We start from the raw sequence: 72,089 nt of genomic DNA on the forward strand, positions 1-72,089 counted from the left end.
GGAGAGGCTCCATCCATCCATCCATTTTCTACTGCTTATCCGGGGTCGCGGAATCCCGAGGCGTCTTCTCTGGGGCCTCCTACCAGTGGGACGTGCCCTAAACACCTCACCAGGGAGGCGTCCAGAAGGCATCCCAATTAGAAGCCCGGGCCACCTCATCTGGCTCTTCTCAACATGGGGGAGGAGCAGCTCTACTCCGAGCTCCTCCCGGATGACCGAGCTTCTCACCCTATCTCTATGGGAGAGCCCAGCCACTCTACGGAGGAAGCTATTTTGGCCGCTTGTACCTGCGACCTTGTTCTTTCGGTCACTACCCAAAGCTCGTGACCATAGGTGAGGGTAGGAATGAAGATCGACCGGTAAATCAAGAGCTTTACCTTTCAGCTCAGCTCCGTCTTCACCACAATAGATCGGTGCAGAGTCTGCATTACTGCAGATGCCACACCGGTCCGCCTGCCGATCTCCCACTCCATCCTTCCCTCACTTGTGAATGAGACCCCAAGGTACTTAAATACCTCCACTTGGGGCAGGATCTCTTCCCCAATCTGGAGAGGGTGGCACTCCACCCTTTTTTGGCTGAAAACCATGGCCTCGGATCTGGAGGTGCTGATTCTCATCCCGGCCGCTTCACACTTGGCTGCAAACCAATCCAGTGAGAGCTGAAAGTCACGGCCTGATGAAGCCAACAGGACCACATCATCTGCAAAAAGCAGCAACCCAATCCTGAGGTCACCAAACTGGACCCCCAGCAGCGCACCGTCCCCACCATACACAGTGTTGACAGAGCACTGCTTTTCCTCCTGAGACGCCGGATGGTGGTTCAGAAGCTCTTAAGAAGCCGTCCGGAAGTCATTCTCCATGGCCTCACCGAACTCCTCCATGCCCAGGTTTTTGTCTTGGTGACCACCGTGGCTGCACTCCACTTGGCCTGCCGGTACCTGTCTGCTGCCTCCAGAGTCCCACAGGCCAAGGAGGCCAGATAGGACTCCTTCTTCAGCTTGACGGTGTCCACCAACGGGTTCGGGTGTTGCCACCACGACAGGCACTGACCACTGATCATCGAACTGCGGCCTAGGGTGTCCTGATACCAAGTGCACATATGAACACCGATTATGCTTGAACATGGTGTTTGTTATGGATAATCTGTGGCGAGCACAGAAGTCCAATAACAAAACACCACTCAGGTTTAGATTGGGGGACCATTCCTCCCGATCACGTCTCTCCAGGTCTCATTGTCGCTGCCAAGGTGAGCATTGAAGTCCCCTAGCAGAACGAGGGAATCCCCAGAAGGAGCACTCTCCAGCACCCCCTCTAAGGACTCCAAAAAGGGTGGATACTATGAGCTATGAGCTGCTGTTTGGATCACAGGCACAGGCAGGATCCGTCCACCCACCCAAAGGCGGAGGGAGGCTACCCTCTCGTCCACCGGGGTAAACTCCAACATACAGGCACTGAGCCGGGGGGCAAGAGGTATTGCTACCCCTGCCTGGCGCCTCTCACCAGTGGCAACTCCAGTGTGGAAGAGAGTCCAACCCCTCTCGAGAAGACTGGTTCTGGAGACCATGCTATGTATCGAGGTGAGGTCGACTATATCTTGTTGGAACTTCTCAACTTCGCGCACCAGCTCAGGCTCCTTCCCCACCAGAGAGATGACATTCCACGTCCCTAGAACTAGCTTCTGCAGTCGAGGATTGGACCGCCAAGGTCCCCGCCTTCAGCTGCCGCTCAACTCACATCGCATCCGACCCCTTTGGCCCCTCATATGGGTGGTGAGCCTATAGGAAGGAGGTCCCAAGTTGCCTCTCCGGGCTGTGCCCCATGGGTAAAGAACCGGTCACCAGGCGCTTGCCATCGAGCTCCACCCCCAGGCCTGGCTCCTTATAGTTTTGCAAGGCTAAACCGTAAATCATCAAGCAGTTATCAGAGAAAATGTGTGGAAGTGACAGTCAGTCTGTTGTGACATAAATTCCTCTGTTGCTTTAGGGTTCTGAGGCCATTAGTGATGAGCCGAACTGCCATGCCTGTGACCCATCTTGCGTGGACTGCCGAGGTCCCGGCTTGAGGAATTGCACTGTGTGTCCTGCTCTCCAGATCCTCTCTGATGATGGACGCTGCTTGTCCTGCTGTGGAAATGAGACACAACATGATGATAAACCGATACCCTGGGAGTGTTGTGACTGCAAGGCCTCACAAGGTAAACAAGAAGCCACACTGGAACACTGACTTCCAATAAAACACACAGATACACACTGTACTGAGACTTGTTACTTGTTAATACAATTCATATGTGTGTGGGTCATCAGTCACATTCTTTCAGGGCATCTTTAATTGTTAATGGATGACTTGTATCATTCATCTAATTGATAGCAATCCTAAATTACCTAAATATGTCCCCTGGTTAAGCTTCTTTTTGCTCTCCATCCTCCAGGTCCAGAACATGACAGGGTCCTATCTGGTCTGAGACCTATAACCAATAAATTGTTGAGAATTATTACATTTTCACAGATCATTTCTATTTTAACTCAAGGAGCATTTGTAGTGCTGGTTAATGAACAACAGAACAATTGCATGAATTAAAATCCAACATGATGCTACTCTGCCAATAAAATCTGTGCAGCATTGTGGCTCGAGTGAGTAAAATAAACCAAGATGAGGGACAACAGTCAGAGAAATAAGAGAGTCAGAGAAAAGTAATTTCACGTAGCGTGCTCTAAAGAGAGAAAAGTAGACCAGAGCTTTTTATGAAGAATGGACAGAATCTAACATGTTCATTCCTCTCATGGTCAGTTCAAAACCACTATGTTTCATTGTATGTTTCAAGAATGAGGCGATTATCAAAAGTGGTAATGTGACAGGCCACTACAAGACAAAGCATAGAGCATCTTATGAGCAAACATAACCATAAAGTTAGACATCAAGGGGGTTAAAAATTATTAAATCACCTACTGCCTACAGGTTACATTTGTTATTGTAACCTAATGTTGTTCTCATCTCCTTCTTCTCAGCCGAATGCATCCTAGGTGTCAACTTTGTAATGAGAAATGCTGAGGATCTAGAGGCAGAAGGCAGCACCGCCAAAGTCCTTGTCACTGCTTGTGTTCTAATTATCCTCTCTGTGGGTGGAGGGATCTTCCTCTTCCTCAATGCTCGATCCAGATCTGTTGCAATCACACCCAAAACCAAAGCGGGGGGCTATGAGAAACTGGACACCAACGGAGGCATTACCTCGCAACCCACTACCTCTTCATTTGGGGAGTACAGCGACAGAATTATTGATAGTGAGGACAATGAGGAAGAAGATGATGATGAAGACATAGTGTACATGGGGCAGGATGGCACGGTGTATCGGAAGTTCAAGTATGGACTCTTGGATGAAGATGAGATTGAGTTGGAGTACGATGATGAGAGCTACTCATACAGATGAAAAAAAAGCACAAAAGGCCTGACAGTAGCTCTTACTTGTGTATCACTGCAGTCTGAACATGTTGTGAATATTGTTTCTTACAGTTCCGCAGATACAGGATGTTTCTTTTTTTTTCTTAAAGTTGGATCTCTTAAGATCCTGTTGGCACAGTCAACAGACAAAACATGAAGGATGTCAAGCACACACAAAATATTTTTCAATGACATTACATTTCAAATATGTTTTTCATACCAGCCAGGTACCAATCATTATTTGTGATAACTAAAGTTCCAGAGAAGAATTGCAGGTTTAGCTGAGGTTTTATGGTTTTAAGTCTGACACCTGATTATCAACATTTTTCTGTTTTCTCCTACAGCCGTACTTACACAAGCATCATTTAATGGTGGTACTGCTTAAACTTTTTCAGGTTTGTACTTGTTGTTTACGCACTTCCTGATAAACTCTAAAGATAAATTTTTCCCATGTCCAAGCCAACTTAATATCATGATAAAAGATGCCAAACTTGTTCCAGCTTGCTATCTTGCCACAGCTGTTGACAATATAAAGGTACAGTTGATCACAGTTGGCAACATGTTTGCCATGACTACAGTTAACTGTCTGTCACTGCGTGAACAGCAGTGTTTGGCTGCTTAAAAAAGACACCTAAGGGAATTAAAGGTCTAGTGTGTAGGATTTAAGGATATCTATTGGCAGAAATGGAACATTGTATTTATAACTAGTTAACTGTTTGTAGGTTTCTAATCACCTGAAACCAAGGATTAATGTGTTTTTGTTCACTTAGAATGAACTTTTTCCATCTCCATACAGAGTGGGTCCTCTTCCACAGAGTGCACTATTTTATTTCTACAGTAGCGCAGAAGAGACAAACCAAATATTAGCTATAGATAGGATCATTCATGTTTTTGTGTTGGTAGTGGTTCTACACTTGACACTTGGGAGAAGTTTCAGTTCTACAATCTCACCATTAGATGCTACTAAATCCTAAACACTAGACCTTAAAATGTGCTTTAACTAATTTTCAATTTGTCCAGCTTTAAATTATTGATAAATTACCAACTCATTACCAGCGCCAATGTAAAGTTAGTCTGTAAACCTGCAGATGCCATCTAAGTTCAGTTTGATTGTTAATTCATAAGTTATCTGAGACGTTTGACAAATATGGCTGCTACGATGTTGGCATCAATAATTTTTTTGATCTGTCAGAAGAGTTTTATTTGAATTGTGAATGTGCTGACAAACATTTTCATTTTCTTTTAGTTTTTTTGCTTTCTGTATAATAAATCATTTCTGGATAATTTTTATAATTTTACAAAATAATACATTCATGTTAGTTACAATTTGAAGATTTAGATTTACATAACAAAACTTTTATTTTTCAGGGATAAAATGCATCAAGACTACATTTTATTACATTTAATTGCATATTTTAGTTTTTGTTATTAACAATCCAGTTAACTCCAAATTTAGAACGAATGCTAGAGTAACATACTTCCTCTGTTTTGGCATCATCTGGTTTAAAGCTCTTATAATCACAGTTGTAACTTTACTCTCAGCGCTTTCTATGTTACATTTGTTTAATTTGTAAACTGGATTTTGTATTGCACTACAGGAGTGACATCAAAATTCAAAGTAAACTTATTCACCAAAGTACAACCTGATCCGTCACACTGTGTGGTACTGTTTGGATTGTTTCAGGTTAGTTTACACAAGGAGGAAAATCTTCTCAGTGGTTTCACCTTGTATAGTACACAGTGAAATGCATCTGTGCGTGTTCAGATTACACATCAAAACGCGGCATAAAGTTGCAGGAGAGGTGATTTCCCAGGAAATTTTTCTTTGAGATTTTTTTTCTTTTAGCTCTACTCAGGGTCTGTTTTGACTTCAGTGCTTTGCATTTGCTTTTTAGTGCTGTCTCCCTGAGATAATAACAGGTCTGCCTCCCATCTACTGTTAAGTGTGAAAAGTGAATGATTAGGATCTTTCTCTGGACATATTTCAGGTGGAAAAATATGAAATATGCTGTGAATCATTGTTTTATAATAAAATTGGATTTTGATCTGTGCTATGAATTAACCTGCTGTTGTACAGAGGTGAGTTGAAGTGAGATGTTTCCTGTGAGCTTCATAACGTATATTGGATTGGATTTGGTGTTTTTTATGTTAAGTAACTAGCCCAGTCACCAGTAGGAAATTTTGGCACTGTACATTTCGGCAAACCACGGATATGTTAAAATTATAGGTTTCATATTGGTTTTATCAATGTTTCTAAAGTGACGGCTAAATGACCTGAATTTGTTATCGGGAGATGGAGGGGATAGTGTATGGCGAGGCAGCTAGGTGCGACGCCTGCCAGTGCTGCAGGCAACTCCAGGTCACTGTTTCAGACCAACAAACAACAAAACCAATTGTGTATTTGCAGCTGCTTGTTAGCCATCAAGCATGGGCGCTTTTTAATAACCAATTTCTGTGTTTACTTTAGGGATAACTTTAGGGCCATAACTGCCTTTTCAGCTGGGGTTCTGTCACCAAAACCAGGAATTTTCATCCAAAACATAACCAAGTGTTTTCTGTCTAAATCTAAACACACATTTATCAAAGAGTTGCTGAAATGTAAAGCAATTCAAAGTTTCAATGTACATCTACATAACTACATACAACTTCTACATATCCAGGGTTTGCAGAAGTGTTAAATGCCAACATTTATTCTTGTAACTGGGTTAAAGACAAAAAGCTAAATTAGTGTACACTACTTCTAGGTAAGTACGAAATCATTTTCAACTGGTGTCACTAGTTGAAAATGACGATCCACATAAATATCGACTTATTACCGAGTAATTTGTTGTAATCACTGAGCTGTTTAAGAACTGTTTTAATTTCTGTCGTGATGCCATGCCTCTGTAACCTCAGTGTAAAGTTGTCTTTTGGTAAAAATAACTTTACACTGAGTTCCTGTAGAGCAGGTTGAGTCCAGTGTCTTATCTGCGACTAGACACAACCTTGGCTCAGGGACATCGACCACTACACCTTTTTCACACGTGCTGTGCTTGACTTTGACATTTGCATTCCCTTCCTGGTCCTTAAAATCCAAATGCTTCAGGCTTTAGTTTCTGTTCCTGCTATGACAGGCATCTACACATCCACATATGAAGTTTGACTTTTAATCCAAATTTATGTATTGTTTAGTAAACATGATTTTCAGACAATTGGGCCTCATATGAAATTACAAGGAAATCCGTTTTCTTCTCAGCACTCACTTCCTTTGCTTGAGCACTGATACTTTTATGACACAGTAGTTTTAAGGGGAGAGTGTCAGTTCTAAGATCTTAATTTTTGCTTTTATATTATATTATTTAAGCTTCATTTCACCTAAATTATTACTTGGATTTAAAGTCCTGGCCAGCATGAAAAGTTTTACATAACAGAGCAAAAAAGACAGACAAAAAAGCAGCTAAAAGGTGAAACAATTCACACAAAACAAAAAAGAAACAGACTTAAAAAGAAAAAGCAAATATAGAAAACAATGACTTTGCAGTTTTCAGTTACATTGGTACTCAGTGGTCAGATATTCTGTCATCCTATTTTTGTAATCTTTGTGACAATAAAATAAAACTGTGATAAATAAAATAAAACTGAACTGTAAAAGGCGACTCTGTAGCTCACACCAAGAGGACAGTGCAAAGACTATAAAAGCAATTTTACTAAAAAGACTGTGGGTTTGAGGAATGGCACACATAATTTATCATTGTGGTATAATTACATAATTATATTCTATTATTGTCTGAACTTATTATTATATTAATAAGTTCAGACAAATCATTACATTTTAATTACAGCAGCAGAAGTTAGAGTAGTAAGTTAGAGATTGGCATTTAGACTTGGACCCCGTCTCTGCCCACAGATATGTTTACATGAAGTATTGGGAAGTGATAATAAAATAAGCCGGGGAGATGCATGGGGCTGAAAGAGCAGGCAGAAATACTGATGCAGACTGAGGTATGTCACGCATGTATGAATCAGTGCAGCTGCCTGAACTAGCTCGCAGGCATCGCTCTATTAATATTTGTATCTGTGCATAATTACTGACACTTATTAGCACAATAACGGCATTCATGTGGTTATCAGATAATTTTGGAGTCCCAAAAAGATCCCTTAGCTGTTTCAAATTTCCAAAAGGTCAGCCATGTGAATATGATGTAATATTTAAAGCTTTTTTTCCAATGCTTTTCGGATTTAGAATAAAGGGTATTTCTGTTACATCTCACCCTTACATGGACATAAAAAATTAACCAATAAATGAAATAAATTTGACAAAACTATTTATTTGATTAAATTACAGATAACACAAGAATGAAACATATAAGAGGTGTTGAACCTTTAGCTGTATGTTCAGTAACCCTGGTCCCTGTGTAAACTAGATAAAATGATCGCAACATATGAGCCTCGAGAACATCTGACCCTACAGCAGCAGGGGTTAAATGTGTCAGGGTTGTGAAAACATCCCTCTTAAAGTTCCAGTGTGTAGGATTTAGTAAATGACAGTGGCTGACACAAAAATATAAATGGCCCTATCTAGAGTGAGTGTTTGGTTTGTCTGTGCTGGGCTACTGTGGAAAAACATGGCGGATTTGTGGGAGAGGACTTGCTCCATATGTAGATATAAAAGGCTCATTCCAAAGTAACAGAAACACAATGATTCTTATCCTCAGGTGATTATAAACTAATGCAAACATAGTTCTGAATATTATATGCCAGTTCTGCCAACAGATGGCCCTGAATCCTACACACTAGCCCTTTAAAATCTTTGACAGGTTTGAAGCAGTAGCACATTACAATTCAAAGTTACAGTGAGAGTCCTTCGGTACATTAATTGCTTTAAAGGATGAATATAATGAATAATGTAGTGTTCAGCATGGAGGAATAGCTTTCACACGGCAGTCGATTTGATGACTGACATGACACGATTGCAGTGAAGTACTGCTTCCTGTATTGATTCTTTCAGTCATTTCCCTCTCAGTAAAGAAACTGATAAAAAGGAAAAGTACAAAAACTTCCAGACTGAGAATAGAAAGGTACCTGGATAACTAAAATATAACACAGACTTAAATCCAAATTATCACATAGCTATACTCTTATATTTCATTCATTTAAAACAATTATTTACAAGGCTTCTAAGACCTTTACACACTTGGGTTAGGTTTGTAAAAGCTAAACAAGTGCAGGCGCGCACACGAACAAACACACACAGACCTAAAAAGCATTGTAATGAGAGCTAGTTTTTGAACACATTTGTAAAAAAAATTTAAAGACCTCAAGAAAAAATGAAACTGTGATGTATATATTTAGGCAAGATCAAGAATATTCTTGTGGGTTTTTCTGCATGATCATCCTTTTGAATATATTTATGGTATAAATTTAAAGTCCATACTGATCTTGCCCTTTGTAAATATCAGAGCAGGGAACAGGGGCTGTGGGCCTTACACTTCATCTCCAATCACCTGTCAATGTTTTACTATCAGTAACAAACCCACAGAAACTAACAGACTGTAGGTCTAAACATTAAGCAGCTGCAGTAAAAACAACGTGCATAAAAATGTGCTTAGTGATCATCTGCAGTTCTCTACTGACCAAACAGGCTGATACTGGTGAATTTGCTGAAGCTAGTTTAAAAGACTATCGTTGGAGCATGTTTTTGTCAACATTTAAATAAATTACCATTCTGCAGCAAATCAAATAATCCCTATGAGATTTTTTTCCGCAAAATGCATCAAAAACCCCAAATTCAATCTCTGATTTGATGTAATAAACTTGTTGTTCTGTTGGGCAGTGATAAACAATAGAGGGTTGGTTTCACACTGGAAAAACATTTTCTCTCAAGGAAAATGAGAAGAGGAAGCAAGGATACTTTAAAAACATAAAATTTACATCATTTATAATTTAATCTCCCCCTCTTCACACAGAAGCCTTGCATTTAGTCTCATTGTTGCATAAAGTCATACAACAACCAGTGATTTTGTTAAAGATGATGGTGCCCAAACCTTCTGACACAGAAGCATATGTCAGCAGATAGGAAATTATAAATATCGAATTTTTCAATGTTGGCTATGTAGTCTTCACAGAGTTTGGTTATTGTTTACGGTCCATTTCGTTACATACAGATCATTACAAAATGTTATGTTTGGGTCACCTTCATCCTAAAATTTGCAGTTTTAGGTACCTTCTCATATAAAAGACTCAAACTATACAGCCGGACCATTGACACCGAAGAGATTTATACACAATGATGCTGTTAGATGAGGCAATCTGGTTCTGATATATACCCATACAGGAAGATAAACGGTTCTTCAAACACGGACACAATGAGGAAATAAAAGAAAAACACAATTTAAAAAAGATATTGATGATGAAGTCCATCTGCTGCCTTGACAACAGCTAAGAGATCTTAGAATGAGGCTGTGCATTTTAATAAGTGCATACACCTGTGTGTGTATAGAATCCTTTGTGTTTTTCTAGTGTGTGTGTGTGTGTGTGTGTGTGTGTGTGTGAGTGTGTGTGAGTGTGTGTGTGTGTGTGTGTGTGTGTGTCTGCGTGCAGTGCAACAGTCACGGCCAGCTGTCAGTGACCATTCATAATAGTCTGTGATGTGGAAGCGCTAGTGTGGGGCAGTGCTGAGGATGAGCTGGGAGCACTGGTGAAGAAATTGTCGTCTCTCAGTTTGAGATGCTCTGGGAGTTCCAGCTTGGCCTTGGCCTCCTCAATGTCGTTGTTTATGGCTGCAATAAGCGCTTCTATTGCATTCATAAATGAGAGAAATGAAGATATGCAGTAAAACAGTCAGCAAAGAGAGAGAGAAAAGTACAAAGAGACAAATAATGAGCATTCAGAAAGATTGGCTTCATGGTGGGTTAAGAGAAATATGTGTGAGATTAAATCTGGAGGCATGAAAAATCTTAAACTTTTGACTGCCTGCATTCAAAAAAGGGAACGTGTGTGAGATCCCCTGAGAGAAAAATAGAGGTGTCATACCAAGTGAGTTGAAGCTTCTCTCTGGACGGATGTAGCCCACCATGACAACACTCAGAATCTCCCCATAAAAGTCCTCTTTAAATGTGTGAATCACATGGGTCTCCTGGAACAAAATAATATGATTTAGTACTGTAACTGTAAAATGTCATTTACTGAATTTTTACTTTTGTGTATACCATAATGTATTATGCTGGGTTCACACTTGAGATGTGATGGAACATTGAACGGGACCAATGTTTCAATTCAGTGATTAACAATCCAATAGTATGAATGCAAAGTGAAAACTGTAATACATGTCATCATCTTAAAAATACGCCTTTAGTTTGAAATGCCCATGGCAAGTCTGTGTCACAGTTTTCATCCAAGCCCACCTAAATATTTAAACAGTGCTAGCAACCTAACACTAGTGACCTCAGCAGTCAGGGAAAGACAATAACATTATTTACTAGTAATGTTTAACATAATTTGCAGACCGCTGAAATGAATAGAATCACAATCCATTCATTTACACCTCTCGATTACACTGAAAGCTGAAGCAGCACAAAGTGCACCAGTTTTCTGTGGAGTGTTGCCTGCTACCCTTTTTGTCCGTGTTAACTAACACACAGGACGCACGGCAGCAGAGGCAGCCCACGACCCACAGTGATAGATTCAGCGTCTGGTGTATTTTTGTTGCATGCAGCAAGCACATCTTGCAAGAAAACAAACTGATAATCTAACAGAGAGCCGGGGAGACGAGCATTCGTGCACACATGCGCACACACACACACACGAGCAGACACAGCTCTACGTGTAATTAGAAAAGACAGAGGAGCAGTTTTGTTTGCTGACTGGTGTACAGACATGCTCTCCTGGTGTGAACAGCCAGGCCGCTGCTTACACAACAACTAACAAATGGCAGATCAAGATGCTTCCACGTCCAATGTTACCATGATGTGAGAATGGCTTGCATTTAACCCTGTTTCTGCATGTGAAATTAGTAAAAATACGGAAGTTGCAAAAGAAAGAATGAAAATGGCTGTGTATGGCGTGTGTATGAATATGCAATACTGTTTTAATAATAAGAAAACTTTCTTTTTTTTTTAAATGGCCATGTAGAAAAACGATAAATGAGTGCCCTGGGGGGCCCCAATACGCCATCAGCACCATGGGCAGAACCAACACTATCGCCCAACATCATAGATTATTTAATTTTGCTCCTCTCATTCTTAAAACCCCAGCAAAACGAGTATGTTTGAATAACTACGCAACACAGCTGACTTAAAATGACGTTATTTTCGGGTGAATACATTGGTTTCTGGTGATTGTTTAGGGAAAATATAATAACCCGGCAATTGGTTAGAGTGGACCCAATGTCAGAATGAAGATGGAAACAGAGCGTCAAGAGATGACAATTCCATCTGATATCAGGCAACAACATGCGCTTTCACTTTACAGAGCAGATGTTACTCCAAAATATTTTTCTCCCTCTGTGGGAAAATGTACTCCAATAGCACAGCCGTGGTCTTGTGACTTCACAATCACTGCCTTCAAACCCTAAATTGTCAAAGACCTTTTAAAATCTTATAAATAGATTTGCAATGCGCACGCCATCTCTCTGACTAAAACACAGATCATGCAGATTTTTTTTTTTATACTGACCATGGACTTCTTGGTGTTTTTGTAGTAAGGGTTCCAGCCAATGCTCATCACCATCTTGTAGACATCACCATTACCGACGCAGGCCCAGCCATAGTAGATCCCTGTGCCAATGTCTGCTGGAAGATTGTCCACCACCGAGTCAGGGAAGTTGGCTGGAAATGGGAGAAAGAGTCAGAAAAGGCTTCGTATGTACTGTCAGCTAGAGAACCGCTATTCCTGAAATTAAGTAAGCGCCCTACTTGGGGTCACCTCTAAGCAGACAAAGATATCTTTTTAAACCAGAGAACTCTATTTATAGAAACCGTTTAGCTCATTGGTAAGATAACCAGGGTTAGTTTGGTTGGTAAAATTCTAAAAATGAATCGATATTTGATATTTTTGATTAGGACTGATGTTGGTTAAAAAATTAACTCAATGACAAGAAAATAATATTAATGTATATATTTTTTTAAAGCTTGATTTTGAAAAGGGCATACTGTGCGCAGAGCGACAGGCGTAAGCGGGCCCTAAGAGTTATTTTATCACTATAATTAAGATTAGGAACCATTTTTAAAAAGTAAGTACTTGTAAAATGTCTTCCTTTTGAAAATAACTAAAATAAAGGTGTGAATCTCTGTCCAGTTCTAAACAACTCATTCAGGCAATGAAAACACAATCATCCTTGTTTTCAGGTGATTATAATTGAGTAAAAACATATGAATATTAGTGACTAGCATTTCTGACCTAAACACTGGGCCTTTGAGTCAAAAATATTTCGAAACCAATTTGAACAGATTAAACTTATATTTTGAAAGGCACTGCTGTATCATATGTGTATGCATGTATGTATATATATATATATATATATATATATATATATATATATATATATAAAAAAAAACAATACAATATGTATTATTACATAACGAGCATATGATGTTACTACATATTTCTAAGAACAGCCATAATTGCATAATAGCTTTGACTACTATCAGGCTTTATCATCTCACAAGTGCCGTTCACCTTCTACTCAACTCACAGTTACAGCAGTCAAAAAAAAGGAGACGCGTGCTCATTGCGTAAACCAGTGTCGTCATCAATACCGCTCGGTGAATTGCTAACTTAACGTCAGAAACGTCAATGAATGATCAATAATGAGGTATCTGATGAACCTTCCGAGACAGGCTGGCGGACACTAAGGTCTTAACCACAGACTGACCATGTTAATTATCTGCAGGTACTCTCTCTAGCTGCTCTGGACCGATTCAGGCTGACCTTACGTCACCTACGTAAACCATGGTATAGGTTAGCAACTCAAAAGCTCATACAGATCAAAGAAAGATGATTAACTCACCTGTGGGTATACCCAGTTCTTTGCTTCCTCTCCCGAAGCCTCGGATGACCTCTCCGCGGCAGAAAAACGGAAGGCTTTTCATGACTAGCTCCTCGATAACAGCTGGCTATCGTAGATGGAGGCTACAGAATGACCTCGAAACACACAAGGAAGTCGGACCGGCTAATCAGCCAACTCTAGTGGCTAGCGACTGTTAGACAGTCAGGAAAATAAAGATCTTACCCTTGTAGATTTTCAGGTCCGTCCTTGCTTTTAGCTCTACCCTCACCTGCCTGGCTAGCTTGGTCGAGTTGGATAAAGTTGAACGTCACTAAGCAGCGATGGTAAAACTTCCCCCGCTATGCTAGCTAAGCTAGCTACAGTTAGCTTCAATGGAAGCACCCTACTCCCCTAAAACGGTTCCGTCCAAAGGTTTTGGTTGTACAGTACTCAAAGGATTACAGTCCTGGTTGCCTTTAGGTCTACTCACAGTATGACAGTGAATATGAAGTCCTCGTAATTACATGTGTTGAACACATCTGCCCCCTCGACGCTTTGCTGATGTCATTGACCGCGTGACCAAAGCGGGCCGGGAGTCATGTGTGGCGTTCAGGGGTTGTAGGAAAAATAAGCATTTGCAAATGAGGCATTCACGAACCCATGTAGGGAAATGCGACGCAGTGTCTCGACGTGAAAGTCTTGCCCTTGCGTTCTCCCTATCCAAACCTGACCCAAAGGTTATATACTTATAGTACTTATCAATGTATGGTTGTGTGTTTGAATTATATAGAACTTATTTTTACTTGAAGCACTTACATAATTATATTTTAAATTACTCATATTAGGCTATTTTTTATATATATTATATATTATAATATAATATTTAAACCATCATTTGGGCCTACAGCTTTGATCGATTCTCCCAAGCAACGGTGATCCATAAGAGCTACATTTTTCAGCTGCCCCTCCTGAGCATGTGGTACAAAAATCCTGACTTTTTATTTTATTTTATTAAGAAAAAACAAAACATTATGGTTTCTTTTTTTGTTTGTTTTTTAACCAGAAAAACTTAAAGTACTTTTTACTCATCAAGTCCTGGTGGTCCTCATGCGCCCGTGAGGTGAATTAGGAGTAATTGGGACATAAGGTCAAATGAGACAGTATAACTATACAGGGTTTATTTTCTAATTTTTTTTAGTGATTTTTTCTTTCTTTTTGTTGCTTTTTAGCTGTGAAACCACACAATCAAAATGCATGGAATATGCAACAGGAAAGGAAAAAAAATGTAGTTAAAATAAATTATGCAATAACCGTTCAGCCTGAATCAGTGATCAAATTTGCCATCTAAATCAAAGTTACAAAAATATGATTTGGGGTGGATGTTACAACTCCTTGGAATTTGATAAAGACGAACCATCTCAAATGGTTAGGTAACATCTTCAGCAGGCCTCCTACAGAAATATATCACTTGATGGCCTTTTTTTAAAAAAAAAAAAATCATAGCAAGAAAGCTTACAGAGGGGAGAAAATTTATAAACTGTCCCCAAACACCCTTCATTCACCCAGTCTCTCCCAAACCTAACCATTGAGAGAGGCACTACATTAACAGGGATAAAACACTGTTTGATTGCTTTTCTGTTGATGGGGCCTGCCTGAGGATATACCATACAGTGTATAATAAGCTTATAGAGAGCCTGTCTGTCAGGTTTGTTGGTAGTTTGTTTTGGCGTTTCAAACCACAAGAGGGCGACACAAGGGCCATACTTTCCAAAGCACCTAAGCCATGGCCTCAGACAAACTTTTAAAAATGTGTCCTCAGTTTAAATGTGGTCCCAGTTTAACTCCCTGTACTGTACCTTGGGTGTGTAGCCCACTCGTTCTAACTATTCAGATCTGATATGGTTTAATATGGTTTAAAATTGTTCTTAAAAATAATTTTAACTTCAATTTTAACAATATTAGGTTACATTGTGCCTGTTAAGAAGAGTATCAGAGGTGAACCTTTACATTATCTCAGCTTGAAAAATAAATGAATGAATAATGACACATAAGAGGGAAATACAGAGATCATTAAGCAATAATTAAAAACTGTATGGTTGTGCCAATGTAATTTAATTTGGCATAAAGTTCTGCATAAATACATCCATACATCAATTAGTATCAGATTATTCAGGCAGGGCTGCAGCATCACCATGAGCCCAGAAAAATACAGAGCACCCAAACTTCAAATTATTTTAGCATGCATGAATGAGAGTGTTTTTTCTTGATCATTCATCTGATTTTATAATCCTATTTCATGGCATGAAGCACAGTTGATATGTTAATAAAATGTAACAGCAGCATTACATTCAAATGGTCCACACATATTAAATACATATTTTCATACAATATGGTTGCATATAAATGTAGAAATTGGTCCTGAGGTATAATGTGTAACCTTTGGTAATATTTGTCCATGATGCAATTATGATGGTCTACACCTTAGTTATACAGTGCATTTAAACATGAAGGTCTTATCACTCACACCCTCACGTGTATATATTTATACAGATAAACATGACTAAGCATACCTAAGTGTTGACACACCATAACCTTTTGAATTCGTTGTAAGTGTTTCTCCAAATCTCTGCACTTATTTCTAATAATCCAGTACACTGGAGCATAATCCCCAAACAGTCAGAACTTGTAACTAAAAAACAAGTTGATGTTTGAAATGTTTAGAATCCACTACTAAATTCATGGCAAACCAATTTTTTTGTCATTATGCAAATTGACAGTGTTATAGTTTCACTGAACCTAGTCATTTTGATAAGTTTAATTAGATGTCATTTAGTTAGTTACAATTTAGAAATAAAACATATTTTAGGAATTATGGTATGCTTGACAGGTATTTCTGGAAATAACATTTATCAAAAATCTCCCATGTCCCCTACAGCGCTACTATTCAAATTACCCCTGGGGTTACTTCTCCATCTTCTCCATCTACTTCTTGTATTTGTATTTATTCACAGCGTCACATGTCCTTATATGTTCCTCTGAATCAAAAGGTTACAAACTATGCTCTCTGACAGTTTTTATTTACTTTTTCTTCACAGCGTCCTTGTTCAGGTGTAGATTTATGATAAGAAACAAGGGAACAAAACCTGATATGAAGCAACAGCCATTATCAGCGTGGTCTTATGTATTTGCATAGTTGGTGGAACTGTAAACTGCCTGTTTCGTAAGACTAGATTAATGTTATGTGATTAATGTTCTTATTATGATGCTTTGCTATTTTAAATGGTGCTACAGTATATAAAGGAAAGAAAAACAAACAAACAGATGTGTCAAGGTGTGGGATTAGACATGAAGAGCCCATGTGACTTTCATAATAAGAGCATACAACTGTTACAATATTAGGAGAGGTAAACTTATTCCTGCTGGCACTATAGGATAAAGCTTCAATGCCCAGAGTCAAGCCTGCAGGAACAGCACTGCAATGGTCTGTTTTGAAAAAAATGAAAATAATCAGGACCAAATTTGAGCAGATCTGTGCATGTTCACAATTTAAATATTAATAATCAGGGTTTTTTGCTCTATATTTTACAAATATTAGAGGAATGCTGAAGACCATTAAGATTAAAATTATAAACATCCTGAGAGAAAGCCTTGCTTTCATAGCCAATTGTGCCCCGGGCATTTACCCATGAACAGACCCCTGAACAAGTGCATCCAGCAGGTTTAGAAGAGAGAGAGAGAGAGAGAGAGAGAGAGAGAGAGAGAGAGAGAGAGAGGGAGGCAGATACAGAGACAGAGACAGAGACAGAGGGAGCCACATCAGATCTGCTGCTTGCTGTTACAGGTAGGACAGGCACTTAAGTATTCTGTTGTTAAGGTGAACAAATTGTAAATGACTTTATTTTATTGTTTTTGCCTAAATAATGTAATGTACATGATGTCATAGTGGTTCACTCAGCACATAGGAACTACAAACAGCAGTTTTGTTTGTTAAGTTATAGCCCCTGTCATGAAATAACAGAAATGTAAAAAGAAAGAAAAAAATAAGACACATGTAAGGGCAAAAGGGGTGTAAAAAAAGTATGATTCAAATCAGTGTTGTTAAGTAATATTCTGAAAAAAGTTAAACAACTTGCCTTACAGTCTATCTCATGGAACATGATAGTGCAATTTGAGAAAGGAAAACTAATTGTTGCAACTTTATAGGATAGGCTGGGAGGACATCTTTTAAAAATCTGGAAATAGTAAATAAAGTAAAGATTACTTTTCCCAGTTGACCTGGATCCTCAGTTGCCTGATTTCTTAGGTGCATGGGAGGGATATTCTACTCTGCATTAAATAGGGTTGGAACTGTAAAAGTGAATTAAAATACTTGCTAATGTTAGCCTCTTTTAAGAACATTGAATCATTGTCCAGACCTCAGAGTTGTGCAGCAATTCAAAAATACAGAATTGAATTAAAGGGCAATTCAGTCTGATTATCAGTTCCCAAAATGTACAAGTGGAAAAAATGCAATTTAATCATGTAAATCATCACCAGAGTAAATGTAATTTGGTTTCTTCATCCAAAAGAAAACATGCATCTAAAGACAATTTGCAGGGAATAAGTACAGTATGTTAAGAGATTCCTTTACATCACTGAGGAGTGGAATTTACTGAATCTGGAAGAACAAGCCCAGCCAGCTATATTTAAAGATTTTCTTTCAAGAGTGATGTCAATGTAAAGCAAAGTAAAGCCCCCCTAACCGGAACATCCCGTTTAGCATACAGGGTTTTACGTGTGTATCTGACTTTGTTTGAAAAATCCAACAGATTTTATTCTTCCTTTCTTCTTTATGCTAAAACTCTTTTAAAGGCAAAAAATCTTGTTTAATTTACTTGACCAATTCAAACACAATTTAAAAATTCAAAATTTCTTTTCCAGAATTAAATCTAAGGAGATATTTTTTTTTTTTATATATGGCTTTTTTGATTAAAGCCATATAGGACAAAGGAGGAAAAAGATGTTTGACTTTTATCATGGTCAGATTATGAGACAATGAGGCCCATTGGAACAGTCATGCAATAGATTTTATAGTTTGACAAATGGCATTGATATTTTTTTGGTTTTAAGTTGTGTTAAAAAACAAGAATCCAACATCTTCCAAATGTCTTAAAAACATCATCTTAACTTACAATAACAAAAGCTATAGAGAACCAGCCCAGATTCTGTAAAACAACATGATGAAAAATTCTACACCACGTGATATTTTAACATTGGTAAACAATTACAAGTTTGACAGCTTCATTTTCTTTCCACCTAAAACGTAATGTCCATCCAACCTAAGAGTCCAGCATCTTTCTGAGTCATAATGACATCCGGTGCCAGCTGGGATCTCTCTGTGGTTTTGTGTCTATGTATTTTTTTTTTTTTTGTCAGTGGTTGTTTTGCCCCTTTTTGTAGTCTTTTGTGTCTTTTTGTAGTTGCTTTGTGTCTCTTTCTAGTCAGTTTGTTGGTTTGTTTGTTATAGGCTCCCCATTAGCTGGGCCCAAAACTACAACTAGTCTTCTTGGATCCACTTTACAGACACATTTCCTCATATTCATATTCATTTGTTTGTAATATATCATTAAAGATGTAGTCCTCCTCAGTAGCCTTTTCACCTAGTATACTAGTAGTGTAATCTACTTGTCAAAAATTTACTTGACTAAACATAGAAGTAGTTTTGGAATTTTTTCATTTCAACTTTAGAGGGCTGAAAAGTACAGTCTGCCTTTCGTTTATCTCCATATCTTAACATTATCTACTGTGTTACATGAACTTTGCTTTATGGTCGCCTTAATATTTCATACTTGAAAATCACTTCTCTTATCTCATTTCCAGGTGGAGTAACATGTGGAGTGACTATCTGCATCGATTTATAATAATAGGAACTTACTGACACGTTGTTATTATTCCACTAACATAATTTCTAGTCATGCTGGAGTACATTTAATCACAGCACTGAGCAATCAGTACAAAAGCTCCTATACACTCTCGTACTCTGATGAAGACACAGTGGTGATGAGATGTCTGCACAATAAAGACTGTGAACTGATCAGTGAGCCCCAGCTCTTTACTTATGACTTGGAAAGTCATTGTACTCAAGCTGAGAATCGCCTGATTTGGCCACATGCTACTGGATGATGCTTGGGGAACCCCGTTTCAACTTGCACCTATACACTGTGCCACAGAACAAAGCCTCCATCAGATTTATTTAAAATCTTATTCTTAAATAATATTTTAAATTAGAGATAAACAGCAGAGCATGTACCAAGTCTATTGAAATGATTCATAGGCCAAATTCATTTTAAGTAGCCCTACACGATGTTTTAAAATGCACAAAATAAATCAGTGACTGTAGAAAAGAAATATAAAGACTAAGCACAGCTGGACTACATACAGAACTCACACTATTAAAGTTTCTTAGTTGACGTCCTCCGCTGAAATGATGACACGACTAAAAAAGGGCCAGTTGCTCCTGAAGCTCACCTTTGTACTGGGATCACTGTGGATGTTTGCCCTGCTAATTCACCCCAAAGGGAGCTGGGATCCTACATTCACCCTCAGGTACAGCTGGCTGGAGTACACAGACGCTGATGGCGGCCCAGAGAAAGTGTGCAACTGTTCAGCAATCCTGCAGGGAGACAGAGAGGCAGTGGAGCACGCAAAGTTACTGACCATCACTAAAGACTTCCAAAAGAGTGTCCAGATCCCCGATGAGTACTATATCCATGCAACCAAAGACTGCAGGTGTGTTGCTCTAAGCTACAGGTTTCAGCAATTGTATAACTGTGATATATTAGTTCAATGTACTGAATAATAGAAATCAATATTTGTTAAAGGTTGTGTATTTACAGGAAATAAAAGTTACACATGAAATACTTACCAAAGATTAATATTTGTTTGATGCTGTGCATTTGCAGACAATTCAAGTTAAGCAGGAAGTACTTAACTTTCCCATTAAGCCAGGAAGAGGAGGAATTCCCTTTGGCTTACTCCATGGTTGTACATCATAAGGTATGTAATTTCTAAAGCCTAACTTTATATTATCAACAATCATTGATTAAAGTGGCACTCCACTAATTTCAGACACAGAGTTTAGTTTATAGTCCAAGTAATGCTTCTCAGTCTATGAAAAACAATGAATAATGTCCCATGGTCCTCTGGAGGAAGCTTTCCAGGGCGTTTGATAATCAAGGTTATTTCAGCTTTACATTGAGAGGTTTCACTGGTTCACAGCTGGGGGTCTAGAGTTTGAGTTTTTGTATTGTTTCAGAGAGAAAGAAAAGAGAAATCAGAGAGAAATGAAAAGTACCCTTTTGGTGCGCTTCAGCCTCTGGGGACCAAAATGAGTATTAGAAAAAAAAAAAACTTACAAAAATAAGCCTTACTTTCCTTGCTGGCACTTGCTGGCATATATGTTGCACCATCACAACAAGAAGAACCACATCACCATTGCCTGCGGTGCAGGAGAAGAATAGTACCATAATAATAATAGTACCATACCTGCTGCTTTAGTTCTGTCTCTTGTGAACCCCCCCCCCAATTTAATGGAATGGAGCAATGCTAAATTGCTGGAGTGACCCTTTAAATTGTCCCCAAAATAAAGCAAATACATATAACAATATGTACATATACATATACAACATACACAAAACAAAACTGTTTTTTCATGTATTCTAGGTGCAGAACTTTGAGCGACTGCTGCGAGCCATCTATGCACCTCAAAATATCTATTGTGTCCACATAGACAATAAAACAGAAGCTTCAGTCTTCTCCGCCATCAGTGCCATTACTTCCTGTTTCCCAAATGTCTTCTTGGTCAGCCAGACTGTGAGTGTAGTCTATGCTGCATGGACGCGAGTGCAGGCTGATCTTAACTGTATGGCTGATCTCTATAATGCCAAAACGAAATGGAAATACTTCATCAACCTTTGTGGCCAGGATTTCCCACTGAAGACCAACTTGGAGATTGTCCAGGCACTGCGTTCACTGAGGGGTGCTAACAGCTTGGAGTCAGAGAAACTGCCTGCACAAAAGCAGTGGAGGGTGTCAAATGCTTATCACATAGTTGATGGGCAAATCAAGGTACTTCTGGAGATTTTTGTGTTACATAACCATATTAACATGTTGCACTATTAACTTTGTAACTTTCCATTCAGATTGACTTAAATAGTCATCAACTTCACTATTTTAACTTTCTCAGGAAGCAGGAAAGACAAAGGAGCCACCTCCCTTCAACCTGCCCATTATGTCAGGAAATGCTTACATAGTGGTTACCCGAGGCTACATCCGCAGCGTGTTGGAGGACAACCGAATACAGACACTTATGGAGTGGGCCAAAGACACCTTCAGCCCTGATGAGTTTCTCTGGGCAACCATTCAAAGAATGCCTGGTGTTCCTGGCTCGACGTGGCCCAACGCCAAATTCGACATGACAGACATCAATGCGATCGCGAGGCTGGTAAAGTGGGAGGGCCATGAGGGGCCCCAGGGTTCGCTGGAGGCAGTGTACCCAGAATGTGAAGGCAGTCATGTCAGGTCGATATGTGTTTATGGTGCCGGAGACCTGCAGTGGATGCTTAATCAGCATCACCTCTTTGCCAATAAGTTTGACGCAGACACGGATCCCATTGCTATCCACTGTTTGGAGAGGTATCTGAGACAGAAGGCACTAGCTGAGTTACATTAGGTGTACTTGACAATTATTCTGGCAACCAGGAATGAGTCAAACAAACTTTGACTCATTGTTTCATAGCTTCGCAAGCTATTTTATCTATTTTTTTCTGAAGAGAAAGTCAAATAAAACCTATTTCAAGATACTTTTTAAAAGTATTTATATTTGGAATATTATTCTATATGGCTGTTTGTTATGGTAAGCCAGTGCGAGTGCATGTAACCCCTGTGTTTGTATCCCACTGACAAGCTAATCACAGCCACTCTGCATTAAGGCTTACATTGGTTCAATGTTAAAAAGTCTGTGCAGACAGGGTACTTCTGATTTTTATGCAATGAGCAATGTGTTTATTGTGTTGTGTGGTATACTTTTGTACTTTTGAAGAGGACACATCTTCAGTGAAGTAAAACATTTGACATATTTTACAACAAATGAATATCTTGCAAGCCACAAACAAATGGATACAAATATGAGAAAAGCAACCTCAATTTGAACAGCAGGCACCATTTCAGCCCAGTCGCCAGAATAAAATGCTAACATTGTATGTTGCTGCAAACAAGTTATGCTATATTTGTACATTTTATATATTATATCAAGGTTTCTAAAGTGATGTAGTTAAGTTTACATGTACATGAGTGTTACATCTAGGCAAGATGGCTTTCACGCAGCAGATAGCAGCGGACCACTGCTCAAGACCAACAGAAGTGGTTACTTTTCAACGAGAGGTTTCTAGCCATGTTGGCAATGACTAATCATAGTATTTTATGCCACAATGCAATGTTTTCCTAACCCAAACCAAGGGGTTTTTGAGCCTATACCTAACTTCACCTTCACCACAACACTGTCCTTTAATAAAAATGAAAATGTAAATACACACTTATAAAACATACAAATTTAACATTCTTGGTTTGCAGAAATGTACAAAGCAAACATGTAATTTACCTGTCTAAGCATCAGTCAACATTTAGAACATCTTTGTCACTCCCCAGCAATCTCTCTCTCTCTCTAACACACACACACGCACACACACACACACACACACACACACACACACACACACACAAAATAAACCATGACTAAAATTACACTGGTACACAGTTCTGCTTTTGGGTGAGTAATGAGATTATCTCATACTGTCGCAACTGAAAGCATGCAACACATTACTGTAGCTACTGAAAACTACGGTGGCCCCGAGAACTTAATGCATTGCTATTTGAGAACACACATGCAAAAACAGAAAACACAATCAAACACAGAAACTTGGCTGAAACTTGCAGTGAATTTCTTAATTTGCTTGTGTTTTGTCTATTGTACATGTTCTTCTTCTTGCATATGCGCTGAGCTCTCAGGGCCATCGTAGATAATTACTGTTTTGCTACCTTTGCTACCTATGATGTCGCAAATATTTTCACAGTGACATACAGTGTTATTAGAACAGCCCAATTAAAGATTGTACAAGGTGCTAAATAAGATGGCAACATCATGTAAAAACCCACTCTGACTGGAGCCACCTACGTCATCAAAAACTATTCTAATCATATTTTTGAAAACCTCTACTACCTAAAAGACAGCTTAAATATCCCTAAACATTACCATTGACAGAGCGACAGTATAGTAACATCCCGATTAACCAGGCAACACAAACATGTATTTGTAAGAAGATGGGCTGTAATACAACTTATACTTGCATGTGTTTGGTTATAAGGTGAAAGAGTCATGACCCTCGCCATGGCTTCATAAAATCTGCACTTATATTTATCCCCATGGGTTACAACCAGTATGGCAGATGGCGGCTAACAGTATAGATTAATACATGGATATAACAAAGCAAGTTAGTAATTCTTCCGTGTGAATTACATGAGAATAAAACTATTGTTCAAATTAAAGAGTAAGTCAAAGAAAACAACAGAGACAGACTGGGCAACACAAACAAGTGCTGTGTAAGGGACAGTAATACAGGATAAAGCATCTTGTCTTCAGCACAGTGACAGACTCTGCACTGGAAAAACAGTGTTATGTTCGGCACCCTCAGGTTAGTACTTTCTTCAGTGAACAAGCAACTGCCTGATGTTTTGTACTGCAGCATTGTCCTTTCTATCCCGTTGCTAGTTGTTGGTGTAACAACTATTTGCCGTACACATAATGCTCCAGGCAGGCTTATATTCAGATATGCTGCGGCAGGGTACAGCATAATGCAGGAAGAAGATCGGCAGCAGCCAGGTATCTTGAAACTGTCAAACAAAAGAGTTCCCCTTCTTGTCGGCTCTGAGAGGGAGAGAAGTTAAGAAAAAGGAAATTTAGGTAAATATTTGTCATCAAGGCATTAAAATTAAACATTTAAAGCAAAGGGATTACCAATAAAAACTGTATAAACAACAGAAGTCAGAAGCCAGTCTACATACCTGCAAACAACTGAACTGTCATAAATAAATGTTGGCATTGTACCTTTCTGCAAACCCCGGATACCTTACATTTTTACGTCATTATGTAGCAGATAGATATACGGGCAGCACGGTGGTGTAGTGGTTAGCACTGTCGCTTCCTGTTCAAACCCGGGTTGGGGCAAGGTTTGGACCTTGGGCGTTGGGGCCCTTCTGTGCAGAGTTTGCATGTTCTCCTTATGTTTCTCCGGGTTCTCTGGCTTCCTCCCATGTTCCAAAGACATGCAGGTGAGGTTAATTGGGGATTCTAAATTGCCTGTGTCAATGTGAGTGTGAATGGTTGTCTGTCTATATGTGTCAGCCCTGCAAAAGTCTGGCAACCTGTCCGGGGTGTACCCCCGCGACTGTTATGAGGACAAGCAGTTACAGACAATGTATGAATGAATGCAGCGAATATATAGAAACTTTACGTTTCAACAATGCTGTGGTATACATGTGGTTAGGTTTAGGCAAAAAAATCACTGGCCAATGGTTAGAAAAAGATTATGTCTTGGCTTAAAATAGCTGGTTTGGGGGCCAGGATCCCTGCTTGAAAAGCAGTGATGTCTTAGTAAAAAAAACAACCGCTTTTGTGGCACTATTACTGTTGGAAAAAATGTAACAGGTTGCTAAAAAACAGGCATGTATGGTGGCTAAAAAGCATTCCCAAAAGCCACCCGATGTGAATATTACATCAGGAAGACACTGGACTCTTACACTGGACAGACATTAAATATTGCTTGTAATGAAAATCGTACATATTTTAAATGTCTAACATGTTAGGATTTCATGTTGTGTGGACGTTTACATTGACATTTTGCAGACATTAGGTTTTGTTCTTGATACCATACTATGTTGTTACTCTATGTCAAGATGAAGCTGGCATGAGACTTATGGAAGACACTGGACTATGGTTACTTCACAACATAACTTAAAACCAACAAAATATCAACGTCATCTGTTGTCAGCGTTCTTCGTTAAATTGACAGTGGCACTAGACTTTTTCCTGACATTGAATTTTGGTCACTAGACGTAAAAATCTAAATTAAAAAAATATCAACTTCCAATGACATTGGTGGCCAGCTGGGTTGGTCTGCAGCTTGACAGGCATCTCGCCTTGGTAACATGCCATCCACCCAACATTCTCTCCACCACCTGATAAAAAAGCCAGCTCATATCACTTTAGAAACACTGAACATGATACCAATGAAATGTACCAATGTTTGCAGTTTGCAGAGATTTAGCATGGCAGTTAATGTGTAAACTCTCTCTTAATATTGTTGTGTCTGCATACTATTTGATTGGCCAAATACATGTTTCTATAAGGGCATTTCTTTCCTGTTCATTGCATATTGGAACAATACTCAGAAATCATTTCCTCTCTTGCTGACAGAAAACAATGGCTCACTACTCACTTAGCTGCTGTGTCTTGCAGTTCTGTATCCAGTCTGGTTTAGCATTGGGTTAGAGGGCAGAGAAAGCAAAACGTTAGTGAGGGAGGTAAGCAAGCGACAGGTGGTGACCTTACAGTCAGTACACATGCAGTTGCTGGGGATTAGTAGCCTGTTATCCACGTTGCCAAAGGAGGGTGAATGGAAGGAAAGGAGGACAAGCATCAGTGCTCTACCGTGGGAAAAGTTCAAGATCAAAGGAGAGAGCCACAGATGCACTGCGATGCACAGGGAGCAAAAATGTTCAACAATAAACCAGTCAAATCAGCCAACTTTATCCTCACATACTGAACACTTTTTTAACGCACTGGGACAAGGTCAATCTGTAGTTTTCAGACTCAAGACATGGACCCTTACAGTAATCATAAAAAAATATAAAACATTAAAACCTTATGTATCATATAGGGCTGTTAGCATTAATGTGTTAATCACAATACTATTAAGGTCACACATATTTGTTTTTTTTTTTTAATCCTGGTAATCACCAGCCGACATTTCTGTCTTTAAGAGGCCGTACCCCGCTGAGTTTTAAAGCTACAGTGGTGATACTGGTATCATAGGAATCTATAAGCCTCTCAGGAAGGTGGTTAAATAACGCTCCAAAGTTAGGATAAATATTTTAGATAGAAAAATGGCATGGTCATTTCACAGGGGTCCCTTGACCTTTGCCCTCAAGATGAGGGAATGAAAATGGGTTCTATGGGTACCCATGAGTCTAACCTTTGCAGACATGCCCACTTTATGCTCGTCCCATGCAGTGTTTTGCTGTCCTTTGATTCCTCATCAAGATAATCTGGTAGAAACTGATTTACCCTGTTAATATGGATTCCATTAAACATGCAATTAAAAAATGTGATTAATCGCAATTAACTATAGAAATTATGCAAATATTGGCGATTAAAAAACGTAATCATTTAATGACCCCCTATAATAATCTGTCTTTCACAGAGAGTGTCCTCATCACATAAAAACAAACAAAAGCAATGGTCATTTGTCCCAACGAGTGACCGGTAGTTGTGTACACGACTGTCCTCTCAACAGGAAAGTGTGCCAGTGTGCACTGGACGCTAACCAACTTGTTTGAGTTTGCCTAAATTTGGCCCTATTTTAAAGCCATAATGTGTTGTTTTACTTATGAGAAAGTCCAGTCTGTGCTGCTGCTCTTTACAGTTCACTAAAACCCTTTGCAATCATACTGACGGACAACTGTTTTTAGTATTCGAGTGTGTCCCACTATGCATAGCATGTAAACTGCACAACAAACCATCCGACTAGCCTACTTGTAGCTTTGGGTGTAACTGTGTATATCTGATTGTTAGTGCCAGCTTCCTCGGGGTATGTGCTCATTAGATCTTTACTAAAATATCACAGATGACAGCAGTGCTGGAGTGTAACTATTTTCAGATTTAAATAAATCTTGACATTTTTAAGCTTTCATTCGGTAAATAAATCAAAACTTGTGTTTTTACACATACTTTTGTTTGTTCTGCTCCTTTTCATGTCATTGTTACTCCCAATCTCCCCTGGGTTTAAAAGTGCACATTTTATTTTGTAATGCATGCCTGACATCTTGGCACTGCAGCTCACGCTTGCATACCTGTCTCATTATCACAATCAAATTCTGGTGGTTGTTCTGTACCTCCACTGTCTGGCTGTGAGCTTGTTTTGATCATAAACAAAATGCTGAGGGTGGCAGATTTGGGTGCATTAACTTTAAAAAGTTAATATCCCATTTTTTCCATTCTCTATTTTGTCTTTTCAATATACCGATATTTCTCATCCTTTCACTCTCGCATCTTCTACCTTAGCCTCTGCAAATGTACCCTGTGGTGTAATCAAAGTTACGCATAACGTCCTGTGTCATCACACACCAGAGATCAGGAGTTACACAACTTATGTGTCCAAGTAGAGCTAGTCATGGTTAAGTTTGTCTACCGCTTAATGCTGTCGTGTGAAGCTGATGTTGAATTTTTAAGAGCCTAATGCGACAGCCTTCATGATCAATTTTTAAAACTTTTGTGTTTATCAACCCTGTCAAAGGCCATTATGGCCAAACAACCAACTCCGCTTGCCAGGAATCTTCCCAGTTAGCCACTCCATCCCTGGATGACATGTGTACATAAAAAACCAATTAACAGAGACAGTTGCATCACAGACTGAAAAAAGTAAGAAAATCAATATTTGGCCCATTCCATGTTGGACAAGGAGACAGCCAAAGGTCAGTCAAAGGTTAGTCCCAGCATGAGGAAATTCAAAGTAGCATTTAAGGGAGACTTCTACACAACCAACTGATCAGTACAGGCAGGTTAGGTGATTTACCTCATGCATGCAAATTTGTGTAAACCCCTCTCCTCGTCATACCTTGGGGCAAAGTGAGAGATTTTTTTTAGTCCACAAACAGCCGCTGGAAACAACCAGTTCTACTGTCTAAGGCAGACTTCACACAGGTTTTAGTCAGCAATTTAAAATGGTAAAGCTGAGTGGAGGAGGGGAAGCAAGGTAGTTAATTTGGTAACAGCTTTCCCATGGTCCCTCTAAGCAGACTATAATGGCAGGCTGTCACCAAAACAATAGATTTTAAAAAAGGACAAGGCTTCCCAACAGACTGAGTGGTGTTGTAAGCTTTTAAATTAATCAAATATTTTCACAGAAGGGGAGTGTGTTTTTGTTTTCATCTTATCTGAACACAAGTGACTTGTGGATTCATATGATTTACAGATAGAGGCTGACTCACTTTATGATGCTGGGTGGAATGTGGACATACTCCATCGGGATGATTTCTCCAAGCTCCTGCAGGCTGTTCACATACTTGATCTTGCTGCTGAACTTGGAGCTGTACAACACAGAAAGCGTAAAGGTCATTCTCAGTGATTTGCAATATAATGTGTATGTTAGTTGGCTCCTGGATGTGTAATCAAATGATTCTTATTGGTGGTGGTGTCAGCTAAATATATATCACAAGGTATGCCCATATGAAATAGTGAAATACTGTATCACAGAGACTGTTAAAGTGCTGTGAGGATTTCTTTCCAATATGGCAACGATATAGTTATTGGTATAGTTGAGAATGCAATGTGGTGTGCATCCTGAGGTTGAGAGAGGTTGAGAGTGGTTGAGAGTGTCATCTAAATGTGAATTTATGGACCTTATGAAGGGTCTGGTGATCCCCAGCAAAGTCCGTATGAACCAGGAAGGATGGACAATAATGAACATCTTAAGGTTCTTCTTCAGTCTGTGGGACAAGAGGCAAAGTGGTGTAAAAAGATCAGTAAAAGTTTCATTCATAACTACAACTTATTCACTTAATAATAATGGCAAACTGTGCAGAGCAAACACACAATATATAGTCTCATATACTTTACATAAAAGTAATCCCTCTTAATCATCACCTATGACCCTCCAGCAATGTGTGGCGGTGTATTTATTTGCAGAGAACATGCCCTCTGCCTGTATTTTCTTATTTTCTTCTTAATTTGGTTTGTTCAGGATGTGTCTGGTCTTGGTGTCAACCGTTGAGTGTGTTGCCCCCAGCCAATAGCCGTGCAAGGTTTGAACCACAGACTGTATAAATAATGGCTGTAGCTGCCATGATGTCACCCGCTGGTTTGTTGACTGCTGTTTTGAAGCCTCAAGGTCGGCATTTCGGTTGTCGCCATATTGGTTATTTTTGAGCCATAACAACCATATTTGGACGATAAGCTTGAGCTGTGGAGGAGCGAGGGGGTTGGATCTGACTCACAAATCGTAGGGACGCCTTTTGTAGTTACTTAGTAAAACCTCTGACAAAAGTTTCACACACTGCCCCCTCCTTCAATTCCTGAATCTTCACTCTGTCTCTGAGGTTCCCCAACTTCTAAATTCAAAATTCTCTGCATTTTTCTGCTTTTTGACTCTGATGTCTCAACATCCACCAAATGCTCTTAAATGAGGTAGTGACACAGCATATAAATAATCAGTGACACCATTACAGCCAGAAAGAACGACTGAGTTTATCACACATTTCTTGTTTAGCATTACAAAAAAAGGCTCACTATATCCCCTTCAGATAGTTAGTGAAATGTATTATAGGTATGCCCTCTACTGGCCAACTTATGAAACTGCTGTTGAGTAGTGATGGGAAAAACATCTACCTTTGAGAAATTCCTAATCAAACACATGCTGAGTTATAGTTATCATAGTGAGAAGCCACTGAAATAAGCAAACCAGCAACTTAAAATTTTTACGCATCAATGTAAAATAATTTTGTCATGTCATTTATTTAGACAAAATCTCTGTGCTGTGCAATTAAAAACAGCTCTAAAGAGAATAAAAGAACACTAATATGATTAATAGCAAGACACACACTGTTTGAAGATTGGGTTCAAAAGCTGTTTGTGATGAAAGTACAGTGGAGTTTGGTTTAATGTGTTTTGGGGAACATGAATGTGTATGTACAGTCTCTCATCTCAGTCCAATTATTTCTTCCTTAGTCTGCATGCCACTTTTCACTCCGGTCCTCAGGTGCGCCTCTAACCTAACTTCTCAACCCCGCTAAAAGCTGCAGGATTCACGCTGGTGAGTGAAACAAAGCTCTGGGGGACATGTGTTGTTATAGTTGTAATCTTTAATGTTAATTAAAGATTACAGTTTCCATGCACTTGTTTGTTAGAACATTACCTTCTGTCTATCATTTGGTAGCACTTTTTCATCCAGGTGAAGCCGGGCATCCTCCTGCGGGGTGTGGCGCCATTCAGGTAAACAATCATGTAATCTTCTGCCACCATTAGTTCCAAAGTACTTATTACATACCTACACAGACAATGGAAAAATCAGTGTAGTATGTACCTAAATTCACACATAATGAAAAGCAACATAAGCTAAATGGTGTAATATACATAAATAAATCCAAATCCACAAAGTGGGGCTGTTTTTCATGGTTTGATTAGGCCCATTAATTCCTATTAAGGAAAATCTTTCTGCAGCATGTCATGATATTTTACACAAGAGTTGTTCCAACTCTCTGGAAGGCCATTTCTTGTTTCAACACAAAAGTATCATGCACAAGCAAATCCATAAAGATTTTTTCTTTCATTGTTTTGTGTGGAGGAACGTGAGTATCTAGCTCTCCACCTCATTTGACACCTTTGGGATTAATGGGAACACAGACTGCCACTTATTCAAAGCCTTGCTTAAAGAGTGAGGGTTTAACTGCAGCACATTAAAGCCTGTGGTTTTGCAAAGAGATGTTAAACAATCACAAATGAGTGTATGATCATGTTTCCACCTGACATATTACATGTCCACAGGGGTTTGATGTTGTATAGTAGTTAGCTTTACTTACAGAAAAAGATTTTCCATTACATAGTTGTAATTTTCACAGTCGCTGTCCGGTAGGAAGCATGCTGCAAACACGATGATGGCATTCTGTTCCGCATAATAACCTGAAAAAGTGAAAAAGACAGGCATAGTGAGTCTTATTTACAGCGCATAAGAGCAAACTTTTTGCCCTCAACTTGTATGAAACAGTTTTCTCTAAAACAATTGAGACTGCAAATTTTTCCTCTACCTCTCCACATTCATTGCAAAAGGAGCTTATACGAGGAGATGCAGGTTAAAACTGTGTCCTTTTAAACTTGTGTGGCACGTGTGCCCTAATTTTACAAACAAGGACATTTTGAGAATAAAGGATGAACCATCTACTGTAGTAGTTTCTATCAGTGAGCTAGAATTGATTTCCTGTTAATTCATTGATTAATTCAGTTCAGACAATGTAAAAACAGAGACATCCACCTGAATGGGGAGCATCAGGAGGGAGGGCAGCAGTATAGGTCAAATGATACAGAGCTATAAAACACACAACAGAAACAGGTAGGTATGGATTTTAAGTGTTTGTATTTGTGTACCTCCATGAGAAACAACTCTTTTGTATGGCTCAATGCACTTCATATCAATGCGATGCTCCTGCTCTCCAATTACCACGCTCCTCCACAGCCTGTTTTCCCTGCTCTCCTCAGCTGCTCTATGTCCTGCAAGCCCTTCGCTTGATGCTGCTCCTGCACCCAGATCAGACTCATCCCCTGTTTGTGACAGAAAGACAAATTTTACACAACAACAAATTAAAACTTTTACTGTAACTTTTTTTTGACAACAGACAATGTAAGCGTGGCTGTCTGTCTGCATGCCCTGTGTGCACATTAGTTAACACTGTATCTACAAGTGTGTGTCTGACCGCGTCCGTTGAAGTCTGGTATGTCGGCCTCATCGGGTGTGTCCAGCTCATCTATGTTGACATCCAGGTCATCACCAGTATCCAACGCCTCGTCCTCTGTGTCCAGAGCATCCTCTGAGAGAAGAGATCCCTCGCTGCGGTCCAGTGACACGTTCATTGGTGGAGCTGCTAACTTTCTCCTTTGATTCGAACCGCCTGACAGATCTGCAGAGGAGGGAGGATCTAGTCAAAGAGAGATGGTTTAATTTCTTAGTTTCCTTATCTTTTTTTTTTAGAGAGAGATTGTCGATTCAATCAAATTTTTCTTTCATGTGACTTTCTTTGAAGAAGCATTCTTCCTATTGCTATAGGAATAAGGTGAGAATTAAGATGAAACAATATCATTCATTTTAGGGTGTAAAAATTTGACATTAATATATATAATAATATTTTATTTTTTATTTAACCTTTATTTAATCAGATTTTAAAAAAAATATATATTTTTTTTTTTTAAATGGTGACCTTGCCAAGAATGCGGCAAAGTACACAAAAAAAAGTAAAAAGTAAAAAAAAAAAAAAAAAACCCGTCCTAGGCTTTAAAGAAAAAAGTTGAATGTACAGATAATGTACAATACATAAAGACAAAAAAGGCATCAGGACTTGTCAAATTGTCATGCATTGTAACAAGACCAGTTTGTGTTAATGACTTTTGTTAACTTTTGTTTAAATCCAAGTAAACCTCCTAAATCATGATAATTATTTCCATTAAACCGTTAAAACATATCTTGAACACGCTTAAAGCTAATTCTTAAAACTCCACTGAACATTAAATGTTGATATCAGACTTAAAATGTTTCTTTAAGCCTATACCTCTAACCATTTACCTATAATGTGCAGCAAATGTCACTGGCACTAAAACATCCCAAAAATATAAATAACAGGAGCAACATAAGTTTAGATTATCTTGCTGTTTATTTACCTTCTCTGTTATCCATTTCCTCAGCAGCGTCCTCACTGGAGGCCGTCTTTATCATCATCCCTGCTGCACCGTCCTGTTGGGAGTGTCTGCTCAGAGGCACAGATAGACAATAATGATCCACAACATAAATTATCATTGCTATCGCCACTGCTACCAAAGGCACAGCTACGCACAGTATGGGGCAAAACAAGCCAAAGACAATCATCTACAAAGAAATCTGACTTTTCCCATGGCACTGAATGAGATAGAATTTTCAATCTATTCATTTGACTTTGGACAAAAAAGATTACGGAAGCAGACAGAGAGAAAGTGACTCACTGCTTCATTCCCAGGCTGCACGTGTGGGCTGACAAAACAATACTGCGCAGTGTTGCTACCACCCCCCCAACCAAAGCCCCTCTGACAGCCTCTGATTAACATAAGGCCTGCTAACAATAGAGAGAAGCAGCACAGAGAAACCAGCACACATGATTACACTTCGGAACAGACACAGAATTTTCTTTCTTTTTGAAAAAAAAAATCTCTCTCTTAGGACACCTACCTTTCCCTCACCATGCCTTCTCCCAGCATGAGAGACTAAACCATTCTCTCCACAATCAAGTCACATGATCACTTGATTATGAAAAGGTCTGCCGTGTATGCACGCAATCACACCCACCCACACACACAGTAAAAGACAGGGGAGGGTCGTCCATCCCAAAGAGGGGGCAGGTCATCTGAATTACAAAGTGGGGCAAAACAAGTACCATGATGCAACTGCTAATGAGGAACAATGAATCCACAGCATTCACACACACACACACACACACACACACACATACAGCAAACATGAATACATGTACACAAACTGAACACTGATTCCAGAACATGACTTTTCATTGAGAAAAAATACATCTTGGATGAGGTATAACATGTAAGACAGAAGCAATAGCAGAAGCTGAAATTTGTATGACTTTTAGTCCCTAGTATGGCCTCTGTATTTCCCATAATGCATCTTAAAAGCATAGTTCATAGTTTGTTAGGCTTTCTGTGACTGACAAATACCTATTACTCCAACTCAGTAAAGGGTCTGTTAATGGCCACATGAAATTAAAACATGAAAAGTTGTTTAAATGTACATATGAGCATGTGAGCATTTTTTAAAGACAGACTTGAAAACATGTGAACCTATCCTTTAAGATCTGGGGTCAAGAAATAAGCATTTTTTCCAGTCTGTTCACCAAAAATGGACCTGTTTCTGCTTCTTTAATACTTTTTTGAGCCTACATGTTTATCCTGTAATACAACGCTCTGACTTTTGACTCTGACTAAATACTTTTACACACTCTTGATACTTCAAATCTTTGCTTCTTTGGTTCAAAGAAAATAAAGGTTATCTAAAGAATTAATCATAGTTTACATTGATCTGTGCTGCCTCTCTGTGGTAAAAGACAGTAGTGCAGCTCTAAGGCTTTGGAAAATCTATGCAAATCCACTGCTGATCTGTTTCTTTCAACACAGGATGGGCAGAAACCCTTATAATCATGTTTCTATGAGGTTCTAATGCAGCCACATGAAAAAAAAAAGATTCTGTATTTATGGATTTATAAGAATCTCATAATTCTTAATTTTCATGAGAAAAAAATGCTAATTTTGTTGAACTTTTGAGATAATTATCTTCCAAATTCTTATTTTTCTAAATTAATGCAATTATTATCTTATTGATCTAGAAAAACAAGAGCAGAATTTGTTGCCATGAGAACTTTTCTCATAATTCTGAGATAACAATCTTGTTATTCAGAAAAACAAGGGCAGGATTTTTTCTTCTCAATTGAATGCATTACATTTCCATATATTTCAGCTTTTTAAAAAAGACAAATAAAAGAAAAACTCTATCTGAAATAATATTGACTTGCAGAGGCTAAGTTGTAAAGGTCATTGGCATTCAGCTGATATCAATAGGACATGGTTTTAAATCACATAGAGCACTAAGAATCAAAGTTTTACACAGTGCTGTACCTGTTGTCATATTTTACTGTAAATTTATTATGTTGATCCGTTCGGTACACACAACATCGTTTGCACGTCTGTCGGTCCTGGGAGAAGGATCCCTCCTCAGTTGCTCTCCTTAAGGTTTCTACAATTTTTTTTGTTTTGTTTTTATGTGATGTTTTAAAGCCCTCTGAGGCAATTTGTGAATTCTGATATTGGCCTTTAAAAATAAAACTGAACTGAACTGAACTTACTGAAGGGAACAATCAAGTCAGAATGAGTGAAAACTCACCTCGAGACGAGAAAGTGTACATATCCCTCCTGCACATACCGTGCATGATCTTCTCTCTCGGGCTGGACATGTGACTGGTAGAATTGCTGCCCGTCAAACTGGTAATGAGCGTGATCTGACTCATACTGACTCTGGCCATCAGCTTGATACTGGGAGCTCTGGAGTTCAGAGGCACACATGGAGTCATCTCTGTACTGGCTTTCAGCTAAATATTGGAAACTGGAACTTTGATCGTTTGGTCTATACTCAGCATGAACTTCAGGTTGGTAGTAGCTTCCAGCCTGCTCAGAGCTGTACTGTAGAGCTGTGGTATCAGTTGTAAACTCAGCGTAGACATCTGGGGTGTTTTGCTGGCTGTTGGATTTAGTAGTTACACAGGCTGTGTGAGCGCTCTGGTTTTCAGTTCTTTGGTCGATGTGGTGGTAGTTGTAGCCATGTTGGGTTTGATCCTGAGTTACATTATCACTTCCTGTCCACTGATATGCAGTGTTCTGGTTGGTTGGCTGGGAGGAAAGCTGTGATGTCACATCTTGGCGTCTTCTTGTAGGGAAATAGGGGGTTTGGGATCAGGGCAGAAAGAAGGAGAAATGAAAGAAATTGTAAATACAAATGGCAGTGAACCTCATCCATTTACATCTGGTATTTTGTATGGCCCATGTATTCTTGAAATATTCAAATTTTGGTTGCTTTACTTATAATCAACACATACGCTCATTAGGACATGTGGGTTGCTTGTGAGATCAAGCTTTCACTGGGCAATTTCTGCTCTTCAGCTTCTTCAGCAGACTGTTGAGTTCAACTCTTAATCTTAGGCACACATTAAATTGGGCATACACCGTACGATCTGAGCCTATATGTGATCCAATTTTTGAGCCGCAACATTCATTTGAGATTAGACGCAAATCTCAGCTGTTTCTGGCATTGTTTCCTGTATAGTGTAAAGACGGCACGAGGACCGATCATGGCCCAAAAACAGGTCCCATATTAAGGTCTTACGTTCAGATGAAGTTCTGACAAATCAGAAATTTTGATCAGGCTTTACACTGCTGAAATGGAGCCAAGACTCAATTCCACAAGGCCATTGCAATTTTTCAATCAATGCAAGAATGTAGCTGATACCCAACTAGTTTGTTGGTGCGGGAATCAAAACTTGGTCAGACCCATTTTTGCAAAAATGGACTTTTGAATTTTTTGGGAAATCTGTACATACACCTCCACTAGCAAACCAACTTCTACTTGTCTACTGACATTTGTCAATAGCCAGAATGGTATGCAGGGGCCAACGGACTGTTTAATTCATAGACTGTATATAAAGATGGACAACATGACAGTTAGTGTAACTTTTCAATGTCAGTCGCCGATTGGTGTCTGTCTGCAGTTTAGGTCATAAAGCTCTTCCCTCCATGTTAGTGAATAGGACATAGGCCAAACTAAAAACTAAAAGTACACACTAAATACATTTTTCCCAAAGATGTTTTCTGACACTTAAGGTAGTTCTCATCACCCTGATGTTTGCTCAAGTGATAGTTTTAATGATAAGTTCGGTTTTATCTTGTTATTAAATTATACAAAAAGGGGATCTGTGTGTGCCAATCAATGCGCTCGCATTCAATGAAGCTGCATGCGACTGGTCAGACGGGTGTTTTGGCGATAACTCCCCCACCATGAATGTTGCTACTGCACAGACTCTGGCTCTGGCATCTTCTCCAGTGCAAGATGACAAGGCCCGTATCTCGGATATTTAAGCCTCACTTAAGCATAGTGGGGGTAAGTGGGGGCGCGACCATAGTTTTTTACAGTCTATGATTTCATTATCCATTTTACCTGTGCAGTGTGAGCACTCAGGTCATGGCTCAGCGATCGGGCGGCATAGTGTGGCACCTAAATCTTGAGCTTTGGCTTTACATTGCAGACAACTTACTTGTGCAGTGGGAGTTGAAATTAAACAACAAAATTTCTGAAATGGCCTCGTATTATACAGTATATGCCTGGCTTTAAAGGTACTCTGTGGAGTTTTTGACCTCTAGTAGCACTAGGAAGTAATGTATTTCTTTTTGTTTGCTCTCGTGAGGGCATGAGGACACAAATGTGAGTGTTGTGATATACATTCCTGCCATTGACAGTTGGTGATAATGCACCAGGAAATGCAACACTGCCCAGAGGCAGGGAAGAAGAAGACTGCTAGCGAGGAAATCATAGATGTAAATAATGCAGGTTTCAAAAGTTACAACAAATGTTTGAAGAAGAGAATTCATTCAGTCTCTTTGTAAAGCCTCAAGGACACACGCAATGTGTTTATGTGAGAAACAGAAGGAATGTACACACAAACTTTGCTTACAAGGAAACTCCACAGGGTACCTTTAAAAATGTTTAAATCCCCCAAAAACTAAATGAAATATGATTCTGCCTTTCAATTCAACATCAAATGCCAGTCATTCATAAAAAAACATATCTTATGCTACTTTTCTGCAATAACAGACATGATACAGCTTTCACACACAGTGCGTTTTAAACAATTACATAAATCCAAACAACATATAAGAATGTTATGTACTCATTGCTAATGTAAAGTTAAAGCTTTGTGGACAAACTTTTAATGTCTGATACACCGGGTATTACCTAGGCACACACTCACACACAGGCTTGCACGCATACACCCACACCCACACCTTGCAAGAGAGCTAAGGGAGCTGTTTCCATTAGCTGTGGTGGGGCTCCAGCTGTAATGAGGCAGGTAATGCATATTTAATGAGGCGTAAACAGATAAACACACACACAGAGCTGAAGATCAAAGCTTGCTGCCAAACATATGAAATACACCCACATACACAGTTTGTTTTTTACTCACACACACAAATACGGACACAATCTGTTTCTGTCACACCACTATTATTCATTTTCACAACCTCCCTGTGACTCATAGTCTATCACTCACCGATACAATACAAGTAAAGTATACACACACACACACACACACACACACACACACACACACACACACACACACTCACACTCACACACACACTCACACACACACTCACACACATACACACTCACTCACAAACTCACTCACTCACACAAACACAGATCATCAGACTCAGGAGAGCCCTCTAACTCGAATTTGACAGTCTGTTCAGTGATGCTAATATTCCTCCAACGTACAGACCACTGAGAAAGCTTTGGATACATAAAACCTAAGAGAAAACTAAGGGCGAGTGAGGGGAGGGGTGGTTGGTACAGTGTATGTATGTGTGTGCTAGGCCAGTCCCCAGAAGAAAATGCTGACATTCTACGTTTCAGCAAACCATGAATATGTTACATTTGTTCATTTCAGATGTATGATGTCAATGTTTCTATAGTGGCATAGTTGTCATTACAGATATATAAGCTGACTTTGTCATCCTGAGGTGGAGGGGATGGTGGATGGCGTAACACCTGGGCAAGATGGCTGCCAAGCTACAGACCACTGCTTGAGACCAACAAACAACAAATCCCTTTGTCTTTTATGGAGTCATTGGCAGAATTTCCAGTCATGATACCACCAAATACGGGTCTTTTAAGCCAAAACATGCTCTTTTCCTAACCACAACAAGTGTTTTTTGTGCCTAAAGATAACCACACATTTATCACACCATTGTTTAAACAAAAAAGAAACATAAAGTTTCAACATATCTGCTACATATTAATGTACAGTTGTTATCTGTGGATTTCAGAAACATACAATGCCAACGTTTATTCTGATGATTGGGTTGTGTGTGCTCAGGCATCGTCATTCACTGGCTGGGAATAAAAAGTCTGTCACCAAAAAAAAAGCTAAAAAGCAGGGAAGATATTGTTACATTTTTCACCTGCAAACTACAAGCTCAAACTCCCCTTACAAACACTGTATTAGCATGGAGGTAGAAATCTCAGAGAAGAACATCTTAAAACCATAACCAAAATCAAACCATAACCATTTACATGATTAGATATAAACTAGATTTGTTTGCTTTTGGATTAACCAATTTATAAAGATGAGTATATGGTCTAATAAATGTATTATTGTCAATTCTTATGAAAACGAAGTTTTTTTATTTTGCATAACTCTACTGACTTTTGAATAACTGGAAATGCAACAGAAGAAGAACTGCACAAAGATTATGACATAAGGATATGATTTGAGGTGCTTACCTTAAAACAGGTGAGTAGCTTCCATGAGAAGATTCTCCTATCTGTTGTTCAGTCGACCGTCTATCACAATCAGCAGTCCTTATAGGTTGTCCATTATAGTAATCCACTGTATTCTGAAGGAATCTGTCCCTCTTTGGCTCGAGTGTTTGTAAATCTGTTTGTTGATATGAAGAACCTCCAATCAGCTCCTCAGTGAAGCTAAGCAGATCAGAAGATCCTAGCTGTTGTCTTTCTTCCCTCTCACGCTGTATATTTGAAGTCCATTTTGGTAGGGTAGTCCGCTCCATATGAGTTCCCTCCTCCTGCTCTTCCTCGTCATTCTCCTCTTCCATCAAATCCCCAGAAAATGGTAATCCAAGTCCTCTTTCAGTTGAAATACCAGATTCACTTAATGGGGTGCCAACGAAAGAGCTGGTGTGAGAGACCGAACTGTTTGTGAGCACAGGTGATTGTGGTTCAGATGTGGTTTGAGGTGCTTCCTGACTTGCTATCTGATCCCCCCAGACTCCCAGAGAAGTGGGGCATGGTGGAGGCGCAGAGGGTGACTGCCCACCCTCATCTGAATCTTCCATTGAGATCTGTGAATGGACATAAACCTCCTCTCTGGTTTTCAGGAAGTGATCCGACGGATATCTTAATGATGGAGACACACTTCTGGTCACAATGCTTGATTTATCATCATAGTTTCCTTCATCTACCTGTGTCTGACTGCAACTTGGTGGTCTTGAATCTGACTGGCTAGAACTTATAATTTCTGGCACCATGTGATGCTCAGTGACATTACCAAGACTTACTTGGTCATGAACTTGCTCTGTATATGTACTGTCAGTACTTCTGATCATTTCGTTTTGTCTACTTTGTTCCTCCTGGCATTCTCTATTTGCAGCTTGAGCCTGGGTTTGCAGCACTGTGGCAGCATAGGAAAGCATGCTAAATGTTTCCATGGACTTTCTTGCACCTTTTGATTGCCTGTCCCCATGTTTAGGCCTATCTTGCCACTCTCTCTCAGCTTCTTTTACTGTGCCAGACACAATGATGTAATCCATTTCTAGGCCTGATGAAGAATCTCCATCAGAATTGGACCTAAGTTCGTCTTGACTACCAAGGTGAAGGCTGTCGGGACTATACTTCAATGTGTCTCTATCCCCACCAGAGCTGGAGCTTAGAGACGTGGTTTCTGTTGTTTTACTGACAACATATCCCATGCTCTCACTGTCAGGACCACCTTGGCTTTCAGCAGCAGGTCCATCCTCATTTTGGGCCATTGTGAACGGGAGAGCATGTTTCTTGGAAACAAGATTGTCCCACTCAACAAGGCTCGAGGATAATGACTGGTCTGCCTGGATTTGAGCTTCCCCTGGACTTGAATGATGAGTGGCTGAAGTGGTCTGATTGACAGTAGAGCGGTCCACCAGAACAAATGGGGAATGATCACTGGGTTGACCTACCCAATCAGCGTCCTCTGATCCTTCTTCACTTCTGTTGTCATACTTACTCCTAACTGAACTTAGGCCATCACTGATCATGTGACTAGTTCCCTCAAACTGAAACACCTGGTTGGTTGGCTGTTCTTCGTCTGAAGTTACTGCTCTGTATTCAGTGTTTCCCAGGAGATCAACCTGCTCTTCTACCTGAATAGGGTTTGTCACAGCCACAAAAGGGCTAGATTGCTCCTCTAGTTGTATCATGTCTACTACAGGGCTAGCATAGGCCTCAGGAGAGGATGTTAGGCTCCAAGTGCCAGCTCCTACATTGTCATATTCTGAAGTAGAGGTGACCATGCCAGGGACAGGTAGATCCCACATCTCAGGGCCTTGGCTGTGGGAAGACTCATCATTTGAATGTTCAGATGCCAAGTTCTGCAAGACCATTTGCTGGCTCTGAAAACTCTGGATGTCATTGTCACCTGTTTCTTCACCATGCGTTTTACCTTCTGCCGCCTCTATGACTATTTTCACATTATGCTCATAACCTTTCCACCCCACATCTTCAGGTGTCTGACTAAATGCTTTATTTATACCTCTATCACCCTCTATAGCTTTGTCTTCTACTACTTGTTTGCTTGTATGTGTCTCAGGAGAATCACCAGTATCCAATGATCCCATGTGACTAAGGTCCTTTTCATTTTCAGCTCCTTCAGGGCTTGTTATTGTGGAAGAGCTGTCTTCCTGTATGGTGGTGTTCCACATTGCCATTCCACCATCAGAGATCCCTAGTGGACTTTCCACTGATGCGTCAGCCTCAACACTGGGGTTCACCCCAGAGAAAGAACCTGAGTTTCCGGACAAGTTGTCAGGGGTCGTGAGAGGTGATAAACTGTCATCCCGGATTGTCATATTCCACATATCTAGTGATTCTGGATAAGATGTGGTGGTTCCACTATCTGATTTGAGAAATCCCTTCTGAGCTGAGTATGTCCAGAAGTCGAGGAGTTCCATCTGTCGGTCTCCTTTTTTCCCTTGTACCCCGTCGTCCTCTTCTTTAGATGTGTCTGGCGTTAAAGTGTTTAAGGTTGCTTTCTTTCTTGACAATGAGGATGTTTTTTCTTTCACTCCAATGATGCCAGCCCTGTATTTTCCAGATGCTTCCTCCTCTGGTGGTGTCAACTGTAGATAAGACAAAGAAGCGGGGTTCCATTTATCCTCAAGTACAGAATCTGGGTTCCAGGTGTCATACGACTCGGTCTGCTCAGTGATCAGACTAAGCTGGGGTTCAAGGTTCCTTCCCCTCTGGTGGGCGTTCTCTGACTTTGAGATCTCTTCTCTGCTTTCTTGTTCTTTTAAATCATCAACTGACTCTTTCCCTCTAACTTCCTCCAAAACATTCAGAGGGCTCTCTGATAACTTGGTCCTATTATCATTAATATCGCTTGAGGACATTGCTCCTTGTGTGTCAAAGCCGAGTTCATCCCAGGTCTCTGACAATGATGATGACACACTGTCTTTGTGCTGGAGGCCATTGATCCTTTCAACAACATCTTCTGGAAAGAACCTGACCCCACAACTGCTGGGTGGGCGGCTACCTACCACACTGTTTACTGGGGTTGGAGGAACCACAGTGTCAGTTATGTCATTCCCATGGAGATGACCATGGTGGTCAATTGAAGAATTTCTACTGTCAAGCCCGCCCAATGAATCGGGAGCAGAAAAATCTAGCAAGCTCAGCTCTTCAAGTTCTGATAAACTAGAGCTCCCTGCTCTTATTTCTCCTTCATCTCGCCTTACTCCAGAATTTGCTATTTCCCCTCTTGTTGGCACAGAGTGCTCACTGCTATGAAGTGGGTCAAAACTAAACAGATCAAAGTTGTCACTCTTATTTCTGCCAGAGTGTTGCTTCCTCCTCTCAGGTGGAACAGGAGGGGAAAGAGATAACAACGTCAAAGGAGAGGGATTCCTCAGGAAGATTCCTCCTGGTCCTGCTGGCCCTCCTCCTGCCATGACTTCTCCAACTGGGCTGTCATCACTGAGGAACACTGAGCTCTCTTTGGAGGAGCGGCTGCTGCGGATGGTGGTCATACCACTATCAGGGCTCACAAGCTCCCCACCAGCACCAGCTCCTACACCTCCTGCATCTTCTTCACCATCTGCCATCACCCTACAGAGATTAAGCAACACTGTTACTGTATTGTGTCAGTTTGTACCTAAAGCCCAGGAATAAATAATCAATCTCAGATTTCATGTATTCATGTCATTCACTGACGCCAGATGAAACAAAATCAAAGGGATGTATTTGATTACCTTGCTACTGGCACCCCATCTCCACTGCCTCCCTCGGCTCGCTCTATGTCAGAGCCATCCATGTCATTGATACCAGATGATCCCTGTGAGAACTCCACGCTGCCTGCCACTCCCTCCGTGGAAGAGGTCCGACTACTGGGGTGGCAGGCTAATACAGAGCTCCGCCGGTCAACAAAGTCCTTGAGGAGGCCCTTTATTTCTTCTACCAGCAGAAGAGGAGTACCAGAAGTTATGGAGATATTTATGGGAATGTGGTAGACCTGGAGGCTTTGCCTGGCCTCTAGTTCACCAGAAAGACACCAGCTGGAAGATTCCTCCAACTCACAGCAGATCTGCAATGAATGCCACCATCTTTTAGTATTTTTTATTTTATTTATTTATTTTTTTTGCCTTTTTACAGGAACAGCACACAAATGCTAATGTGTGCATACTGTTTTTTCTCTGATAACTTAGATAAATCCAGAGTTTCAGGTTTTTTTTTTTACCAGGAGCTGAATTACTCGCAGCAGTCTCTTCCTCTCCAAAACAAATACACCCGGTGTTTTAAAAACAGGAAAAAACACAAAAACAAAACAACAACAACAACAACAACAACAAAACATGGAATAAAGCAGTTTCATGTTAAAAATATGTGTTTTTCCAGTTCTGTTGCTGAGAGGCTAATAACTACGGGGGCTGACTTGAGAACACAAATGCCCCTATCTAGAGCCAGTGTTTGCAACATAGTGGACTACCATGTGGATCACTCCCTCCCTATATAGATATAAATGCTGATTCTAAGGTAACGAAAGCATGAAAATTTGTATTTCCAGGCGATTTTACACTAAAGAGCATATACTTACTCTGATTATATTCCATTTCTGCCAATATATCCCCCTAAATACTACACAATAGACTTGTAAAGCATCAATTTGACATTTTAGGAGAAGTGCTTCTTCTTTCTTGCCAAGAATGTGGAAGGTGGCCTTACATTTTATTTACCTGGTTTAGAAGATCTGTGTTGTTTGAGTAGACAGCCACCTGCTGGCAGGGATGATGAACTGTATCATTGATGGACAGGAGAACCACCAGACCATCATAGCCATGGCGATGAGTGAATGATTTCAGCCCACCCACAAAACCATGCCAGTCCTGGGAGAGAGATACAAAAAGAGAAACGAACAGGAAGAGAGAGAGAAAAAAAAAAGAAAAAGTGGAAAATAATTACGATAATTACAGTGTCATGAAAACTACTTGACAGATGCAACTTTTTAAAAAATGTTTTATTAATGAACTAATTATGAAAAATGCAATTATTACATTTTACTGTAATAGTCTCAAAATGATTATTACACATTTTGGTTATGGCTGTACGGGAAACTTTGTTAGACCCCTGCCTTTTATTGCGCATATGATTTGATTTTTTTTCTGTAAAACTGAAGAGGTTTCAAGTAAGCCTTCATTTGTAGCAATGAGAGACGAAGCTGTCAAAGCGCACAGAGGGGTAGAGAGACACTTTGTGATTTATTGTTTGGAAATTAACTGTTTGCTCTTAAAACAGCCACCATGCACAGATTATGGTAATTCAGTGACACGCACAATGATTGATGGATGGAAAGTTGCATTAATTAATTGTTTTGCTTGTCAAGGGAACTTGGTTTTTTATCTTTCTGAAATGATTAACAACAATGTTATGGCAACCATAATTTGCAACGCAGGGTTACGTATAAAGTGTGCAAAGTGATACTTCTGAAAACATATTTGCTTGATTAATCTAAATTTGTTGTTCAACTGTTTGTTTTGTGAAGTTGTCAAAACTGTTGTTGTGCTTATTTAAGTGGAACTTTTAAACAAAAGAGTTACTGTTGTTTTAGTAAAACTAATAGAAGTTTGACATTAATGTGTGGTATTCTTAAAAACATATATTTTTGCCTGACTTGTCCGAATAGTCTATGATTCTGCCTGACTTTGAAAGTGTGATTGTATTTTTTTCTGCATGCTGTCTTACAGTGCGTGTGGTCCTTCTCTCTGCTTGAGCCTGTGTGTGTGTGTGTGTGTGTGTGTGTGTGTGTGTGTGCTGTGTATTTGTATGGGTCCACTGAAAGTGATTGATGAGCGCTCCAGGCGCTGTATCTGCCCAGGCTGTGTCAATATTAACCTGTGAGGATGAGGGGGCTACAGTACTCCTCCCTCTGTTTCTCCCTCCATCCCTTCATCCTTCTTTCTCTTCACAATATGGCTGCTGTCAGACTCAGGCCCATCAATCCTAGCACACACACACAGTTGTCACTTCACTGACACCGCCATTTCTCAACACTGATATCCTGATGAGTGCAATGAAGCCTCCCAAGATTCGTTAAAACACACATATTCACTCACATAAGTACAAACACACAAGTAAGTGCACATGTGACCCTAACACATGCAGATACACACAAAAATCCGCCTGCAGTCGCCTACTGTAATCTCAGTGTATGAACAAACATGGACCCGTATGTACACATATGAGCTCTGGTAAAGCAATAAAGTCTTCATGATTTACAGTACAGTGACAAAGAAATGCTCAAATGATGCTGATACTCTACCCAACTGCGTGCATATGCACACGGAACTACACACACACATTCTCACACACACAGGCAGGGAGATATACTCAGAAAACGAGCAGAGTGCAAATCTCCGAGATAACATGCAGGGCGACAGTCTGTCTGCCATTTGGCTTTTAACTGAGTAAATTACTACTCATATTGCCTGCCCCTCCTCTTTCTCCCTCTTTCTGCCACCCCCAGATACACAGATTGCCTTTTCTTATAAATTACCAACATGTTAGCTATAAAAATCCACTTGCTAACTGTCTTCATAACCTTAGGATCCGGACACAGAAACCTGTTTCTCATTTGTTGAGCTTTTGTGGAATATCACAAATACTTTCCCCTTAAACCTTCCACTAACCTTACTTTTTATAAAATTTTTATTTTAAGATTTCTTGGGTCATTTTAGACGGTAAACACAGACAAGAAAGTGGGCAGAGAGACATGGCATTATGCAGCAAAGGGCTGCAGGTCAGAATCAAACCAGGCCACTGCTAAGGACGCAGCCCACAAGTGTACGCCGTACCAGGTGATCTAAGAGTAGACAGTCACCGGAAACTGTTCTGCTACTGCAAATTTTTCCAATATTGACAGTTTAAATTCTTTAAACTGCATCATAGAAAATCATGTTAATAAAAACATAGCAGTTTTGTTGCGAAAGGTACTACAAATGAGCTACAGCGAATCAAAACAGGAGGGATGTTATCACTTACTTGATAATTAAATGTTTTGTAGTCAAAAAGACAAACTTTGAAACAGAAGCAATCTTTTTTTTAAGTGTTCAGAGTTATCAACATAAAGAACAAAATAGAAAAAGCAACAAAATAATAAATGACACTTTTTAGCACCTTTCCAAACACTTACTAAGTGCTTAACAATAATACACATATTCTAATTCTAAAATATCTAAAGGATTTGTACACTCTATGATATTGCCTTTTCCAAATAAAAAAAAAAAACGCAAAAATGTGCAACACAACAGGAAGATAATAATACAAATAAAGAGGACTACAAATGTAAGCAGTATAACAAGGTCTTAAAACTACTTTTACAACAACATTGAAGGGAAACATTTGTTCACTGCTTGGGATGATGATAATGTCAATGACAAGTTGAAGTTTTGAGGACATGACTTCTGATCCAATGTCAAAGATGCCTCACTGCAATCAGGGCACAGGTTTCTCCATAAACTTTAAAGTAACAGCATGAAGATTTACATAATTGAAGAAAAACCCTTTCTCTGCAGCAACTTTTCCATGAGCACTTTTAATAACAGAAACATCCAACTTTGGACTTTGTGGAATTACAGTTGCTGACTGAGATCTTATATACTGGTGGCTAATGGTGTGAAGGGTCAAAAGCGAGGCTGAGCTCATGTTCAGTATCTTAGAAATTGTGCATTAAAGGGGAATTATTTTCTCTTTAATGTAACTTTCTGAATGAAATCTTGTGTCATTTGCAAATGGCATCCTTTCATTTACATTTACATTTACATTTACTGAGAATTTCTGTTTATCTCTTTTTTTCCTCCCTCACCTGTGTGTCTCTTGTTTCCCTGTCACACTTTTCCTCTTCATCTCTTGCTCTCACACACTTTGCAGCTTCATCTTTCTCCCACACTAGGACACACACACACACACACACACACACTCACACACCCTCTCTCTTTGGTTGTCTTTGCTCCACAGGTAGCAAGTCTTTAGCGGCTGCTTGCAGTTCTCCCAACCTGCCATCATTATGCACAATAGCCTTAGGTACAAAACGCAGGCCTCATAACTCACGCCCCGCGCGCGCAAATTCCCGTGCAAACACAGTCAAAGCAAAAACACATTTCCTGCTGTCGCCAACATCTCCGGCAAAGAATTAATCAAGCGTTCATCCATTTAGGCTCTTTGCATACCCTTTCCGTCAGAACACAGAACGCTAAGAGAGTTGCGAGTTCTTCTCAGGCGATCGTTTCGCCACCCTGATGAATCCATCAAGCGAGGTTTGATTTATACATCTGTCTGTGATCACAGCGGTACAGCTACAGCAAATGGGGTGGCAAGGAGCGAGCTGACACCACCCTGCTCAAATACACACATGCAAATGCACGCACACATGTGCAACACATACCACTTGCCACACACACATGCACAGCCACGCTGACACACGCATGTGCTCACAAACCAACGGTCTTGTTCACACTCGTGCGCACACACGCGCTTACACGAGAGTATTATTGCTTATGAAGTTTTTGGAGAGACAGAGGGAAAAAGGGAGGGGGGTAAAAGTTTGCAGAGAAAGAAGCCCAAATGTCTTTCTGTCTTTCTCATATGGGCCTTCGCCGCATGCTTCATTCACTCAGCTCTAAGTGCAGGGATTTGGGGGCCAAGATGCAAGCACTGAGTCTATAAATGTTTTGTTTTGTTTATTTGTTTGCCCTCAAAGCCCGAGGAAGCCCCAGGGGGAGAATGAAAATGGGGGGGGGGGGAACAAGATTTTCAGAGAAGATGATGAGGAAGAATCATCAGTGCAAGTTACTTAAGATACAGTATGATGAGTGTGGAGAGTAGCAGTTTTTTCAAACTTGTTTAAACATGTATATGATAGAATTCATATAATGTGTTACAGCCAAACAAATTTATAGCTAAATGTTCTCACAGAGCAGATGCTTCTTTGTGTGAATGTATTTGAGCTATAACACAACACCATCAAACAGACTTAAGAAATGTTTATATGTGCCTTTTGTGTGATGGCATCATCAAATCTCAAGCGAATTTAAAGAGGATGTGATGTTTATGCATGTAGATTTAGAACGGGATGATTCTGACAAGACTATAGCATGGATGCTCCTACCAAGAAACTCATTGAGGAGCAAGAAAAGAGAAAACCAGGAAGTCAGAGAGGAGTAGAAATACAGAGGGATTGGGGGGGTGGGGGTTACTCCGACTTCCTGGTCTTCAATCTTAGTCCCTGGGAGGCCCACCCTGCACCTGCTGTCTCCTAGTGCTTCTCATCAGAAAGGCATTTACTGAGTGCCGTGGCTGCGGGCCCCTTCATTAGCGAGCATAATTATTTGTGCAAGTGGCGTAGGGCAAAACTGGCCCCGCATAAACAAACAGAAGGGCCGGAGGACTGTGAACAAACAACACATTAGAGACAATCAACGTCGCCAAAATGAAACCTAAAGCATACCTCAGACAGGGAGCGGCACGGAGAGGGAAGAACAAACAAATCTACATCAAAACATCTTATAGAAACAGAAAAATAGTAATCAAAGTCCAAAACAATGTCAAGTCTTATGCAGATGCATTATCCTGTAAGCAGATACTCAGAAGTACTTCTAAACACGCATGCACACACCTACACACACACACACACACACACACACACACACACACACACACAGAGTTACAGTAGCCACACTCACATAGAACAAAAGGAGATTGATTTTGTTTGCCACAGAGTCAAATTAAAAAATATTACAATTATTCAGATATCTTAGTGGAGGACTGTTCTTATTACATTTCAGGCCCAAACCAAAATAAAAACTTAAATTACTTTACCACCGCTCCCCTCTATACAGTTTCAGCAGCAGAATAATCTCTCAATAGACAGAAAACAAAGAAAACATATTGTAATACTTAGATGTCCATGTTAACACATGCAAAAACACATTATTCACATGTTCATGACTGTGTGTGTGTGTGTGTTTGTGGCTGTGGGCTCCTGTCCTTCCCACAGTTCATCAACTCCACAGCATGACAGCTTTTTATCCGACCAATGCTTCATCTGCCAACGCTAATTGCCAAGCCATGAAAACCTCTGATACACAAACACACACAGAGTGGCATGAACATGTGAATAATGTGTTTTTCGTGTGTTTGTTCATTTGAGCTTCATGTAAACATTACAAAAAACCTTTCATACAAGCAAGAAAAGTCTAAAACTCCTGTTATCCTTAGTTAATAATCGTCGCATCTCTTACATCTACAGGTGATTTTGCACAATGACGGCGTGCCCTTGAGCAAAAATCTAGACCATTATTGGCTCCTGTTGTGTCTCTTCTGCTAGGTGACAGTGGTGCTACTAACGCTCTTTACACAGGGACAAATTGGTGACTTTTCAAGTCCCAGTTGACTTGACCAAATAAAAGTAAAAACTCACTGTGTTGGTTGAATATTTTGTCTTTTCTCCTATTAGATACTAAGAAAAAACAACAAATATAGAAAATGTGCATTTAACGCAACACATTTCTGTCATAAATTTATAAAAAAAAAGGCTTACAAAAATAGATATAAACAATACATAATAAATAGAAATGATTATAAAAGCTATTCATAATTTCAAATACAGAATTTAACCAATTGCTTTTACTTTCTGTATTTAAGTTCCCATCATCTTTTTTTATGTTCCTTTTTTTCACTGAAAATTAAATGCAAAAATGACCAATCCCACTTAAGCTTGAGTAATATCGCAATCATAATATCTGACAAAATAATTGCAAAATGATATTTTTAAATATCACGCAGCCCTAATCAGGAATTTAGATTTAGAAGTAGTATGTACTTTTATTCTTCCCTTGAGTTTGTAGACTGTGCAAGCTTTATTGACTGTATGCCCCCTGCAACTTTACATTGTAGTTAGTTACTGTACATTTAGTATTGCTCTTGTTATTTATTCCCAAAAGTCAGCTCAAGCTCATTGCTTGCATGTAGTACTCTGACAATACAGTAAATTGTTAAAAACTACAGGTCTGGGGTGCACATATTCCAACAACAATAAAATCACAGTTGTGTTCTGAATGTGGAAATATTTGGTGGTGATGCACTGTGGGCTGTTTCTTTTCACTCATTCAAGATTAAGTAACTTTGGCTGGTAATTGTAATCGTAATTGTACATATCCTGCCTCTGGAAAACAGAAATACTGCATACAGGACCTTAAGAAAGTAAATGTTACAACTTGCATTCTGCAGCAATAAGTGAACATGCCCAGAGCAGTTGTAGCAGGAGCAGAATGAAAAAACAAAACAAAAAAAACAAACAAACAGAAAAGTGGCTAAAAATTCCAATACGTGCAGTTTAAGCAACAAATACCAGTGCTGACAACCAGAAAAGTTTCTTGTAGTAGCTTAAAATCATAGTACTGAATGCAACAATGTCTACAATATGCAATAAAGCAACACTGACAACGTTGCATTGCAAACATACAACTTACACAACTTTTTCTACACCTTACTAATTATATGCAATGTGACAATTTCAATAATGCTGTTTGCTGAATTTTTAAAAAAGCATCACACAGCCTCACATCATATAATTTTTGCTCATGTGGTTTTTCATGATAGTTCTTGAGCAGCATTTTGGACCATTATAGATTAAATACAGAAATATTGATTAAAGAACTGATATAATATTTTGCCATTACAGTTTTAAATGTAGTACACATTGATGAGCAGATACAAATGACACACAGAAACAACCAGACAGGCGCTGTGATTTTGAAGAAAAGAACATTCATTCAGTTTTACGTTTCTCTTTTGCAATAAAGGAGCATACAGACTGACTAATGTATGTTTGTACAGTATACAAAAATACATTACTCAGTCTATACGATGTGTCCATATCGTTACGCCAAACACACGCTGAAGCTTTTTCTTCTGCTAACTAGGCAATCACAGCCACATTTTTTTTTTTACCCAAAATCTAACACTGTCCTCTTTAACAGCCAGCAAACGCACACACACATACACACAGACGAAAAACACACTTTGACAAACACATAACACATAAACCATTAAAGACTAATTGAATCTAATTTATTTAGTTTTCTGGAAAGAATCATTTAAGGCAGAACTTCCCTAAACCCCCTCAATAAATGACACTCTCATACCGTTTTACTCTCTTTTCAAACACAATTAAAAAATAATATATAAATATATACACACTGCAAATGACATGCATATAAGGAGTTCATTTTGGAGCCCGATCTCAGGTCATTAGTAACCCACCATGAAGCTGTGGAGTTGGAGGGTCTGCTGGCGACACACAGGCCCCTGGCCATTTATTCTATATTAAGTCTCTAATGGGCCCCCTCTCTCTCTCTCTCTTTCTCTCTTTCTCTCTCTCTCTGTCTCTCTCTCACTCCTGACACACAGCATGTAGGCACAGCGCTGGTAAAATATGCACAGAAAGTCCGGTGCGCACACACAGACAAAGCCATTCAAATGAATGGTTATTTATTCGCTAAACGAGGATCTGGGTGTTTAATGTTCCTTGGACGTTAGGTAGTTTTCTGGGGGAGGCAGAGCCATACCCCTACGGCTACAGACATCATTTATTTTACACATAGCCTAATACCGCACGCTAGGCAGCCGCTGAGAAAAATGGGCTTTGGAAGTGAAAAGGAGATATAAAAGAAATAATGAATGATTTTTTAGGGGGGGTTAGTGGTGGTGATGGGAGGGGGGTGAACACATTAGAAGTTACAGCTGGGAGAAAAGCAAGGGGTAGGCTTAAAGGCTTAAAGCACCCTCTGTGTGTGTGTGTGTGTGTGTGCGTGCGTGTGTGTGTGAGATTGCAAATGTGAAGAGGAAGAATAAGAGAGCAAAAGACACGGAAAGACAGAAAAGCCAACACAAACATTCCACAAAGGCGTGTGAAAATGTGCATATCTTTACAGTGTGTGTGTGTGTTGGATTTTCGGATATCAGTGGGGAGTCAGGTGATACCTGGTTGTGTGTGAGCCTCTCAGGCCTCCATCTGCATCTCATCCTAATGCAGAACATCACAACATCAGAGGGGCCCCTCTACTTGCAGCACAACACCTCCCCAAAATGACACAGTGCCGGTGTGATGTATCCAAAACAACAAAGCCATCAAAAGTAACTTTTGGAAAAAAAAAGTTTTATTCCTTTAAACGTTTCTGTTAGCAAAATGTCGACATGTTTTCTCATCCATCTCTGTTATAAAAGACTATTCATGTTAACAAGTTTCTTTGACAACAACTGACAAAAGGAAGTGGATCGCATTATATCTGGATATAATCACCATGATATATTATAAAGAACCAGTCAGGCTAATGAGGCCATTAATGCAAGTAATAAGTGTATTAATTAGCCAATATTTCTATGTCAGCATGCAATCTCTAAGAATCCACATTTACACAGTTTTAATTGTTGTCATGTAGTTGGAAATATCTCATCAAATATTCTCTTTTAAGAGATTCCATATACCTGACGAAAAATGGACACATTTAAAACGTATATGATTCTCTAAATTGTTTTTAAATGTTTTTGACATGAAATGCAGTCCCCAATCACTCAATCAATAAATCAGCGTTTGTGCGAGAAAAACAATTCTCTTAACGACTTCAAGGTTACACAGCATGACTAACTGATTTATATGTGTGTGAAATACTTCTTTAAACTTATTGACATGAAATGGGTCTTGAACCTAAAACTCTCTCCCAGTTAACATCATTTACTGATTTCAGATAACTTAACTTTTTTTAAAGATTTTTTTGGGAGGTTTTCCCTTTATTTAACAGGACAGACATTATTGTGAAAAGGGGAGAGAGAGGAGACGACGGTTTTCTACCTTGCTGACTTTAATTTTATCTGAATAAAAGGAGGTCAGTTTTGACAAACATTCAAACTGTCTTATTTAAAAAAACAAAACAAAGAATTTCATTGGTAAATTGGTTTATATTCATGTTTTAACTGACTGAATATAAACTCTATGGAATACAAAATATTAAGTTTTTCTTAATAAGAAGAACTTACCTCCTTATCTGTGGTGACTGCAGTGAGTGCGATGGTCATCTCTCCATCAGAAAACTCCTTCAGGTCCAGAGTCAGCAGCTGCTCCAAGTCTACATCCAGTCAGCACACACAAACAGGCTAACAGTTATATAAAACACACACAAAAGAATACAAAACAATTTCACAACAGACAGAACAAAAACACAAGCATGAATGTCCTCTCCAAAAGTGAGAAGCAATTGAGAGGATGTGGTGATACATGGAAAAAGTCCAAGCAAGCAATATGTGACTCTACAGGGATCACACCGAACTTTTAGCATCATGTCATCTGACACTTCTGTTGACAGCAGATGATAGATGTGGATTAAAGACGTAATGATGGAGGCGTAATATGACTGACATCTCTGACCTGACACTTGATCAAAGAGCAATCAATAAATTCAATCTAATCAATATAATTCAAGAGACATACAGTAGGTTGCATGTCGCCCTTTCTCACTCATGTATAATGTGTTTAATTTAAGCCCAACTGCTCTGCGTGATCAAACGTGCACCTTGTTTCTTTGCCTCGTCACGTTGACCCGCAGTGACATCACTCCATTGCTCCAAGGATGTCATGAGCTCCTCCAGTTGTGGTGACCTACGGCCATGTTTGATCCACAATGCTTCACTCTGCAGCCGTACAGCCTCTGTAGACACAGAAACACACAAACAAGTATGGATGTGTCCTGAATGCACATTCTGGCCCTTTTCATGCGTTCATGTAAGGTCAGTCTAAGTTTAATAACATGACCAGTGAGGATCAATATATTAGATCAGGTTTTTCATTCATTTCAGCCTTTCAGAAATAATCAACATGTCTGACTGTCTGGTTTGGTGGTAAGCCAGACATTTTTCTAGAATTTCTGTTTCATTAAGTTATTTCACTCTTGTGCTGTGAAATGTAACCTTTTTATTTATCTACATTTCAGGCCACTGTAAGCTGTTTCAGAGACCTATGCAAGCAAATCATTGATTGCCAAGACTGATCAATGAAAGCAATTAATTCCCGAATGCCCCTTTAACCTCTTGTGTTGAGCTGGACTCAATAAACAATGTAGATTGACACTGTCCTCTTTTACCACACTTTTAATTTGGTTATTGAACACAAAGTTGCCATTGCGGACCAGGAGAGAACACGGGAAACAAGTGAACAAATTTTTTTGTTGTTTTTATGAAACCAGTTCAGGTAAGATTAGACTTTATACCAGTGTTGCAGTGTTTGAAATCAGTCTTGGTCTCAAGATCACTTTATAAATGTCTCGTCTCAGACTCAAACGCAGTCTTAGTCCAAGAGGAGTCAGGATTTTTTTCAAGACTGGTCAAAATCACAACTGCAGGGATATCATTAATTTGCGGTGCAAATGTGGAGTGAATATATTGCAAAAGAAGTGAATGACGAGTTTTTTTTAAGTGAACATGGACTTTTCTATGCTTTGCATGTGCCACATTTTATCAGAAGTGTCTGGTCTGGTTTTGATTTGGTCTCAGTTTAGGAGGTCTTGACTACAACACTGCTTTATGTTGTATGTACACAGTGCCATCACTGAAGTACCACAATTGTTTCACATTTAATGATACGGCAACAGCAACATTTGGGACAGTATGATGTGAGCTACTTCTGGGTCAAATCCATTAAAATTTTGTGCTATTCAGGCTCAAGTATTTCTTATTGGTCTCATTTCAATCAACACAACTTAAAAATAAAGTTTACAGTACAACTATACTTAGTACATTTACGCTCTGTTAAATAAAGTTAAAATAACCATAAATAGCTAATGACCAGTTCAGTATAGAGACCTATTAAAATTCTAGGTCCTAGGTAACATTTTTCATCAGACAGAGTTTATGAGGATCATTGAGCGGAGCTACTGGCCTCTTTAGGAATCAATGGACTTGAAAATGCAATGTCCAAAGAGCTGTCAAAGAAATACGAGACCTGGGCTACACACAGTACATCACTCTCCTGCTTTGATCATCCCTCTGTTTTTATCTGTCTCTCTAGACTTAACTCCCCTCTTTCGCTCTTACTCAATCCACATTAACTCACTTTTCCTCTGTCTGACCATTCTCTGTTCGTCTTTCTGTAAATCACAGCGAGAGACAGCAGAGAAGTAAAGCAGCAGAGCGTTATTGAGCAGAGATCAGTCATGTCTCCTGCCCAACCTTTACACAGCTGCTTAACATTGACAATTTAAGTACCTGTTTTGGCAGACTGTAACTGACTGAACAACACACGCACGCACGCACGCACACACACTATAAATGCTCTACTCCTTTTAAAGTATTTTAAATCCACCCTAAGTAGAGTTCAGCTGATGTAATTGTAATTGTTACAATGTAGTAAACATCTCCTGTAAAATGTATATTACTCATTATTAGGCTGGCTTTGTCTCGAGTTCCACCACAATGCTCCTGATGGAAGTGGGAGTAAGCGGACAGGCCTACAGGAAGTCAACTAAAGGCCTTGCCAATGCCGCAGAAAGAAGCAGTCAATGGAAACACACACCAAGACTTTTCAGCCTGGGCTGTGTCTGCCTCAACTAGGGTGTCTTGTGATAAAAGGGTGAAACACCCAATGACAATACTGGTAGCTTCACATGGCGGTCACCTCCAATTAGGGGTGTGCCATATCATATCATTCACAATAATACCAATATAATTTTTAATATGATAAGAAAAATTCATATTGTGATAATGGCAACATTTCAGTTCTTCTACATGCTATAATCCATTGTTATCAACGAAAGCATAAAGGGGAAATGCCACCGTGCCACCCCTTTTCTTTTTTTTGCATTAGCTGTAAAACTTAAGGAACTATGACAAACAAATAATTTATGTTTGACACAAATCTGTCTGTAGACAGACCTTGCACCAATAAGAACTTCTTTTTTCTTCTTTTTTGGCTTTTGCATTTATTATCATATAGGACACCTAAAGCGTGAAAGGGGAAGAGAAAGGGGATGACATGTAGTGCCGCAGTTGAGAATCGAACCTGGCTCGCTGCAGTGAGGATCCAGCCTTTGTACATGGGGCGCACGCTCTACCACATGAGCTACTGGGGGCCCCAACATCCATGTGAACATTGTGCTAAACTTTGTCAATCAGCAGCTTCAGTACTAAAGGATCTGTATCAGACTTCTTTCTTAAAACAATATCAGTGGAGCCCCATTACTAAGGCACTGCCAGGACTTTACATTTGTAAGTGGTTTGTAAGGCAGTAGATAACTTAACCTGCTTCCTCAACTGCTTCAACTTTAGTTTGGTGAGGAGAGAGCAGCATTACTACACAGGACTGGAAATGCATGCACATGTACATGTGAGTAGTAGACTTACTGAATGTGGAAAGACTGAGACACAATGTTGAAATTGCACTTAATTTCTTAATACATCTCAAGTTGTTCATCATCTGTTTTGTAAATGGAAGAACATTTTCAGGATGTACTTTTTTACACTGAAAGAAAGAGAAAACTTGAGATTTGCTTATTTATTGGTTATTGTGCCATGGTTTTACTGGTCTGGCCTACTTGACATCAAATTGGGCTGTATGCGGCTTATAAAATAAATTAGGCAGATACGTCTGATAGACACGCAGTTTTACTCTCTGCCCCTTTTTACTGTCTGCTGTTGTCTGTGTTTTTGCCTCGCCTTTGATCCACCATTTCTTGTGGCAACTTTTCTTAAGAGGAAAAAATATGACAACATGATAAAAACAGAAAACTTAACAGACTAAACTAACTTACATAAAAAAAAGTGTCACATTACAGGACTCTGTGTGTCTTTCGGCACTCTTCCTTACTCACACTCACCACCCCTCATCTCTCTCTTTCTCCATCTCTCCTGGTGGGTGTTAAGCGAGTCATGTCAGGGGATTTGTGTGTGTCCTCCTTCATCGCCCCATTACTCCCCCTGGGGGGCGCCTGCGCCTCCCTCACCTCCGAGAGTCTCCCCCAACGCTGCTCCGATGTGCTCTGCTGCCTCTTGAAGAATCTCCCCGGCGACTGTCGTCACCGCGGACGATGCCCCATCATCCCCCGCGTCCCGCTGCCCGTCGTGATGGACCACTCGCAGGATGCTGGACTCCAAGGTGTGGTACTCAGAGCTAGGAGAGTGAGAAGACTAGGGTGAAGGAGATATGGATGGCCGCAGGGAAAGGAGCGATGATTGTGAGGCATTTGCATAAATACAACTCCCCTTTGGGTCATGACTGATGAAATTCACACCCAAACATACTCTCAATGTAATTTTTACATCAACAAATAGAGTCTTCTGAGCCAGAAACCGCTGGGTCCGAATATGTTTGTGGTCTGCATGAGTGTGTGTGCAGTTCAGAATCTCCTGTACCCACATCAATCAGTGTTGGTCCATTGAAATATAAAACTTCCTAAATTCACCGAACAGTCTTTCAGGTAAGATTTTAATTACTTCCCATGTGTCTCATCTATAAAGCAGTTAAAGATTAGCTGAGAGAGTGAGTGTGTCTCTGTGTGTGTGTGTGTGTGTGTGTGTGTGTGTGTGTGTGTGTGTGTGTACGCACCTTGACATGATTTGCATATGTGAGTGTGTTTACCTGTCTAGCAGTCCATCTCTCAGCAGTGTGAGTGTGAGTTTTCCGGCATGATGCAGCTTCGCGAGGTCTACATCCTCTCTCCACAGCAGCGAGCTCTCACAGATTTTCACCCTCCGCAGATACCTCACTGTCTCTCCGGGCAAAACAGCGTCACATCGCCGACGGCAGAGCAGGGGAACACATACCCCACCTGAAGTTTCCTTCTGGAGCATGCAGACACACAGTAAATCAAACCAGAACCACTTGAAAGTGAAAAATTAGACTTGGAATCAGATCTTACCACGAAGTAAGCAATAAATATGTTTTTTTTAAATTATTATTTAGCATTTTTATCATAAATGCAGTATTTTATGAGATTTTTGCATATGCATGTGCACCAAAATGCTCAAACCAGATGAATTCTGTGATTTTTTGACACAATAATTAAATAATATAATGATGATCACAGTTATGTTTTATAATCAAGATTTTAACAAAGTTTTACCACAACACCATGCAATGAAAAAAGGGGAAGTGGATCAAACTTAGAAGAATTTGAGTGGAACAGATGAATCTTTACAGTTAACTGAAAGGCATTTTCATAGTGGAAACTTATTTAGAGCATTTTGTTATGTTATGTTGTGATAAATAAGTGATGCAAAGGAATTTACACTCCACTGTTTAGCATACATTTGCCAAGGCAGCACTTTAGTTTGTACTTAATGCCAGCTGCATTTATTTTTTGTGATTTTCCATCAAAACAGTGGTTCACTGGACAAAAAGCCAGATAACGTCATGACAATGTTCCCGGTTTCCCAATGACTGGTACTTTCTGCACAACGCATTAATACGCTAACACAAATAAAACATGACTGTGTAAGTATAGATTGATTTTATATCTCTATAGCCATAAAAGTATACTCTAATCCTACAGAATGCACATTAAATTAGGCTATTCAGTTTCTGAGAGCGCCATCCATGGACACTATTCACCCACAACGCTATGCACAAAGGAAATGGAGGAAATGCTCACAGCCGGAGAGAGTTAAAATATATTGTGGAGCTCCAGCTTATGAAACAGCCCACTGAATGTTGACACAAAGAAAACACAAAAAGCAAAGCATCCATGTTAGTGATAAACTTCAAGCATAAATGTCCCACAAAGTAAGACTGACTTTAATATATAAAAATGTTTTTTTTCCTCCAAACCCTACAGATGAAAATTGAATGATTTGAAGTGTTAATAGTTTTAAAATTATTAATACAGGCATTTTTTGTGGGCCCCTCTGCACCTTTGGACCCTGTAAATTAGTACCCTTTGTCACCTCGTCCTATGTGATCCTCTAACATTCAAACACTTTGACCATCAGAAAAAGCTTGGTTTTCACATGATTTTAAGTATAAAACACATGCACACAAACAGACAAAATTTATGTTACCTGGCTGTAGTGCAGTGCTATGCACAGCGTTGCGGCCACAGTGTCAACATCTGGCTCTGGTCCGCCTAAAACAGCATGAACAGGATCGTCTGAATAATCTGCCTGAAAACACACAGACAAACATACATGGTTACTGTTGTCCTCTTCATTCCTAAATATGCTTGATATGACATCATTCAGTGATACATAATTACTCTGTTTTTCAACATCCAACAAAGGAAGTAGGTGACAGCAGTGTACATCACTGTTTGATTTGATAGCTGATGAACTCCTTATAAGCCAGCATGACCGTGTTAGATGACTGCAGCATCTTGAAACCAACAGTATGCATTAATAATGAAATCATGGTGCTGTAAGGTTCAGCTTGTGCTTGAAAGAGAATAATATCCAATATAGACCACACTACAGGCGATATACCAGTGAAGCAAAGGTCTAAATTAGCAAGAGAAACTTTTGCTCTGTTAATTTTACCAAACAATGCAGACAAACACTCCTCATTTAGGTTAAGTGGACATTAATGATAGCTCCATTACTGAGATTAAACATTCATCTCTGGGTGAAAAAAGGCATAAAATTAAGCTTCTCCCCTCATTTATTGACTAGGACTCTTGACATTAGATTTTAAAATTGCAGCACTGCTCTTTAAGTACAGATGTTTACATAGCATGAGCTGGGAAAAAATATCCAAAGGTCAGGATATTCAACATTTGCCTTCATGATAATGTGAAAAAAATATAGATTTTTAAGAAATCAAATCATTGTAAGAGATGTCAACAGACTCTTTAATGGCCTGCATCTTCATTCATTACACTTACTAAAAGTAAAAGGAAATAGTGCAATCATTTTTGGTAATTGGGATCAAACTCTTGTTCAACCTTCCCCATCTTGCGCTGGGTGTTCTGTGTCAATATGTAATGTTTTATCTAAAACAGATAAGCTGACTCACCACTAGTACAAGCCTGCCCTGCAGCCTGCACCATTAATCAAGATGCAAAATGTGGATACAATGAATATCCCGTCTATCTGCAGCACATCTTAATGGGCTTGTAGAATGCTCTGATGGGAAAGGATAGAACAGTGGGAAGAAGCAGTTTTACAAAAACAAAGAGTGGGAGGAAGTCTTGAAAATGTATGTTTCCTGGCTAGATTCTTGCCGGTCACCCAAACTGGCAACCTTACAGACCCAAGTTTAGGCCTGTATCCTCTTAATTGTCCAGTGTGTAGGATTTATGAGTTATATTAGCAAAAATTAAATATGGTATAATAAGGTACAGTGGTATAATGATATTTTTTGTCTTTTGTGTATAATCACAAATTGTTGTTTTCATTATGTTAGAATTTTATCTACACGAGGAGAAGGTCCTTGTTTATTGGGATCACCATGTGGCACTGCCATGTTTCTACAATAGCCCAGAATGGACAAGCCAGACATTGACTCTTTTGTGGTTTCACGTTTGCCACCATAGTTAGAAGCCCATCTGCAATGAGCAGTGCAGGAGTTACACTGATTTTAATGTGAAACTGCTTTATTCAGTGTTTCTAACTGTTTAAATCACTCGGTCTGCTTGTTTTGGAAAGGAAGAGACCTCAGGTGACCACAAATTAGCAGCCAAACAGCGTCATAAATACATGATTTGTAACATGAACCTGATATATTCAGTGTTTTTAACAGTTTAAATCAACGAAAAAAAGGAGACCACTCACTCTTTTGGTTGAAGAGGCCACCTCAAAGTGAATTTGCAACACATGATGAGGGTCACAACATGACACGACTTTATTTTCAGGGGTCAAAAGAGAAAAAGGTTGGGAACCACTGTTGTTAAGCATCTTCCAACCGAAGCTAACACAGAATACATTGGCTTTGTGGCCTTGACAAAATAACTTCAAAAGAAATTTATCAGAACTGTTCAAAGTGGTATAATCTTGACAACTCTATACAACTTTTGATACACCCTCTTAAAATTATTCAGCACAGTTATTCAGAAATGGTCCAGTCAGCTGCTATGACTTCCCTATCTACGTGTAGAGTTGGTTTACTTGTGATTGAAAAGGCTAGACATTATCGAATGATGATGCATTGTGCTTTAGTGTCAAGTCAGTTTGAGAAGAAGCTTTCCAAAAGCAAAGACGACTAAATGTTAACTGTGATGGACTATTGACACAATTAATGGAAGTCAATGGCTGCCTTGAAAGTACAAAATCCATCTACAAACTTATGGTGTTCAGCATGTTTTCTGAGCCTCACAGATTGCATTAACTTTTATTTAATTGGGTAATCCTATTTTCTCAGTTGTCACCCTGAATGCAAATTCTTTACATTTGTTATAATGTCAAATATATAATGGACTCTGGTCATTTCAAGGCATTTATTGCTGGCAATAGACGAATAAAGTAGTGGTAATAATGCATACAAAATGCAGTAGGTGTCTTGTTTCTGCTCGTAGGGCCAGATGGATAAATTAAATGAGTGGAGAAGAAATGAGAGACCAAAGCACAGAGAGGGAGGGGAGGAGGGAGGTTAGAGGCCGTTGATTAGACTGAGAATGAGAGAGGAAGGAGTGCGGTGGGATTGGAGGAAGGAGGGAAATGAGTTTGAAGAGGCTTATGAAAAAGAGGGCTGAAACGTAGGCAGTGTGGGCAGCAGATTGATAAGTCCGACATGAAAAGGAGGTGTGGAAAAGGGGAGCAGAAAAGAAATCAAGGATAGACAGGTGAAAAAATGTGATAGGGAGAAGAAAGAAAAAGGAGGAAGAAATTAGATAAGAAGGAGTGAAGATGAGCGAGGCAAAGAGGTGGAGAGGGAGGGAGAGAACACTATGAAGAGGAAAGAGGAGAAGGTGTGTGTGACAGAGAGCTGGAGAGGGGGAGGAGGTCTGCAGCCAGTACTTTGATTGGAGGGAGAGAGAGAAGAATAAATCAATACTAGATAGCCAGAGAAAGGAAGCGATGCATTAGCAGGAGAAAAGGCCACTCAGTGTCTGTTCTACTGCAGCCGGAGAACACAGGTGTGTGTATGTGTGTGTGTTTGTGTGTGTATGAGCAGGCATTGGCCATCTGATATCCTTCAATCTGAGTGCTCTCCCTCTGAGCTCCATCTTCCTTTCTCACCACATTCAGCCTCTCCTCTCATCCTCTCCTCTCCTCTCCTGCTGCCTCAATTTGTATACTCAGCCAAATATTACTCTGAGATAAGGAGATTTACTCGCTTGCTGTAATTTCTCCTCGCATAAAATTTGTGGGGCAGTCAAATTCAACCTTTGAATGTATTCTGAATCTGTAAATATTTTCATTTCTGGAGCCAGACTGACCAGGCACATTAGACTGAAGTCAAGGAAACAGAGTAAACAACTCATCACTTTTTTTTTTTTCTTTTTTTTTTTTTACAAACTATCGGTCTCATATACTTCTTTCAGAATACAGAGACAGTTTCAGCAAATATTACATAACTTTATATTAATAAAAGTTAACAACTGTATACAAGTTTAGTATGCAACACTAGCCACCATGCCACATAATATACATTCACACATTTACACTTAAAAAAAGCCATTATATCCAATGTATGCCTTTCATACAATATATACAATATTTGTATTTGAAAAAAAAAAGACTGTGAAAAAACTGTGAAAATTTAGGTTACTCAATTTCAGTAACTTATTAAAGATGGATTCAATATTCTGGCGAACATGTCAGTCCAAGCTTTCTGTGTTTTCTTTTCTAACTTTTTTCACGTTTATTCATGCTAATAAATGCTTTAAAAAATATTGCAACTTCTGTAACCAACCTTCTTTTTCACAGCAGGAGAGCTTTGAAAGACAGTGAAGGCAACTTGGACCTCTTTTACATAACAATTTGTTTTATGTCTCAGCCTTTATCTGTTGTAGTAAGTATTTACTGGGATGAAAAGTAACAAATGCTGGAGCACCCTAAATACACATGGTGTTTGAAAATTACCTGTTCTTTTTTTAAACTTTGGGTTGACCAAATTTTGGCACAAAGCGCAAACCTAAAGCAAGAATCCAAGTGGCCCTAAAAAATCCTTTTCAGGTATGTGAGTGTGTGTTATAGTATATGTGTGGGCGTATTAGTGTTCAGACTGAGAAGGACAGATGGTGGATGTCCACTCAGCACATTGCCATAGCTCTATGCCAAATGATGGGAGAGTGGCGGAGGGAGAGCCTTGGACCTATACAGAGTGAGAAACTGAGTGAGAAAGAAAGAGAGGTTCAGCAAGCACTAAGAGCCCGGCCAATTAGAGGTATGGATGTTCTGGACGACGGCCATACAGAGAGTAAAGAGAGAGAGAGAGACAGAAAGGGAGAATGGCAGAGAGTGGTCAGCAAAATAGCGACTCATCAAAGACTATATTGGAGAGCTGGGACAGAGAGATAAAGTGTGTCTGTGTGTGTGTGCATGAAAAAGAAATGGTTGATAATCATGACATGTGTTACACTTTATCTGCAACCTCCATGACACTCATCAGTTGCCCACCTTATCACTCAATTACCCTGCTGTGCTCTGATCTGCGGATTTCCGTCTTTGATCTTCTCTTCCCCTCAGCTTTCCCCGATGTTTATGTGAAGTACATCCCAGATAAAAAGCTCTTATCCTCTTTAAATTTAATTCCAGACAGGCTGTTCAAATGCATGTTTGTATTGTGCGGACAGACACCTGTTTACATGAATACTTTGATTATTATGAATACTACAGCATGGTTGAAAATATAATTAAATTGGAGAAAGAAAAAAAAAACCCAAACAAAAACGAATCCAAGCCTGCATCCTGGATAATCTTAACCTTATACGAATGTAGTAACAGCATACTGGTGTAAATATCAACACATTTTCTCCAGTATCCCTTTAACTAAAAGATATTTTGATAATGTTTAAGTTAATTATGTTTTATTTTAGGATTACCCACCTTCAAAAACATGTTTTACTTCTCATTATTTACTAGCAGGGGTGTATGATACATTGTTTTGGATTTATACAATGATCAGTGATCCAGAATCTTAGAACTGAAAACATCGATATATATGATCACATTAGAAAACTAAAAAAAACTTTATTTTGAAATTCCCATTGCACTTCTGCGTCACCATTTCCATTCAACCACACCTCCTTAATAAATGTTCAACAGTGCTAGCAGCCCAGCACAAGGTGGAAAATGGTAAGCAGCTAAGACAATACAATAAGGATATTTGCTGAGATTATCTCATATTGATCACAGACCCCTGATTTGAATCAAATTTAGATCACATGTCCAAAGAATTCATATATCGTATTGTAATTTAAAAATTCGAAAAACAAATTACACCCCTATCTACCACTAAATCAGATTTTGTACAAATGAACACCATTACTGATATTATTATCTATGGCCAGGAAGTGTACAGTTTGGACTTTAACATGCTCAAACAATATATGATGTACTTTTGTCTACTGATGAAGATTATGTGATATGACCAAAAGCTTTAAGAAAAGCTACTCAATCGACTTTAAGATGAGATTGTTTTGTCAACTTATGTTTCAATGGTCTCTAAATGCATGTGTTTTTGAAACTGGATAAATGAGACTTGGATTATACTGCATGAGTTGTGTGACAGTTTGTAAACAAATGTTTTGATATGGTTTTGCTGTTGTTAAAGGCGGTCCCCAATAAACAAATATGTTTGCACTTTTCCTTGGAGGTGTGGGAGAAATACAAAGTTTTCTTCACAAATTCAAGGTAACAAAGCATGACCAACTGATATATAAATGGTTATTTTGTGGGTAAAGTGTTTCTTTAAAGTACTCAAAAAAGGAAATGTGAGCATCTACAATTTCATGACAAATTGGCAAATGCATATGTTCATGAAGATCATGTGATCTGATCAAAAGCCCCAGAACTATATCTGCTTGAGCCTTAAAGGTCTAGTGTGTAGGATTTAGTGGCATCTAGGGGTGAAGTTGCAAAACTCTAATTTCTCCTGTGTGCCTTCTCATGTAGGAGAACTACGATGGCCATCATTAGAATGCAAATGGTCTGATCTAGAGCCAGTGTTTGGTTTGTCTCTTCTAAGATAACTAAAAAGAAAATGATTCTTATTAATAATAATCTAATGACAACATAGTTATACATTTTATATACCAGTTTCACCAATGGTGCTCCTACAGCCGACGGAATGGACCCTTAAGGTGAGATAGTTTTGACAACTATGGCTTATGTTTATGCTGGGATTTTCCCTGTTAACTTTAAAATAAGGAACAATTTTGCCCACAGACAGTTTGCAAGAAATTGATATCCAATTGTATGAAAAGATAAGTAAATCATGTCAAAACTGCATCAAGATGGCAAACTAACCAAAAACAGCGAAATATGTCACTGAACAATAGTGTGTGTGTGGTCTTCACAGGCCGACAGAGTTATTGCTGCTCAATTTCTGACATTGACAGGTGCCCGGACATGTTCTATATTCATTAAATGAAAAGAAAAGGCATCTAACTCAGCCAAAATATAAATGCCTTAAGTGCAGCCATGCCAACCAACGTGCCAACAAACACTGAGTCATCACAAATACACTTTGAGAATACACTGTAAGCAGCTAAAAAAAACCTTTGAAAGAGACCATTATGTCCATGTACTGCAACTGATAATATGGGCATGGCATTTAAACATAAACATATAGAAAGAGCAGTCTCAATGGCCCTGTAGCCCATGGCCTCAAGGCATGTGCATCATCCACGAAAGACTCCCCTGATGTGAACGTCAGCGCAAATGTTGTAGGCCACCCCTGACAGACTAAATGTACACAGGCCAGAAATGTAAAAAGAACTGAACCACATATCTATTATCTACAACAATATGCAAATATGTATGCCCCAAAGGCTCCACAGTCATTTAGTCTATATAAATTAGGTTGTTTAGTTTTTGCATGAGGCTTTTTTTAATGTGTGAACAGATATTCAGTCCTGGATCAAATGCAAATCATGAGTCAGTATCTGCAGAGCAACCAGATAGCAAGGAAGGACAGCCTCTGGCTAAACTTGTTGATGTCACGCCTCCCCCTCATCAGAGATCAGCTCCTCATTCAAATTCACACACTGATGTTCCTGTGAACACAACGAGCTTATTGTATGGGGCCAAACACGCCTTCCTTTCCACTGTGCTGTCATATTGTCGATCTACAGGTGCTTGTGGGACCGAAGGGACGTGAAAGGCTTTTTGCCGTGCGCTTTTTTTCAGCAACAGGAACACAGCCTGTAGCACAGCAGTATCAGCCTTTCCGTCATGGTCTCATTCATTACACCCACAACCTGGTGTTATAACGCTGAAGGCTCTCAACTCACCCCGAGTCTGCTCTGGACCCTCCGCAAATACTCTTCCATGTCGGCCTGCGTCGCTACGGCGTCGCTGCAGCTCTCTCCATAGACCAAGTTTCGGCAATAACGCTGCTGATGCGTGTGTACGTGTGTGTGTGTTTTTCTCTCCGCTCCCGAGTCCCCCCGCTGCGCTTGCACTGCAGCACTCTCTGCTGCTGTGTGTGCCGTCGGTCCTCCCCTTCTCAACGGGGTGAACCCACAACACCAAGCAGTGGGTGTGACGGCAGGAAGAGGAGATCCGACGGAGGCGCGCTCGGTGATTCAACCGCGCTCCCTGCGGTAGGAAGCCCCTCCAACCGTCCCCCGCACACGCGCGCGCACGCGCGCCCACACACACACACACACACACACACACACACACACACACACACACACTAACTATCCTATACCGCACATAGCCTCAGCGTCTACCAATGACAAAACGTAGTGAATGATGTCTATACTAGGCTAGCGCTCCAGCACCACGGACAGCACCCTTTCATTGCCACTTGCTTTACTGGTGATTTCAGCACCTTCACACTTCTGAGGAACGGGAAATAATGCATAGTTAATGTTTGGTAACGTTTCCAATGCCGCAGTTTTCACACATTTTTTTTCCGTTTTGCCGCAATATGATCAAATCCACTGCCAGAATCAAAATGCACTGCGATGCCCCTCTGGATTGTGAGTGTGACAGGAAGCACTTTAATTAATCTGAGAGGTGACCGTGGGAGCAACAACCACAGAAAACAGAGAACACACCAAGACATAAACTCTCTCTCTCTCGCTCACACACGAAAGTCAGCCAGCACTGAAACTTTAATATTTAAAATGGACATGGCATTCATCATTAGGTCAGGGTGCCACTAGAATTATCTTTTTATATATTACTCTCTCTCTCTCTGGCTCTCTTTCTCTCTTCAATACAATTCAAAGTTGCTTTATTGGCATGACTACTGCAAAGCATCATTTTGACAAAGCATGTAACATAAACATTACACAATATATGAATAAAATTAAACAGTAGTTAATTATATGAATATCTCTTAATAATATCTCTATAAATATCTATCTGTGTGCAACCAACAAGCTGGAGATTTAAAAAGCAGCTAGCAGAAATTAGCAACTAACTCAAAGAAGAAGAACAGCAGCCACAAATGTCCGCAAATTGAGAAAAACAATTAGATTCAGAAGCTCCTTACCCTCTGAGCAGAGGACAAGATCAATCGCAATATAACAGAGATGGTAAATGATTGTGATTGCCACGTAATGCCATTGTTATTGTTTAGATGTGAATGTTATATGTCACACTAGAGGCTGACGGTGTTATATTAAATGTCATGCCTGTCATTGCCTCTTTTGCTTCCACGATGCTGGCATACTGTCTAGCGGCCCCCAATAAGAAACCCTCTGTGTATTATACAGCTGATGTACCAACCAGTACTTACATCATACGGAGGAATGCTAGTCAGCCTCCTAACTAAACACAACTTTGTTTAGGAAGTGCACCATCCGGGCAAACTTTAAACTGAAATTAATAAAGGTCTTACATTCTCGGACATTTCCATTATCACACAGGTCCCTTTCACAAGACAGGGTCACAACCTTAAGATAATAATACATGACCTGCTTTTGTAATGAAATTACTAAAAAGCCACTGACATTCAGCTTTTGGGGCAACTGGGGGTCTGGGAACCATAGACAGGTGCCTTCTTTGCAATACTATGTGTAGGCCTTGACAACCAAAATGAAATAATGCAAGAAGTAGTATAGTAATTACAAGATCACAAAAGATGAAGATTTTTTTCTTATAAAAAGACAAAATACTAACTTTTAACTATGGAACGCAGTGCAGGAACAAGCACTTTTGTCACTCTCAGCCAAAAACAAACAAAACAAAACAAAAACAAAAGCACTAATACTCATAACACATGCATGTAGAGTTTGTGTGTGTGCTAATTTCACTGTTACTGTCAGTGGCTTTTAGTTCTGTGCCACATTCAATTTCAATTCATTCAGTAACCTAACAGATTTTACTGGAGTACGCATTATGAACATCTCTAAAACATGTGACGGTTTCCCATTTGTGGTGAGGTTAGTGATACTCTGGTTTCAAAGTAATGGAGGCTGTGTTAGTGCACTGTCAATGTAGGGAGCCAATTGGTCTTTGCACTTTTAGACCAGAGTCAAGCCAGACATGATCCCTATGTCTTCCAGTCACAATCTTCAAAATAAAAAATATGTAATAATAATAATCATATATACATAGATGATTGTTTTGAGTGATAGTGTGAATTGTACTAAGTGACATCAGACATGCTATATCATTAGCATATTTGAAATACCTTTTTATGGGAAAGCATTTATGAATAGTTAATGCTGCTAGGTTTTCATTATCCTTTAGCAGCCATTGTAAACTACTGAACTTTTCAAACTTTACTTTATTCCCTAGTGTTTATACGTAATCACTGCATTGTTTGCATTTTTTAAAAATGCATTATTGTTGCCTTGGTTTTATTTGCTACTTTTCTTAAAAGCACTTGTAAACCTTGTTAAGAAAAGTGCTATATGAATAAAGCTTATTTTTTATTATTATTACTATATATATATGTATATTTATATATGTGTGCGTGTGTGTGTGTGAGAGAGAGTGTGTGTATATATATACACAGGGCTACAAAGATTAGTGTCTCTGAAACAAAAACCACACATCCTGTAACATACTGAATATTAACTGATGTCATTATATTTTTTCCTGTATGATTCTTACGTGCAGGGACTCCCAATTGGGCAGAGCATTTTCAATAGCTGACTTCTGGTAGCACACAAATAGGGCCAGTAAAGAGACAGACTACTTGTATTCCAACAATTGTGGGACACACAATTTATTTTTTAACTGCCTGCTCCCTGCAGCATAGCTAAAACCATCCGCTACCATGAGATTTGTGTTCAGTCCTGCAGGACCTCAGTCCCAAAACAGACCTCTAAAATAGCTCTCCTACACACTTGGCATACGGTTGGTTGCAACCTCCCATTCTTTTAAACCTCGGGTTGATGATCTTTTTGAAAAGCTGAGGTTGAAGTTAGGGTTTTATCTCAGGAACCAGTCCTGTTTCTCCTTTGAGGTCAGAAAAGGACTGGTTGCTGCTACATTTTTACCCGTTCTGTATTTCGGGGATCTGTTGTACATGAATTCATCTGCACATCACTTGCACATGTTAGATACTGTATATCATAATGCACTGAGATTTGTTACAAATTGTTAAGCTCTCACTCATCACTGTACTTTTTGTTCCAGGGCTGGTTGGCCATCTTTGACCTTTCATAGGCTCAGTCATTAGTATTTGTACATTTATAAAGCCTCAGTGTGTAAACTCTCTTCTTACATTTGCAATTTGATTGACCAGAGATCTGATTGTAGTTTGTGATCACAAGATTTAGATTTGTTGTCTTTTTTGTGTGCACAGACTGAGCTGGGAAACAAAGCTTTTATCTGCTCTACTCCCCTAACTTGGAATAGCCTTCAAAAAGATTTGAAATATAAGAACTGGTCTCTCTGCCTGGTTTTACAGCTCTCATAAGTACAAGGGTGAATGAATCAGTTCCTGCTTGTCACTGTGCATAGGTGTTTTAAATATTTCTACATGTCAGTGTATATTATCGTATGTTTTTATCATTGTTCTAATTACGTTTATATTTGTCTGTAACATTTTCTTATGCCGCTGACTCAGCCAGGATGCCTTTGAAAAAGATATAGTTGATCTCAATGGGACTTACCCGGTTAAATATGGATTAAATAAAATTAAAATAAAAGAAAAACATATCACCACTAGATGCCACTAAATCCTACACACTAGACCTTTAAAACAAATGAATACCCCTATACCCTGACAGTCTGTGAAAGCTGAGGCGAACCTCACTGCTATGTATACTTAAACACATTTTAAGAAAACCAGACAAGAAAACCAGCTACAGGATTGATTTTGTGGCTGACAAAAGAAAAGAGGGCCTTATGAATTAATGTATGAGAGGCAGGGAGAGGTATATGAAAGAAGGTCACCTCAGTGAAGTTCAGATAAGTAGGTGGGTGATTGGTCAGTGCTCTTAGTCAGTCTATGAGCATGTTATGAGTGTAGGCTACAAATCCCTCTAATACATTATGGCTCTTTTCAGTGAGAACACAAGCAATATGAAAGATGTATAGATAAGGTGCCAAAAAAGGTGTGGAGGAGGAAAACCTCAGCGCTTTGCTTGATGTCCCTCTGAATTAAGTCACAGACAGTTAAAAAGACAGCAGCACAGCAGCCATCTTCAAGGAGGAAGGTAAATTATAGTGAACTGTACAAGGTCCGCATCAGTACCACAGTCTACAGTCTTTTCATTTAGAAAATACTACTGTAAAGAAAAGGAATGCAGATTCCCCCGTTACTCTTATCACACTGCAAAATGCTCCTAAGTTGACAATGGCAGGGCATGTAGATGTAGCAGCACAGGCAACAGTGTGTTTCTTCAACAAGCGCATAAATAATTACAAAAACTTAATACAAAGAAAAAGTAATTCTAATAATTAAAATGATAATAGAAAATACCAAAATTCCTCTCCACATCTTTTTTTAATCATCAACATGTCAGGATCTTGCATGTGCTCTTAAAAATGCCAGGTTAATCTTTTATTTTTGCTCTTTTCAACTTCAGATTTTGAACCCATTAAAGTCAAAATGATGACTAAAAAGTGATGATTCTATAAAATTATTCTCTGCACATCTATAGATACTCAGTATGAAACTTATTTAGCCTCTCCATGTTTTGACAAATTTAAAGGAACGCTTTACTGTACAGCACTGTCCAATACAACAGCACCACAAATTACAATATAAAAATAACAAGAGTTGTTAACATTTCTCTGGCACAATCAAATTGAAGCTCTAAAAGTATAAATAGCAAGTTGTTTTGGATTTCATTGCACTGTTGGGTATTACTGTTATTTTGTCCACCCCTGTGAAGAATATGCTTTGAATTAATATAGCTTTAAAATTATGCAGATGAAGGATCCAAATATTTATTTTTATACAGGCAGACACTGGTGTGTTTAAAATGTGAAATTAT

The 72,089-nt window shown here is 39.4% G+C and overlaps 3 protein-coding genes across 5 annotated transcripts; 1 reads left to right on the forward strand and 2 right to left on the reverse strand.

The window, feature by feature from the left end:
* Positions 1-7,722: 7,722 nt before the first annotated feature.
* rfk (riboflavin kinase) lies at positions 7,723-13,946 on the reverse strand. Its single transcript, XM_042488416.1, has 4 exons — positions 13,421-13,946; positions 12,088-12,239; positions 10,447-10,549; positions 7,723-10,208 (listed from the first exon to the last, which is right to left on the reverse strand). The coding sequence occupies exons 1-4, from the start codon at positions 13,500-13,502 to the stop codon at positions 10,036-10,038; spliced, it is 510 nt and encodes a 169-aa protein (XP_042344350.1). The 5' UTR covers positions 13,503-13,946; the 3' UTR covers positions 7,723-10,035.
* Positions 13,947-19,790: 5,844 nt separating this feature from the next.
* Positions 19,791-22,109, forward strand: LOC121944981 (beta-1,3-galactosyl-O-glycosyl-glycoprotein beta-1,6-N-acetylglucosaminyltransferase-like). Its single transcript, XM_042488970.1, has 4 exons — positions 19,791-20,167; positions 20,341-20,434; positions 21,101-21,505; positions 21,624-22,109. The coding sequence occupies exons 1-4, from the start codon at positions 19,863-19,865 to the stop codon at positions 22,107-22,109; spliced, it is 1,290 nt and encodes a 429-aa protein (XP_042344904.1). The 5' UTR covers positions 19,791-19,862.
* A 1,023-nt stretch (positions 22,110-23,132) lies between these two features.
* LOC121943888 (protein prune homolog 2-like) lies at positions 23,133-35,574 on the reverse strand. Of its 3 annotated transcripts, none has more exons than XM_042487484.1 (10): positions 35,395-35,574; positions 33,132-33,217; positions 32,174-32,377; positions 31,848-32,021; positions 31,286-31,385; positions 30,622-30,753; positions 29,111-29,197; positions 28,700-28,798; positions 25,930-25,962; positions 23,133-24,359 (listed from the first exon to the last, which is right to left on the reverse strand). In XM_042487484.1, exons 1-10 carry the CDS (start codon positions 35,571-35,573, stop codon positions 24,329-24,331), a joined length of 1,125 nt encoding a protein of 374 aa, XP_042343418.1. In that variant the 5' UTR covers position 35,574; the 3' UTR covers positions 23,133-24,328. The 3 variants fall into 3 exon arrangements, with proteins under 3 accessions (XP_042343418.1, XP_042343417.1, XP_042343419.1); XM_042487483.1 differs by having other exon boundaries at positions 32,174-32,395; XM_042487485.1 differs by lacking the exon at positions 25,930-25,962 and having other exon boundaries at positions 32,174-32,395.
* Between the last annotated feature and the right edge of the window lie 36,515 nt (positions 35,575-72,089).

The sequence above is a fragment of the Plectropomus leopardus genome, chromosome 6, assembly GCF_008729295.1.
Source record: "Plectropomus leopardus isolate mb chromosome 6, YSFRI_Pleo_2.0, whole genome shotgun sequence".
NCBI classification, from domain to species: domain Eukaryota; kingdom Metazoa; phylum Chordata; class Actinopteri; order Perciformes; family Serranidae; genus Plectropomus; species Plectropomus leopardus.

Coding starts and splice junctions, on each gene's coding strand:
- LOC121944981 (XM_042488970.1), top strand. CDS start 19,863: ATGATGACACGACTAAAAAAGGGCCAGTTGCTCCTGAAGCTCACCTTT. Junction 20,168..20,340: donor CATGCAACCAAAGACTGCAG/GTGTGTTGCTCT, acceptor GTGCATTTGCAG/ACAATTCAAGTTAAGCAGGA. Junction 20,435..21,100: donor CCATGGTTGTACATCATAAG/GTATGTAATTTC, acceptor CATGTATTCTAG/GTGCAGAACTTTGAGCGACT.
- LOC121943888 (XM_042487483.1), bottom strand. CDS start 35,573: ATGTGTGCCTCTGAACTCCAGAGCTCCCAGTATCAAGCTGATGGCCAG. Junction 33,218..35,394: donor GTACACTTTCTCGTCTCGAG/GTGAGTTTTCAC, acceptor GCCTCTGAGCAG/ACACTCCCAACAGGACGGTG. Junction 32,396..33,131: donor GGAAATGGATAACAGAGAAG/GTAAATAAACAG, acceptor CTCTTTGACTAG/ATCCTCCCTCCTCTGCAGAT.
- rfk (XM_042488416.1), bottom strand. CDS start 13,502: ATGAAAAGCCTTCCGTTTTTCTGCCGCGGAGAGGTCATCCGAGGCTTC. Junction 12,240..13,420: donor AGAACTGGGTATACCCACAG/GTGAGTTAATCA, acceptor TCCCATTTCCAG/CCAACTTCCCTGACTCGGTG. Junction 10,550..12,087: donor AAAACACCAAGAAGTCCATG/GTCAGTATAAAA, acceptor ATTTTGTTCCAG/GAGACCCATGTGATTCACAC.